This window comes from Microtus oregoni, unplaced genomic scaffold (genome assembly GCF_018167655.1).
Source record: "Microtus oregoni isolate MIOR12 unplaced genomic scaffold, Mior012 000018F_ref0000195, whole genome shotgun sequence".
NCBI lineage: Eukaryota > Metazoa > Chordata > Mammalia > Rodentia > Cricetidae > Microtus > Microtus oregoni.
This window is the reverse complement of record NW_024543077.1, coordinates 18,866,761-18,938,849: the sequence shown is the minus strand read 5'-3', so window position 1 is coordinate 18,938,849 and position 72,089 is coordinate 18,866,761. Positions and strand designations below refer to the sequence as shown.

Genomic DNA, 72,089 nt, shown 5'->3' with positions numbered 1-72,089 from the left:
AGTTTGCTGTCTCAGGCCTACTTTGGCCTAGGTTACCAGCTTTAACCCATTTCTGTAAATTCTTCTGGTCTGCATCCCATTCTGCAGAAGTTCCTGGCTTTGAGTTGGTCCTGCAAAGGTCTTTGGCTCCAGTCTACTGCCTCAGAGATCCCAGGCTCAGGTGCGCCCAGAACCACAGAGGACTTAACTCAGGCTTACTCCCTAAGACATCCCAGATTCATGCTAGGGCCTGCAGAAGTTTCAGTTTCCTGTCTGTTCCCCTTTGATGTCCCATACCAAAGCCTGGACCAACAGAGGTCCTGGGTCAGGATTTTTCCCTCTGAGGTCCCAGACTCATGCTCAGCCCCACAGCAATCTGTTTCCTGTCTACTCATTAGAGGCCCCAGATTAATTCTTAGATTGGCAGAGGTCTTGGCTCAGGCCTATTTCCTTGGGGGTCCTAGACTCATGCCAAGACCCATGGGGTTCCTGGCTTAGGTTTACTCCCTTGAAGGTCCCAGATTTATGTCTGGACACTCAGTGCTCTCTGGCTCTGGCTCACTCACTCAGTGGTTACTCTCCTGTACCTGATCCAGTGGAGTTTGCTGTCTTCATTCTACCCCTTGGTTTCTAATAGTATACCAAGACCAGAAAACAAAATCCTATTCTTCAAATATCTGGTCTGGCTCAATTCTGGAACTTGAATACCTTTATGTAGTACACATATGAACATGAATATGTAGAGACATTCATGATATCATTGTGTTTTCCCTAAATATGGACAGAGCTAGATGAATTTCTTACAGTTTAAACGAGACTAAGACCTCTGGGAGATGTTGGCAGAGGTTGAAGTTAGGTCTGTCAAAAAGCACAAGAACCGATATTTGTCTGGTTATAGGACAACAAACACCCTGAACAGCATTAAGCTGGGATTCATTTATAACCGTACCCAACAACAACTGCATCTTTCAGTATTCCTGACTCATCTGAGAAGGCTTGCTCTACCTGTCATCATGTTATCTTATGCTCTCCACATCTATCCTGAGTGGCTGTCCAACCTCCCTCCAGGGTCTCTTTCTGAGAGCTTATGAGCAGGCAGAGCTTCAGAGACACTGAGCATATGCACTCCCCACGCTCACAAGCCTCATTGATAGGCATCATTGATTTGGGATCCCCTTCTGTATGGTAGGAATATGCTTTATTACCACTGTTTAATAAAGAATCTTCTTTGGCTTATGGTAGGGCAGCATATAGCTAGTTAGGAAAACTAAATTGAATGGAGACATAAAGTGGGCAGAGCCATGGAGATGCCATGTAGCCACCCAAGAGTCATGATGTGATGTGAAGAAACCATGAACCTCGTAGTAAAATATAAAATAACAGAAACGGGTTAATTTAAGATGTAGAAACTATATACCAATATGCCTGAGATGTTGACAAAATAGTGTTGTAATTAATATAGTTTTGTGTGGTTATTCAGCTCTGGGTGGTCAGGAAACAAATGTGCAGTCCCCATTTACATATCATCCACACCATATGGAGCGAGGTCTGACCTCCAACAGTGGTCTGCTGCTGTGGAATATTATTGTCACTGTGTAAAGTTGTGTTACATTTTTTGATGCTTTTTTAATGATGCAAACAAGTTTTACATTTTTGAATAAATTAAATTAACCTGAGGTTCAACTGGCTGCATCAGCAACCATCTGACAGGAAGCTGTAGGGAGAAACTAAGTATAGTGATAGTTTTTATTGAAGGCTGAGTAGAAGGACACACCTTTTTTCATAAATGCAATCAAAAAGAACACATTAGGATTTCACTATTCAACCTCTCCAAGCTAGCAGGAATTTACCTAAATATTTAAATCCTGACTTCCATAGGATAGAGATTTAGATATAGATTTTCTTAGTGTCTTGATAGGATCCCCTATCTCATATCTCTGTGAGTCTGTGGCCAGTACCTGAGGGAAAAGAATTCCTTCATTGCTGTATCCCATAGCACAAATTGCTGCTGGTAAATGTGGAGTTGCAATTGCTGTTTGGACAAAAGCTGCTTGAGGTGCAGTCAGTGTATTGAATGCAAAACATCAGTGTGGCCCTCCTGCTAGCTGACTCCAGGCCACGAGAGCCCCTCAAAAGCACTCTGTCTGCCCTTTTGGGTCTGCCCCTGTCCACTGGGACTCTCATTGAGGAAGGCTAGAAAGAGCAAGGAAATAAAGGAGCAGGGCAAAGGATAGAAGCTGCTCCCCCTGGGTCTAGTTGGTATATTTTCCTCACTAAGAATCAAGAAACTTCAACACATGGGATAAAACATGGATTTTCTGCAGATGTGGTATGCATCATTCTAAAGATATCACAAGGAGAAATTTCAAAATGATCAAGAACTCAAGATGGGCAATGGAGTTGTTTGCCTCCAATATCCGCATTAGGAGGGAGAGGAATGAGACTCTCTATGAGTTTGAGGCCAGACTGGTCTACAAAGAAAGTTTCAGGACAGCCAGAGTGGTTAAACAGAAAAAAACCTGTTGCGGGGGGGGTGGGGGAATAAATTAATAACAACCTATCCACAAAATCATCAACAACTGTCTTTAATTAGGGCCAGAAGTCTATGTCTTGTATTTAACTGTTTTAGCATACCATACTCACCTCTAAATCTAAATAATACACCTTACAATTTCATTTAAAAAGGAAATACTTGAGGATGAGGAATAAAACCTGGACGGATGACACAGCAGTTAAGAGCACTTACTGTTCTGCAGAGGATTCACACCCACATAGCGGATCACAACATAGATTCAGGTGACCCGATGCTCTGTTTTGGCCTCCATGGACACTGCATACATATGGTGCACATATAGATAAGCAGTCAAATATTAATATACATAAAATAAAATAAATAGTTTTTAAATTTATATTCTTATACTTTCAATTTGTTCTAAATCTTTAAGTTTTATGAATTACATTATTTGATTTTATTTCGTATTTTTAAGACAATGTCTTATGTAGCTCTTCCTTAGTCTGGAACTATGTAGACCAGTGTCTGCCTGTCTTTGTGGGAAGTCTTTCTATATATTGTTGCTTTTATTGGTTAATGCATTAATATAGAAAGTGTTGACACCATCAGAGGAGAAGCCTCAAACTGCTGGGATTAAAGGCATATACCACTATACCCAACTATGTGACAAATATTTATGTATCTATTGTAAGGACACTTAAATACAGTGTTTCTCACTATTTAGTATCTATCTTAGTTATACACACTTTTTTCCTCTAAGTCTTTGAATTCTGCTGAAAATAGTTTTCTGTTGTGTAGCCAAGGATTTAAATTTACTCAAGCGGTGATTCCAAAGTAGAGATCTCCCCAAGGGATTGGTAGCAATGCTGGACTGAATGTCCCCACTGTAGTTGATACACACAGAGTCCCAAGGGGAAGTTACCATTGCTCATGGATAACTTCTGAACATGCATGATTTGGGGCAGGCAGCAGTCTGCCTATGCTGCTTTTTATTCAGTCTCCGACACATTTAGTGAATCAGCTTTTCTTGATCATGTGCCTATTGTTAACTAAGAAGTTGAAGGGGTAATATATTAATATAAACATCTCAAACAGTAACTGGGATATGAATAGAGGATTTTAAGATGTCAGAACTTTTAATCCTTCTCTGCCATCACTAGGAATCTAGTTTAAGAAAAAAATGAAGGAAATGTGTATAGCATGGTGGTGCATGGTGGTGCATAACTATAATTCTCATGCTTAGGAGATAGAGGTGGAAAGATTAGAAGTTAAAGAAACTCCGCAAGCACAAAGTAAGAATGAGATCAGCCTGTAATACATGAAATACATTTAGATACACACACATGCATGCACACGTGCACACATGCATACACACACACATAGAAAAAGGAAAAATATAGTTCAGTTAATGATTAATATGTGCAAGTATTACAGCATAAAATATGTTAATCCACATTACAAAAAATAATGAAAATTTGATGTGCAATTTGAAGAGAATGTTTAAATAACTTTCTGTGGCATTCAATGGTGATTTTCAACAGACTTGAGAAAATATTTTAATAGAAATACTAGATTATAGGTAATTATTATGATAATCAATGGAAGGGGAAAAGGGCAGATCATCAAACATTGCATTCACTTCTGTCCTAGTCTTATTTTATTATTTATTTCTCCCATTTATATATGATTAAATCTGTAGAAAATTCTGGAAAATTGTGGTGAGATGCTAACAGCTGCTTCCACTCTGCACAAAGATAACTACTCTTCTCCTTTTCAAAACAGTTAGATATTTTTAAAGAAATATGACCTTACACCCCAAAATAAATCATTTTTAAGAAGTCTGAGGACACCTTGCTCCAGAGTAGATAGGCTCTGGTAGAGCAGAAGTGATGAAGCTGGTGATGCAAGTCCAGCCACGTGAGAAGACAGAGGGAGATGGTTGGAAAGAAAATCAGGAAATGTTGACAGGGATGAGGAAAATAGCTGGGAGGACATATGTGGGATAATATATATGATTAACATATACTATTTGGCATCATATAAGTGGGTGAGCAAGAGGGAAGACTGAGCTTCAGGAGATATCTTGACTGGGTAGAAATGTTATCACCATCCACTGTGGTACCGAAACAAGTGTGTCAGGAGTAGCTTGTGTTGTGGGAACTCCTTCAGCTGATAGCCTTTTAGATACCAGCCCATCTCAGGCATGGTGTCATGTACCATAAATGCAGATGAAAAGCATTTTCAGGCCTCTTGGCTGCTGGATTCATTTCTAGTTCCCAGTACTCACAGAGGACTGTGGATTACTACTCTTTCTGTGAGTTTATTCACAGATAAATAAACGTTTGTTATACTCTATTCTAGACTATTGAGAAACTCTTTGTACAACCACAAATTGGCGACCATGTGTCCAGAGTCCAAGCCATTGCTGGGTCCTGTCCAGACCCTCGATGCAGTCTTCTTCCATCACATGCAGTTGAAGTACCCCTCTGCAAATAAACTATCACTTTGATGTGCAGCTGTGTACCATTTGGCTGACCTGCCATGTGGCAAAATGAGAATTTCCTTGTACCCATGCCCTCCCTACTAAGCAGCTGACTTTCTACTGCCTGTGGCTTTTTGCTGAAAGTCCTCTGTGGCTTCTCTAGCTTCTTCCAGTCCTGTGCTGATCAAGCTGAGCTCAGACTCTCAAAACAGGGGCTGCTCCAGATTCCATTCCAAGTTTGGATCTTTTAATGCCTAGCCTGAGCTTCAGCCAGTAACCTCGCAGCTTGTACCTGCCTGCCAGTTCTGTGTTCCTTGATATTATGCCCAACTCTAAACTCTGTGTGGGGATGTGCTGTTCTAAAGTAAGTAACTAAATTTGTTAGTATTTCTAAGTCTTATGCAATTCAGGTACTGATCTAGGACCTGCTTTCTTGCTGCAACTTTGACACCTTCTGGTCAATCAAGATTATTACACCTATAAGAATTTTCTGTAAGTTATAATGGAGGTAAGTTAATTTGATTAATAAATAAATAAATTTGAAAATTGTAAACCAACTTCAAAGTAATGACAGACAATATCTCTATGCATGAATTTAACATTTTTTCTATTATGGATTAAATTCTACAAGGGCTATATGAGCTACCTTCTACATATACTTTTGTGATCATAATGGCTAATAGTTTTGATCTTCTTATTATATTCTTAAGGAAATGGTTTGGTAATGGGGCCAAGCATGTGAAACCTTTAGAAAGGATACAGACTTTAGCTAAAAGCATTTATACAATTGAAAATGAAGACTTTAATTTGACAGGAAAAATTCAATCCATGACAGTGCATTATGAAACCTTCCAAAAGGTACTGAAAGGTTGCATAGTCTTGAAAGGGCAATCAAATTCTGTTATAATGTTATGATAATCTAGCAGATAAAACATCCCTTCAGGAAGGTAATCTACATACCACCTAAATAATATTTAGGATGATAAGATATCATTAATTGAAAAATTTAAAATCTTGGAATCACACATGCAGAACAAGAACCAGAAATTAATTGATTAAATGAAATCATTAAAATTGTTCACAGGTCAAGAGATTCAAGCTATATAAAAGACAATGTTAAAAAAGACTGAGGAACTTATCAGAACAAGGAGAGGAGATACAGGCAGAGGATTTAGCACCACCAGTAATTCTCAGAGTCAGAAATGACTCACCAACTGTTTTGACTGCTTATCCTATTATTGCCTCTGAAAAGTCAGCAAATACTCCATACCAAATGGATACAAAGAATGCACATGGAAACACATAAATATAAAAGATTTAAAAGAAATTTAGCAAGCAGTACTATCTTATGGCATACATTCAACAATTTGTTACAGATATGGTAAACACATGGCTTCAAATTAATTCAGTTGTCATTGAAGATGAGTTTTGGATACAGTGGAAGTGCTATTGGAAAGAGGAGGCTAAAGCCTTAGAACAGCAAAGTAGAGTCAAATGCTTTGCGGCTTCCCAAGTACAAATTCTAGACTAGGGCCATTATGCTGAACAACAGAGTCAAGCTATTTACAATTAACTCACTTTGTTCGTAAGTGATACAGCAGTCTTGAAAGCTTGGGACAGATTTTAAGAACCAGGAAAAAGATTTGCATCATATACTAATATCATAGAATGCCCAAGAAAACATTTTACAAAGATTAATTAAGCTGTACAAATAGGGTACCAGATCTAAAAGCTTGATGAGCACTCTGTCTCATCAAGAATCTCTGTCTTTTGAAAATGCCAGCTCAGAATGCCAAAAAAATTACTTGGGCCATTAGTGGTTTAAGTTTTCCACAATGAACGATAATTTTTTGCAGTAATCTTTGGAGTTTCCAGGAAGAAGATGGGACACCACAACAATGATTACAACTGTTTGATATGATTTCATTATGCTGATAGCACCACTTTAAAGATAGGGTTTGGGGTTACAAACTGCTCAAGATCATTATAACTTGGTTATCTGAGATGGTGCAACTTATTACAATGTTCTGGTGAGAACTTCAATAAGAACTTCAGTAACACCCGACTGAACATTCAAAGATTATCTGTAATTAAACCAGACAGTAAACTTAAAATGTAACCATTATCTTTAGTTGTTACAGGATCACATGGAAATGACATTGCCTCCATGACAGCTAGAATTAATTCTAGAAAACTACATCTCCTATACCAACAAAGATTGTCCTTAGGGTTAGTGACATCAATTAGGAGTTGATAATAATTTGTACAGGGTTGGGGGGTGGAAATGATGTAATATTAGGGATCTCTTTTGATAAAAAAGGGGATTTTGTGCAGTGGGATAATAGAAAGATTAGATTATTAATTGTGAACTATTACTAATAGACAATTTATATTGGTATAGACTTAAATATATTGATACAAATTCAAATTATATTTGTTGTATTAAATATACTTCTATTTCTGCCTACAATATCTGTGCAACTATGCAAAGTTATTTTTCACATTGTTTGCATGCATGTTTCTACCTCTGCTTAAGATATTTTGCATATTGACAAAACTTTAAGATATTCTTATTATATTGTACTATACATTTCTGCCTTTGTTCCAGAAAGACATATATTGTTTACATTTTGAGCTCATTGTCCTCATTTGCCACACATTTGTTTAAATATTGTTTACTTTTTAAATATTAAGCTTTGTGTTTCAATTTATATAGGTATTAAAAATTGCAAGTCAATAGTCATCCATGTTTGTCATACTTATAGTTAGACTAATCAGAATCTTTAGATGCATAGAGATTGTATTCTGTGTAGATAGTTAATCTTCAAACACTTCAAAGAATTGTAGAATATGGCATTTAGATAATTTAGGATTCTGGTGGTGTGATACATGATTACTACTGGCAGCACTGATCTAGTCCCAGGAAAATGTTGGGCCCCAAAGACACTGCACTTGGAGCTTGTTGTCTTCTTGGCAAAACTGGGCATTGAGCAAAAAAAATGCCCCTGAATTGAGCACTAAAAAAATTCATGTTTTCCCAACTGAACAAGCAGGACACAAGGAAAAAGGCTTCCAAACCTTGCTAAGACAGGGTAAGATGGTTTTTCAAAAATTTCCTGCCTCTGAAAATGGTCTGTCAGTTACTCCAAGCATTAGCCAAAGTTGTTTGCTCCAAGGTTGCAAATGGGACTTTGAGTGATTGCCCAGTTAGATGACTGTCTCTGACAGTTCTTCTTTTTAATCTTTTTAATTGATTTTATTGAGCTGTACGTTTTTCTCTGCTTCCCTCCCTTCTTCTCCACTACCCTTCAAGCCTATCTCATGGTGCCTGAGCACCCAATTTATTCAGGAGATTTTGGCTTTTTCTACTCCAAATGTAGATTAAATCTATGTATGTCTCTCTTAGGGTCTTTTTTGTTGTCTAGGTTCTCTGAGACTGAATTCTTGGCTTCTTTTCTTTGCTTTATGTTATTTGTCTTTCTGCATCTGGGTTACCTCACTCAATATGATGGTTTCTATATCCATCCATTTGTTTTTTTTTTATTTTTAAATTATTATTACAAATTTTCACCTCCTCCCTTCTTCCCATTTCCCTCCCCCTTCCTTCCATACCCCCTCCCCCTCCCTCTCCAGTGCCAAGAGCAATCAGGGTTCCCTTCCCCGTGGGAAGTCCAAGGTCCTCCCCCCCTCCATCCAGGTCTAGGAAGGTGAGCATTCAAACAGACTTGGTTCACACAAAGCCAGTACAGGCAGTAAGATCAAAACCCAGTGCCATTGTCCTTGGCTTCTCAGTCAGCCCTCCTTGTCAGACATGTTCAGAGAGTCCAGTTTGATCACATGCTCCATCAGTCCCTATCCAGCTGGCCTTGGTGAGTTCCCATTAGATCGGACCCACCGTCACAGTGGGTGGGAGCACCCCTCATAGTCCTGAATTCCTTACTAATATTCTCTCTCGTTCTGCTCCTCATTTGGACCTTGGAAGCTCAGTCCAGTGCTCCAATATGGGTATTTGTCTCTATCTCCATCCATTGCCAGATGAAGGTTCTATGGTGATATGCAAGATTTTCATCAGGATCTCTCGGAGATCCCAGGAGAGCCAGCATTGGGGTGAGTTTCTGGCCCTGCGGCGCCAGCCTGGGAAGGGGAGCTCAGAGGTTCCTTGGCCCCCTATCCTTCTTGAGCTCTCTGCAGGGCCTCCACTCCCTGCATACCGCCTCTAACTTCCTAGCCCACCCAGCTTCCATCCAGAACCCTCCCCACTTTGGCCCCACCATCCTCTTTCGGCACATAACATCACCCAGCCCAGACTGTCTGGGCACTGGGTCCGAATCCTCGGGGTACCCAAGCAGGAGGGAGTTCCTTTGTTTCTATGGCCTGCCTGCACCAATCAGGGTAGGCGCTTTGTTTGTGAGCTGCCCAACCAGCACGGAGACCAGATCTCTAGGCACCAGGAGAGACAACGTTGGGGAGAGCCAGCGTTGGGTATGCAAGGAGACCAGATCCGGTAAAGAAGATCCATAAGGGAGCATTTGGAAGAAGAGATGGGCAGACGCCAAGGCAAGAATTCACCCAACAAGCTGAAAAGCAACATGAAGCCACCAGAAACCAGCGACCTCACACTGGGAGGACATGAACACCTTAATCAAGAAGAAGTAGAAAAGACTGACTTCATGAAAGTGATTGACGCCCTTAAACAGCATGTAAAAAACGCCCTTATAGAAATGGATGAGAAATATAACAGAAAGTTTGAAGAATTGAATAAATCAGTGAATGATACCCTAGAAAACCAAGGAAAAACAATCAAACAGATAATGGAAACAGTGCAAGACTTGAAAACTGAAATGGAGGCAAAGAAGAAAACACAAACAGAGGGCTGGCTGGACATGGAAAATTTAAGTAAACAAAGAGAGTCTACAGAAACAAGCATAACCAACAGAATACAAGAGTTAGAAGAAAGAATCTCAGATTCTGATGATACCATAGAGAAAATAAACACACTGATCAAAGAAAACAGCAAGTCCAACAAACTCTCAACACAAAATATTCAGGAAATATGGGACACAATAAAAAGACCAAACCTAAGAATAATAGGAGTAGAAGAAGGAGAAGTGCAGCTCAATGGACCAGAAAATATATTTAATAAAATTATAGAAGAAAACTTTCCCAACCTAAAGAAAGATATAACTATGAAGGTTCAAGAAGCATACAGAACACCGAATAGGCTGGATCAAAAAAAAAAATCCCCTCGCCATATAATTATCAAAACACAAGGCATACAGAATAAGGAAAGAATATTAAGAGCTGCAAAGGAAAAAGGCCAAATTACTTATAAAGGTAAACCTGACTTACACCTGACTTCTCCATGGAAACCATGAAAGCCAGAAGGTCCTGGATAGATGTACTGCAGAAACTGAGAGACCATGGATGCAAGCCCAGATTACTATATCCAGCCAAGCTTTCGTTCACTATAAATGGAGAAAATGAAATTTTCCAGGATAAAAACAAATTTAAACAATACGCAGCCACAAATCCAGCCTTACAGAAAGTAATAGAAGGAAAATCACTAACCAAGGAGTCCAACAATGACCACAATAACTCAGACATCTAGAGACCCTTCACCAACACAAATCAAAGAAGGGAAACACACAAACTCTACGACTAAAAAAATGACCGGAGTTAACAACCACGGGTCATTAATAACACTTAGTGTCAATGGACTCAACTCACCTATTAAAAGGCACAGGCTAAGAGATTGGATACAAAAACAGGATCCAACATTCTGCTGTTTACAAGAAACACACCTCAACCACAAAGACAGGCACCTACTCAGAGTAAAGGGCTGGGAAAAGGCTTATCAAGCAAATGGACCTAAGAAACAAGCAGGTGTGGCCATACTAATCTCTAACAAAGTAGACTTCAAACTTAAATCAATCAGAAGAGATGGAGAGGGGCATTTTATACTCATAACGGGGACAGTTCATCAGGATGAAGTCTCAATCCTGAATATCTATGCCCCTAATATAAAAGCACCCACGTACATAAAAGAAACATTGCTAAAACTCAAGGCAGACATCAAACCGCACACACTAATAGTAGGAGACTTCAACACTCCTCTCTCACCAATGAACAGGACAATCAGACAGAAACCTAACAGAGAAATAAGAGAATTAATGGAGGTAATGAATCAAATGGACTTAACAGACATCTATAGAACATTCCACCCAAATAGGAAAGAATATACCTTCTTCTCTGCAGCTCATAGAACCTTCTCGAAAATTGACCACATACTCGGTAACAAAGCTAACTTACACAGTTAGAAATAATATTAGTAATCACCTGTGTCTTATCAGATCACCATGGATTAAAGTTAGAATTCAACAACAATGCCACCCCCAGAAAGCCTACAAACTCTTGGAAACTGAACAGTCAACTACTGAACCATACCTGGATTAAGGAAGAAATAAAGAAAGAAATTAAAGTCTTCCTGGAATTCAATGAAAATAAAGAAACAACATACTTAAACTTATGGGACACTATGAAAGCAGTCCTAAGAGGAAAGTTCATAGCACTAAGTGCCCACTTAAAGAAAACAGAGAAAGCTCACATTGGAGACTTAACAGCCCACCTGAAAGCTCTAGAAAAAAAAGAAGCAGACTCACCTAGGAGGAGTAGAAGACTGGAAATAATAAAACTGAGGGCTGAAATCAACAAAATAGAAACACAGAAAACAATCCAAAGAATCAATGAAACAAAAAGCTGGTTCCTGGAGAAAATCAACAAGATTGACAAACCCCTATCCAAACTAATGAAACGGCAGAGAGAGAATTTGCAAATTAATAAGATCAGAAATGAAAAGGGGGACATAACCACAGACACAGAGGAAATTCAGAGAATCATTAGATCTTACTACAAAAGCCTATATGCCACAAAACTGGAAAATGTAAAGGAAATGGACACTTTTTTATATAAATACCATATACCAAAGTTAAACCAGGACCAGGTGAACAATCTAAATAGACCTGTTAGTCGCGAAGAATTAGAAGAGGTTATCAAAAACCTCCCTACAAAAAAAGCCCAGGACCAGTTGGTTTCAATGCGGAATTCGACCAGAACTTCCTAGAAGACCTAATACCTATACTCCTTAATGATGGAGGAAGGTCATTGGCTAGTAAAGGAACTGCCTTGGCCCATTTTATTGGTTAGAGGATAGGTGGGAGGAGTAAACAGAACAGAATGCTGGGAGGAAGAGGAAGTGAGCAGAGTCTCGACCTCTCTGCTCTCGGGAGCAGATGCCTGAGAGAGACGCCATGCCCCGCTCCCAAGATGAAGCTCCAACCAAGGATGGACTAGGATAGAAACTCCCCGGTAAGCGCACCTTGGGGTGCTACACACAGATGATTAGAAATGGGCTAAATTAATATGTGAGAATTAGCCTAGAAGAGAATGGGCCAAGCAGTGTTTAAAAGAATACAGTGTCCGTGTAATTATTTCGGGGCATAAGCTAGCCGGGCAGGCGGCTGGGGTGTTGGGGACGCAGCCCCGCCGCCCCTATTACTACACCTTAATGTATTTCACAATATAGAAACAGAAGAGGCATTGCCAAATTCCTTTTATGAAGCTACAGTTACTCTGATACCAAAACCGCACAAAGACTCAACCAAGAAAGAAAATTATACACCAATCTCACTCATGAACATCGATGCAAAAATCCTCAACAAAATACTGGCAAACCGAATCCAAGAACACATTAGGAAAATTATCCATTATGATCAAGTAGGCTTCATCCCAGGGATGCAGGGCTGGTTCAACATATGAAAATCTATCAATGTAATCCACCATGTAAATAAACTGAAAGAAAAAACCCATATGATTATTTTATTAGATGCTGAAAAAGCATTTGACAAAATTCAACATCCCTTTATGATAAAAGTATTGGAGAGATTAGGGATACAAGGGTCATACCTAAATATAATAAAAGCTATATACAGCAAGCCGACAGCTAACATCAAATTAAATGGAGAGAAACTTGAAGCCATCCCACTAAACTCAGGAACATGACGAGGCTGTCCACTCTCGCCATACCTCTTCAATATAGTGCTTGAAGTTCTAGCAATAGCAATAAGACAACATAAGGGGATCAAGGGGATTCGAATTGGAAAGGAAGAAGTGAAACTTTCGTTATTTGCAGATGATATGATAGTGTACACGAGTGACCCCCAAAACTCCACCAAAGAACTTTTACAGCTGATAAACATCTTTAGTAATGTGGCAGGATACATGATCAACTCCAAAAATCAGTCGCCCTCTTATACACAAAGGATATGGAAGCAGAGAGGGAAATCAGAGAAGCTTCACTTTTCACGATAGCCACAAACCGCATAAAATATCTTGGGGTAACTCTAACCAAGGAAGTGAAAGATCTATTTGACAAGAACTTTAAGGCATTGAAGAAAGAAACTGAGGAGTAAACCAGAAAATGGAAGGACCTCCCTTGCTATTGGATTGGGAGGATCAACATAGTAACAATGGCAATTCTACCAAAGGCAATTTATGGATTCAATGCAATCCCCATCAAGGTCCCATCAAAATTCTTCACAGATCTTGAGAGGACAATAATCAACTTTATATGGAAAAATAAAAAACCCAAGATAGCCAAAACAATCGTATACAATAAAGGATTGTCTGGAGGCATTACCATCCCTGACTTCAAACTCTATTACAGAGATACAGTGATGAAAACAGTGTGGTACTGGCATAAAAACAGAGAAGTCGACCAATGGAATCGTATAGAAGACCCGAATTTTAACCCACAAACCTATGAACACCTCATTTTTGATAAAGGAGCCAAAAGTATACAATGGAAGAAAGAAAGCATCTTCAACAAACGGTGCTGGCATAACTGGATGTCAACCTGTAGAAGAATGAAAATAGACCCATATCTATCACCATGCACAAAACTCAAGTCCAAATGGAATAAAGACCTCAATATCAGTCCGAACACACTGAACCTGATAGAAGAGAAAGTGGGAAGTACCCTACAGGAGATGGGCACAGGAGATTGCTTCCTATGTGTAACCACAACAGCACAGACATTAAGGGCAACATTGAATAAATGGGACCTACTAAAACTGAGAAGCTTCTGTAAAGCGAAGGACACTGTCACCAAGACAAAAAGGCAACTTACTGACTGGGAGAAGATCTTCACCAACCCTGCAACAGACAAAGGTCTGATATCCAAAATATATAGAGAACTCAGGACTTTAAAATGCTAATTAACCCAATTAAAAAATGGGGCACTGAACTGAACAGAGAATTCTCAGCCGAGGAAGTTCAAATGGCCAAAAGACACTTAAGGTCATGCTCAACCCCCTTAGCGATTAGGGAAATGCAAATCAAAACAACTTTGAGATATCATCTTACACCTGTCAGAATGGCTAAAATAAAAAACTCCAATGATAGCCTTTGCTGGAGAGGCTGTGGAGGAAGGGGTACCCTCATCCCTTGCTGGTGGGAATGCAATCTTGTGCAACCACTTTGGAAATCGGTGTGGTGGTTTCTCAGGAAATTCGGGATCAACCTACCCCTGGACCCAGCAATACCACTCTTGGGAATATACCCAAGAGATGCCCTATCATATGACAAGAGCATTTGTTCAACTATGTTCATAGCAGTATTATTTGTAATACCCAGAACCTGGAAACAACCTAGATGCCCTTCAATGGAAGAATGGATGAAGAAAGTATGGAATATATACACATTAGAGTACTACGCTGTGGTAAAAAACAGTGACTTCTCAAATTTTGCATGCAAATGGATGGAAATAGGAAACACTATCCTGAGTGAGGTAACCCAGACCCAAAAAGATGAATATGGGATGTACTCACTCATAATTGGTTTCTGGCCATAAACATGAATCATGGAGTCTACAATTGGTGATCCCAAAGAAGCTAAGTAAGAAGGTGTACCAAAGGAAAAACATATAGTTGTCCTCTTGGATATGGGAAGTAGACAAAATTGCCGGGGAGAAAATTGAGATCTTGGGGGTGGGGTGGGATGGGGGTAAGGGATGGGGAGAGACAAGGGAGAAGGGGAGAATGGGGGGAACTTGGGGAAAAAGGAGGATTGGGATAAAGGAAGGTTGGATATGGGAGCACGGAAGCACAATTCTTTTTTTTTTAAATATTTTTATTTATTTATTATGTATACAATATTCTTTCTGCGTGTATGCCTGCAGGCCAGAAGAGGGCACCAGACCTCATTACAGATGGTTGTGAGCAACCATGTGGTTGCTGGGAATTGAACTCAGGCCCTTTGGAAGAGCAGGCAATGCTCTTACCCTCTGAGCCATTTCTCCAGCCCCCCGGAAGCACAGTTCTTAGTTAAGGGAGCCACCTTAGGGTTGGCAAGAGACTTGAACCTAGGGTGGCTCCCAGATGCCCAAGCCGAGGTCCCCAGTTAGTTCCTTGGGCAGCTGAGGATAGGAAACCTGAAATGACCCTATCCTATAGCAATACTGACAAATATCTTGCATATCATCATAGAACCTTCATCTGGTGATGGATGGAGACAGAGACAGAGACCCACACTGGAGCACTGGACTGAGCTCCCAAGGTCCCAATGAGGAGCAGAAGGAGGGAGAACATGAGCAAAGAAGTCGGGACCACGAGGGGAGCACCCCCCCACTGAGACAGTGGAGCTGATCTATTGGGAGCTCACCAAGGCCAGCTGGACTGTGACTGAAAAAGCATGGGATAAAACTGGACTCTCTGCGCATGGCGAACAATGAGGGCTGATGAGAACCCAAGGACAATGGCATGGGGTTTTGAACCTATATAATGTGCTGGCTTTGTGGGAGCCTAGCCAGGTTGGATGTTCACCTTCCTAGATATGGACGGAGGGGGGAGGACCTAGGACTTAACACAGGGCAGGGAACCCTGACTGCTCATTGGACTGCAGACGGAGGGGGAGAGTTGTGGGGGGAGGGAATGAAGGGTGGGAGGAGGGGGAGAAGGGTGGGAGGAGGGGGAGGGAAATGGGAAGAGGAGGAAAATTTTTTTTTCTCCTTTTCTCAATAAAAAAAAAAGTTAAAAAAAAGATTTTCATCAGTGTGGCTATAGGATAGGGCCAGTTCCAGCGCGCTCGGCTGCTCAATGAAAAAGCTGGGGACATCTCCTTGGAAACCTGGAAACCCTTCTAGAGTCAAATTTCTTGGCAACTGTAAAATCGCTCCCTAAATATATATACTTCCCTGCTCCCTTATCCATTCCTCCTCCATCCCAAAAGTTCCATTCCCCAAAGCTCTCCCCATCCTCCCCTTCCCACTTCTCTCTCCCCATCTCCCCTTACATCCACCTGACCCCTACCCCCAAAGCTTTCAATTTTTGCCTGGCAATCTTTTCTACTTCCAATATCCAGGAGGATAACTACATGTTTTTGTTTGGGTTCACCTTCCTATTTAGCTTCTCCAGGATCACGAATTATAGGTTCAAAGTGCTTTATTTATGGCTAGAATCCACTAATGAGTGAGTACATACCATATTCATCTTTTTGGGTCTGGGTTACCTCACTCAGGATAGTGTTTTTTATTTCCATCCATTTGCATGCAAAATTCGAGAAGTCATTGTTTTTTTACTGCTGAGTAGTACTCTAATGCGTATATATTCCACACTTTCTTTAGCCATTCTTCCATTGAGGGGCATCTAGGTTGTTTCCAGGTTCTGGCTATTACAAATAATGCTGCTATGAACATAGTTGACCAGATGCTTTTGTCATATGATAGGGCATCTCTTGGGTATATTCCCAGAAGTGGTATTGCTGGAACCTGGGGTAGGTTGATCCTGAATTTCCTGAGAAACTGCAACACTGATTTCCAAAGTAGTTGCACAAGTTTGCATTCCCACCAGCAATGGATGTGTGCTTCCCTTACCCCATATCCTCTCCAGTAAAGACTATCATTGGTGTTTTTGATTTTAGCCATTCTGACAGGTCTAAGATGGTATCTCAAAGTTGTTTTGATTTGCATTTTTCTGATCGCTAAGGAGGTTCAGCACAACCTTAAGTGTCTTTTGGCCATTTGAAATTTTTCAGTTGAGAATTCTCTGTTCAATTCAGCACCCCATTTTTAATTGGGTTAATTAACATTTGAAAACCTAGCTTCTTGAGGTCTTTATATATTTTGGAGATCAGACCTTTGTCTGTTGTGGGGTTGGTGAGGATCTTCTCACTATCAGTAGGATGCCTTTTTGCCTTAATGACAGTGTTCTTTGCTTTACAGAAGCTTCTCAGTTTTAGGAGGTCCCATTTATTCAATGTTCCCCTTATTGTCTGTGCTACTGGGGTTATACGTAGGAAGTAGTCTCCTGTGCCCTTATGTTGTAGACTACTTCCCACATTCTCTTCTATCAGGTTCAGTGTGTTCATATGGATATTGAGGTCTTTAATCCATTTGGACTTGAGTTTTGTGCATGGTAATAGATATGGATCTATTTTCATTCTTCTACAGGTTGACAACCAGTTATGCCAGCACCATTTATTGAAGATGCTTTCTTTCTTCCATTGTATACTTTTAGCTCTTTGTTCAAAATCAGGTGTTCATAAGTTTGTGGGTTAATATCCGGGTCTTCTATACGATTCCATTGGTCGACTTCTTTGTTTTCATGCCAGTACCAAGCTGTTTTCATTACTGTAGCTCTGTAATAGAGTTTGAAGTCAGGGATGGTAATGCCTCCAGAAGATCCTTTATTGTTTAAGATTGTTTTGGCTATCCTGGGTCTTTTGTTTTTCCATATAAAGTTGATTATTGTTCTCTCAAGGTCTGTGAAGAATTTTGTTGGGATTTTAATGGGGATTGCATTGAATGTATAGATTGCCTTTGGTAGAATTGCCATTTTTGCCATCCAAGAGTATGAGAGGTCTTTCCATTTTCTGGTGTCCTCTTCAATTTCTTCCTTCAAAGACTTAAAGTTCTTATCAAGTGCATCTTTTCACTTCCTTTGCTAGAGTTACCCATAGATACTTTATGCAGTTTGAGGCTATCATAAAAGGTGAAGTTTCTCTGAATTTCCTCTCTGCTTTTCTATCCTTTATGTATAGGAGAGCTACTGATTTTTTTTGTGTTGATCATGTAACCTGCAACTTCACTGAAGTTATTTATCACCTATAGAAGTTCTTTGTTAGAGGTTTGGGGGTCACTAATGTACACTATCATATCATCTGCAAATGGCAAAAGTTTTACTTCTTCCTTTCCAATTCGAATCCCCTTGATCTCCTTATGTTATCTTATTGCTATTGCTAGAACTTCAAGAACTATGTTGAAGTGATATGGTGAGAGTGGGCAGCCTTGTCTTGTTCCTGCTTTTAGTGGACTCACTTTGAGTTTCTCTCCATTTTATGTGATATTAGCTGTTGGCATGCTATATATTGCTTTTATTATATTTTAGGTATGATCTTTGTATCCCTAACCTCTCCAAAACCTTCATCATAAAGAGGTGTTGAATTTTGTCAAATGCTTTTTCTGCATCTAATAAAATGATCATAAGGTTTTTTTCTTTCAGTTTATTTATATGATAATTTATTTATTTATTAAAGATTTCTGCCTCCTCCCTACAACCGCCTCCCATTTCCCTCCCCCTCCACCGATCAAGTCCCCCTCCCTCATCAAGCCGAAGAGCAATCAGGGTTCCCTGCCCCGTGGGAAGTCCAAGGACCGCCCACCTCCATCCAGGTCTAGTAAGGTGAGCATCCAAACTGCCTAGGCTCCCACAAAGCCAGTACGTGCAGTAGGATCAAAAGCCCATTGCCATTGTTCTTGAGTTCTCAGTAGACTTCATTGTCCACTAAGTTCAGCAAGTCCGGTTTTATCACAAGCCTTTTAACCTGGTCTTGGTTGAGCTTTGGTACATGGTACTTATCTAAAAAAATGTCCATTTCTTTTGCATTTTCCAGTTTTGTGGCATACAGGCTTTTGTAGTAAGATCTAATGATTCTCTGAATTTCCTGTATCTATGGTTATGTCCCTCTTTTCATTTCTGATCTTATTTATTTGTGTGTTCTCTCTCTGTCGTTTAATTAGTTTGGATAGTGGTTTGTCAATCTTCTTGATTTTCTCCAAGAACCAACTTTTTGTTTCATTGATTCTTTGGACTGTTTTCTGTGTTTCTATTTTGTTGATTTCTGCCCTCAGTTTTATTATTTCCAGTCTTCTACTCCTCCTGGGTGCGTCTGCTTCTTTTTTTTCTAAAGCTTTCAGGTGTGCTGTTAAGTCTCCGATGTATGCTTTCTCTGTTTTCTTTAAGTGGGCACTTAGTGCTATGAACTTTCCTCTTAACACTGCTTTCATCTCGTCCCATAGGTTTGAGAATGTTGTCTCTTTATTTTCATTAAATTCAAGGAAGACTTTAATTTCTTTCTTAGTTTCTTCCTTGACCCAGCTGTGGTTCAGTAGTTGACTGTTCAGTTTCCATGAGTTAGTCAGCTTTCTGGGGGTAGCATTGTTGTTGCCTTCTAACTTTAGTCCGTGGTGATCTGATAAGACACAGGTAGACACTGATATTTTTTTGTATCTGTGGGGGTTTCCTTTGTTTCCGGGTATGTGGTCAATTTTCGAGAAGGTTCCATGAGCTGCAGAGAAGAAGGTATATTCTTTCCTATTCGGGTGGAGTGTTCTATAGATGTCTGTTAAGTTCATTTGCTTCATTACCTCCAACAATTCTCTTAATTCTCTATTAGGATTCTGACTGACCTGTCCATTGGTGAGAGAGGTGTGTTGAAGTCTCCTACTACTAGTGTGTGTGGTTTGATGTCTGCCTTGAGTTTTAGTAATATTTCTTTTACATAAGTGGGTGCTTTTATATTAGGGGTGTAGATATTCAGGATTGAGACTTCATCCTGATGAACTGCTCCTGTTATGAGTGTAAAGTGTCCATCTCGATCTCTTCTGATTGATTTTAGTTTGAAGTCAGTTTTGTTAGAAATTAATATGGCCACTCCTGCTTTTTTCTTAGGACCATTTGCTTGAAAAACCTTTTCCCAACCCTTTACTCTGAGTAGATGCCTGTCTTTGGGGTGAGATGTGTTTCTTGAAAACAGCAGAATGTTGGATCCTGTTTTCTTATCCAATCTCATAGCTTGTGCCTTTTTATAGGTGAATTGAGACCATTAATATTCAGTGATATTAAACCAGAGGTTGTTTAGTCCAGTTATTCTTATTGTTTTTGGTAGTTGAGTTTGTGTGTCTCCCTTCTTTGAGTTGTGCTGGTGAAGGGTCGCTAGATGCCTGAGTTATTGTAGGCAGTACTGGAAATGTTGGATTCCTTGGGTTGTGATTTTTCTTCTATTACTTTCTGTAGGGCTGGATTTGTGGCTACATATTGTTTAAATTTGTTCTTATCCTGGAATGTCTTGTTTTCTCCATTGATAGTGAACAATAGCTTAGCTGGGTATAGTAGTTTGGGTTTGCATCCATGGTCCCTTAGTTTCTGCAGTACCTCTATCCAGGACCTTCTGGCTTTCATGGTTTCCATAGAAGTCAGGTGTAAGTCTGATTGATTTACCTTTATAAGTTACTAACCCTTTTTCCTTTGCAGCTCTTAATATTCTTTCCTTAATCTGTATATTTTGTGTTTTGATTATTATATGGCAAGGGGATTTTTTTTGAATCCAGTCTGTTTGGTGTTCTATGTGCTTCTTGAATATTCAAAGGAATATCTTTCTTTATTTTGGGAAAATTTTCTTCCATAATTTTGAGATCCTTTCTTCTATCTCTTGTACTCTATTGATTATGCTTGTTTCTGTATTCTCTGCTCGTTTACCTGGATTTTTCATATCCAGCTGGTCCTCAGTTTGTTTTCTTCCTTGCTTCCATTTCAGTTTTCAATTCTTGTACTATTTGCATTACCTGTTTGATCGTTTTTTCTTGGTTTCCCAGGGTATCATTTACATATTTACTCATTTATTCAAACTTTTTGTTATACTTCTCATCCATTTCTATAAGGGCATTTTTTACATGTTGTTTAAGGGACTCTATTGCTATCATAAAGTCAATTTTTTCCTCTTCTTCTGTGTTAGGGTGTTCAAGTCCTTCTGTTGTAAGATCATTGGATTCTGGTCTTTTCATGTTGTTTTTCAGATTGTTGGGTGAATTTTTGCCTTGGCGCCTGTACATTTCCTCCTATCGATGCTATCTAATGGGTCTTTTAAAACAGGATCAGGTTTCCCTGCTGGCCAGCCCCCCCCCCGCCCCCCCCCCCCCCCCCCCCCCCCCCGCTTACAAAATGCCCTCACTCCGTTTCTTGGCTCCTGCCATGGGCGAAGATCCCTCTCACCACTCAGAAGAGTCTTGAGGAACAGGACCAGGCTCCCTGTTCGCCAGGGACCTCGCCAACCAAAGGCCTACCACTCTGTAGGCCAGCCACCAAAACAGAGAAACTCCCGCTGCCCTCTACCCCGAGCTCCCGACCCAGCACCCAAACAGGCTAAACTGGGTGATCCTGCGGCCCTGCAGAAGCGAGGGGGAGTGAAGGAGGCCCCTGGGTGCAAGCTGTGACAGGTCAGGGAGAGAGAGTTTGCAGCAGAGGAGCAGCCCCAGCAGAGGGTACCAGCCCTCGCAGACTAACGGGGAGGGGGGGTTAAGGGGGTCGGAGAATGCCCCCGCTCCATTTCCTGTGTCCCGCTGCAGGCCAAGAACACTAGCCCCAGTCAGGAGGGTCTTCAGAGACAGGACCAGGCTCCCCATTCGCCCCTGGACCTCGCCAGTAAAAGGACTACCCCTCTGCAGGCCAGGCCCCAAAAAACCTACTTGATTTAATTGTAGTTGGACGATCTGCTCTCAGTGTGGGCTTTACTGTTTCATGTTTGGACTATCCCGCATCTGCAGCTTGGGCCTGCGCACCGGTCTCTCTCCGCCACTTGGGCCTGTGCACTGGTCTCATTCCGCATCTTGGGCCTGCGCACCGGTCTCTCTCCCTGGCTGGGTTTTAAGATAAGTTGTTTCCTAATTTTCTTTCATTCTTTTTTTTTTAATTTTTGGTTCTCCAAGACACTGTTTCTCTTTAGCTTTGGAGCCTGTCCTGGAACTAGCGCTTGTAGACCAGGTTGGCCATGAAGTCCCAGAGATCTCTCTGCCTCCCAAGTGCAGAGATTAAAGCCATGCCTCACAACCAGGCAGGTGGCTTTTTAATTTTCTATGGAATACCCATACTGATATTCAAAGTAGCTGACTCAGATTATAACCCCATCAGCAATGGAAGAGTGTCCCCTTAACTCCACATCCTCTCCAGATTAAGTTGTCATCAGTGTTTTGATCTTGCCTATTGTTACAGATGTAACAGGGGATCTCATATTTGTTTTGATTTTCATTTCTCTAATGATTAAAGAGTTTGGAAATTTCCTTAAGTGCCTCTCAGTCATTTTAGATTCATATGTTAAACCTTTTTTATTTAGGTCTGTACTCCATTTTTTCTTGGATTATTTGTTCTTTTGATGACCAATTAAGTTTTTTCTATGTTTTGAAGATCAGTCTTCTGTCCAATGTGGGTAGGTGAATATCTTTTCCCATACTACAGGCTGGCTTTTTTGTATTGTTGATACTGTCCTTTGGTTTACAGAAACTTTTGCTTCAGGAGATCTCATTCATTATTTTTCTCAGTGTCTGTGATGCCTGGGGTTATAATTTGAAAGTGTTCCTCTTTTCCAATGTGTTCAAGTGTACTTCCAATATTCTGTTTTATGTAGTTCAGTGTGTTTGTCTTTATGTTGTAGCCTTTAATCCACTGAGACTTTAGTTTTGGTCATGATAGATGTGGATCTACTTTTATTCTTCCCCACATTGATATTCAGCATTGCCAGCACCATTTGTTAAATGTTTTATCCATTTTATATTTTTTGGTGCTTTGTCAAAAATCAGGTGCAGTAAACAAGTGGGTTGATATCTGGGTCTTAGAATCAGTTCCATTAGTCCTCCTATCTGTTTTTGTGCAAACACCAGGCTCTCTTCAGTACTCTAGCTCTGCAGTCGTCTGAAGAAGTCAGGGAATGTGATACCTCAAGAAATTATTTTTTATATAGGATTGTTTTGACTATCTTGCATTCTTTTGGCTTTTCTATATGAAGTTGTTTTTATTTTGAGATCTGTGAAGATTTTTCTGATATTTACATGGGAATGTTATTGAGCCTGTAGATTGCTTTTGGAAAGGTTTTCACTTTTACTATGTTGCTTTCTACCTAACAAGGGCAAGGGACATCTTCCCATTCTCTGCTGTCTTCTTCAAAGATTCCTCAGGTCTAAAAGATTATGATAATATGCACAAGCTTTCTCAGATGACTACACACAAAGTCTTACTCCTATATGAAGCACAAAACATTATGACACTGAATTTATTTACAGAGTTTCACTACAGTATGATTTTTTTTCTCCTGTTTGTGAAAAATACACAAATTAACTTCAGGGTTTCTCTACAAAAGGGCTCATATTATGTATTTGAAGATGATTGTGAAAAAGAATTTACCACATTCCTTTCACTGGTATCTCTAGAGTGTGTTACATTTTAAGGCTTTTAAGAGTACAGGGGTCTGCAAAGGCCTTATCACACAGATATCATTAATATGGTTTCTCTCAATTATGTGTTCTTCTATGCATTTGAAGAGCACCATGTTGAGCAAAGGCCTTACCACACTGATTACATTCATAGGGTTTCTCTCCAGTATGTGTTCTTTTATGATTTTGAAGACTTCTCTGAGCTGCAAAGGCCTTACCACACTGATAACATTCATAGGGTTTCTCTCCAGTATGTGTTCTTTTATGCAATTGAAGATGATCATGACGTGCAAAGGCCTTACCACACTGATTACATTCATAGGGTTTCTCTCCAGTATGTGTTCTTTTATGATTTTGAAGACTGCTCTGAGCTGCAAAGGCCTTACCACACTGATAACATTCATAGGAATTCTCTCCAGTATGTGTTCTTTTATGCAATTGAAGATGATCATGACGTGCAAAGGCCTTACCACACTGATTACATTCATAAGGTTTCTCTCCAGTATGTGTTCTTTTATGCACTTGAAGATGACTGTGTTGTACAAAGGCCTTACCACACTGATTACATTCATGGGGTTTCTCTCCAGTATGTGTTCTTTTATGATTTTGAAGAGCAATGTTCTGTGCAAAGGTCTTACCACACTGATTACATTCATAAGGTTTCTCTCCAGTATGTGTTCTTTTATGCAATTGAAGATGATCATGACGTGCAAAGGCCTTACCACACTGAGTACATTCATGGGGTTTCTCTCCAGTATGTGTTCTTTTATGGTATTGAAGAGCAATGTTCTGTGCAAAGGCCTTACCACACTGATTACATTCATGGGGTTTCTCTCCAGTATGTGTTCTTTTATGTATTTGAAGATGACTGTGTTGTGCAAAGGCCTTACCACACTGAGTACATTCATGGGGTTTCTCTCCAGTATGTGTTCTTTTATGGTATTGAAGAGAAATGTTCTGTGCAAAGGCCTTACCACACTGATTACATTCATAAGGTTTCTCTCCAGTATGTGTTCTTTTATGGTTTTGAAGAGCAATGTTCTGTGCAAAGGCCTTACCACACTGAGTACATTCATGGGGTTTCTCTCCAGTATGTGTTCTTTTATGCAATTGAAGATGATCATGACGTGCAAAGGCCTTACCACACTGATTACATTCATAAGGTTTCTCTCCAGTATGTGTTCTTTTATGCAATTGAAGATGATCATGACGTGCAAAGGCCTTACCACACTGATTACATTCATAGGGTTTTTCTCCAGTTTGTATTCTCTTATGTGTTTGAAAAACAGTACATTGAGCAATGGCTTTACCACACTGATTATATTCATAGGGTGTCTCTCTAGTATATATTCTTTTAATCTTTTGAAGAAGACTGTGATCAGCAAAAAGCTTACCATGCAGATTGCATTCATATGATTTCTCTCCAGTATGTGTTAGTTTATGACTTTGATGAGTTTCATAAACAAGAAAGTCTTTGTCTTCTTGACCATATTCATAGGGTTTCTCTCCAGTGTGTGTTCTTTTATGCATTTCAAGATGATTGTGATGAGAAAAGACTTCATCAAATTGCTTAATTTCACAGCATTTTTCTCCGCTATGTGTTTTTTCATTCCTTAGAAGATGAGTGTTATAAGACAAGACTTTACCACAGTGAGAATATACTGAAAACTTTTCTCCAGTTTGATTTCTTTCAATCCTGCAAGGATAATTTACACATGTAAAAGCTTTACCACATTCAATGCAGTTGAACCTCATACCTATATGAATTAATTTCATATTTTTTCAAATTGTAAAAAGGAATCAAATATCAAGGTTTTATAGCTTTGTTTAAAATCATGTTTTGTTCTCTTGTTAGGGGTCATTTTACATCTAGAAAAATATTTGTGATGATAAATTCCATTGTGTCATGGTTTATCTTTTTTCATCTATAACTATACCTATATTTTTCTAGGATATTTTTTATATTTTTGAAGACAACTGCATATACTGAGTGCTTTACCAACTTTACTCAATTCATAATTTCACTATATTGTGAATCATTATACATTTGGTAAGTGAACTAAGACAGGCAGAAGTATTTGCATAGACCTAGAACTCATGTTTGTTTGTTTTTGTTGTAATGTGAGTTTGTATTTTTGTATTAATTGTGATGATAGAAAATACATTAACTTTGTATTTTTGGATGAAATTAAACATGAACACTCTACATAGGAACTACAGTTTATCTTCTTAATTGTTCTTAAGGAGAGGTATGCTAAATCTTTCCATATTCCTATGCTCATACACTTGTGTCAAGAGTGACATATCTTGTGTCAAGAGTGACATATGTATATATATATGAAAAAATAATAGTGTATAAAAGATTTCTACAATGAATCCACAAAGTTCGACCTTCACAGACTTGTGGTATAGATATTAAGGTTTCTCCACAACAAATGCCCCTTAACATAATCTGATTTCACTAAACTTAGCACAGTCACAAAAAGTATATGAGTGATACAAGGCTTACCATGGGCTATTGAATTAGTAGAAAGTTTTGCAGCTATATTCATCATCACTGAAATATGTCTACATTTTCTGTCATGAATAGCAAGAAGCAAATGAAGCAGCAGTTCTACAACATAGCTCTCATGGTGCTATGAATCAAATGGAGATATCTGTTTAGGCATTGTTACCTAGACTTTTTCTTAAATGAAGGCTTTACAGATGCAATTCACATACATGAAATTGAGGTATATGGATTTGTGAGAACTTAATAACCATCAATACATTTAAAGCTGTGCTTATTTACACTCTTGCTTTTGTTTTAAAGTTCCAGAACACATTACAAACTATTAAGGGAAATTGTTATGAACTTGCCCAAGAAAATTACCTTGCATGTCTTCTAGAACATTGACAATGCTCTTCAGTGTTAAGATCTTCCCAAATGTATCCTAAAATACAGTACCAGAATAGATGTTATATTATTTAAGAATGTGCAACAATTAGCTTATTATCTTAAGTGCACCTAAGAACTTTGACTGTGTTATTCACCTCATTCTTCTTTCTCTAAAACAAATTACAGAACAAAATCATAAACCAAGGAAAAGTTGTCTCCATATTTTGAAACATGAAAGAAATTCATTTTCACCTATAGTAGTTAGGTTCCTGTAGGTCTCCAGCATCACATCTTTGTAGAGATTCTTCTGAGAAGGATTCAGTAAATCCCACTCTTCCTTAGTGAAGTTGATGTGCACATCATCATAGCTCACTGCCTTCAAAAATACAACATACATGAGTACATTATAAGTATGACAGTAAAATACATACTTCTTTGAAAGTATAGTTTTATGATTCTGGTGTTCCCCATTCTTGTTCCATGACATAGACAGTCACTTTAGAAGGAAATTGAAAAGGAGAATCAATTCTGTTATTTCTGTATCCTTTGTATAGGATACCACCTTATAAGAGCAGTATCTATTCATGGGGAAAGAAAAAAAGAACAGTACGTTGTATGCATGAGAAAATTAAAGACTATGAAAAGGAAAAAAAAGATGGACAAACTGGGCATATTAGTGTAATTTGCCTTTACCACAACACTCAGAGAACAGAGGTGGGTATATTTGTCTCTGAAACGAATGCCAGTCAAGATTTAACAGAACTGCTTATCCATTTTAAGATACAATGTATCTTGTCAGAGGTTGAGGCATGAACATGTCTTTGCCCAAAGGCCAGTTTTGAAAACAAGAAAACAAGATTTGAGTGTCTTCGGTGCTCAACATTCTCTGGAAAATAGACAATGCTACCAGTAGTAATCGTGTCTCACTTCAACAGTACTCTAGGTTATTTAAATTCCATATTTTACAGCTTTTTAAAGTGGTTAAAGATTACCTATCTATGCAAAATATATTCTTTATGTGTCTAAAAAACCTGATTATTCTAACTATAAGTATGACATAGATGACTATTGATCTATAATTCTAATACCTATATAAAGACTAAGACTTCATATTAGAATATTGTACAATAAACAACTGTACAACAAATAAGGACAATGGGCTCAAAATGTAACCAATGAATAAATATCTTGATCAATGGAAGAAATGTACATTGCAATTTGATAAATATATTTATCAATATATAAAATGTTTTAAGCAGAGGTAGAAGCATGAATGCATACAAAATTCAATATTTAACATTATATCAATATACAAAAATCTATATCAAAGCAATTGCCTATAAATTATAACTCACAAGCATTCACTCTATTACTCACTATTATTATTAATGTATGTAAACTCACACTATCTTATTCCATCCAATTTTCCCTTTTTTTTCAAAGAAATCCCTGAGCCCATAAAATTTCCCTTCCAACCCACAACCCTATACCAATTATAACCAACCCCTAAATGATGTCCCTAACCCTAGGACAAACTTTGTTGGGAGAGGGGATGTAGTCTTTTAGAATTACTTCCAGCTGTCGTGGGACGATGTTCTTTCTATGGGATCCTGTGTAAGTAAAATGATGGTTAAGTTCCAAGATTACTGTTTGGTATAACTAAAAATAGTCTCTGAGTATTTTGTAAAGTTTTTCTGAGCTTCCTCTTATAATGATGCAGCATAATAACCAGGCTAGCTTAATATGAAACAGCAAAATTTAATGATGGGATAGCTTACAACACCAGGGATCCAGCGATGGGCAAGAAATACAAAAGGGCCGGCGGGGCTCACGCCTGCCAGATTTATACATAAACATTAGCCCGAGGCAAACACGCTCCCCATTGAGCTGGGCTTCCCCTACATTATAAGTTCTGTCCAGAACATTGTAAAAAGTGGACCATTTCAGCTAACAAAGTTGGAACTATCTTGAGCAGCTGGTATGCAAAACACGTCTGGTAGTAGCACTATCATCATCATGCCATATCAACCAGGTTGAGTTGTTTTTGTGGGGCCCCAACTTCTTCCTGGGAACTTCAAAAATTACTGCAGGAAAATTCATTGTTCGTTGTGGAAAATTTAAACATTACTTATATAGTCATATACAGACATATATATTCAATGACATGTACAATAGAGACAAAATAGAAATGGAGAAAAGTAAAAAGTTTTTTATATTCCTTTTTCTTTCTGTCCCATGCTCCTGACATTGAGAGAGAAACTCTCAATTTGTATTTTAACGACATGCTTGGATTTATAGAGGGACAGAGCCAGTGTCCATCTCCAAAACCAGCTCTATATATTCATAAATATACATCCACTTACAAAAGGCACCCAATGAAATGATAGGATAAAAGTGTAGATTACTGAATCTAAAAAGAATAAAGGGGCATATATGTGTATCATGTAAAAGTGTAGATCAGTAAAATTAATTTTAAAAAGTAACTACTTATTTATATATTTTACATTGATATAGACATGGATGCTCCCTTTTGATATAAACTTGACATTTATTAAAACATACTGTTTATGATTTTTATATTCTTACTCAAACTATTTTATCTAATTCAACTCACTTAAACATATAATGAAAACTTCTAGTCCTTGAAACTTATTATTATAAACCAATTAGGATATAAAGTACTGCATGTTAGTACTTTGTTATTTATTACAATTTAAGTTATACTCAAGTTAGGTATGTTTTCAACATTATATGAAATTTCATTACTGATTCAAATGTAAATACTTTAGAGAAAATGGTTGGTGACGTAAAACAAACTTTGTCTCCTTGGGGATTACTTCTGAAAATATACAAAAAGGTGATTCCATAATTATTCAGCATATAAAACTTTTATAAAAATGTGAGCCCAAAAGTTAAAAATTAGGAGAGATTATTTGTGGAATCTTAATAATTTTCAGAAATTGCCCCAAGACATTGACCATGTATATCCCACTATTGGAGTAAAAAATTGAAAACAGTAATTAGAACCAAACCATAAAAGGTAACAAGGATTTAAATAGTCAAAGAGAACTATCATCTAAAGCAGAGAAAAAAATTGGTTTAGTGGAAATAAAATTATAGGAGGCACTTATGGATTGTTTGGATGTGAATTTTGGTTACATTCAAGACTTTTTTTGATACAGGTTTCTCTGTAGCTTTGGAATGTGTCCTGGAACTAGCTCTTCTAGACCAGGCTGGCCTTGAACTCCACCTGCCTCTGTCTCCCAAGAGCTGGGATTAAAGGTTTGAGCCATCACCCCCTGGCCTTCATTCTAGACATTTTACTCTCTATGTATTCCCTATAGGAATTTTACTGCAGAGGAAAGATATTATCTTATAATCGATATTTTAAACATATAATCATACTAACAAACTAAAAAGTTATATGGAAAAAAATCTGAGTTGTTTTTAAAAAGAAAACTGAAACTTCATCTAATAGCAAGAATTTACCAAGGTTAAATTGTAGCATGTTTTACTAATGTTGAGATTGAATCATTATGGACAGGAAGTGAACATTGGCAAAGAGTTTACAGTAATTTCTTGGGAGAGATTAACAACAAATATCCCTTTAGCCATAATATTAATGATCATATAGAGAAGTAACTAATTCTAGGGAAAGATTTCATCTAGCTTCCTGTATTTAATTTTGGGTTTGAGTCTCTATCTGATATCTAGGAATACATAACAAATACTTATCCTTTAACCTCTTACAGATCTGCTGCATATGACAATTAAAATGCTTAAGTTTTTTGCAATGAAATATGAGCATGCATTACAGTGACCTGTGAAGTCTCCAGAAGAAGTGTGAGTCACACAAGGAAGATTTCAACTGCACTATGTTATTGTTTCACCATCTAAACATCAGGTTTGGACTACAAACTGCTCGGGACAGTATCAAAATGGTACACTGAGATGATTGAGACACCTGGGAACATGTTTTAATTAAGCAAACAGTTCATTTTGGAGGTTTGAGGAAGAGATGATGGGCAAAAACACAGACAGGTTGAATGACGGAATTGAATCAAAGACCCAGGTATTAATCCACACACCTATGAACACCTGATTTTTGACAAAGAAGCTAAAATTATACAATGAAAAAAGAAAGCATCTGCAACAAATGGTTATGGCATAACTGGATATCAAATCTATCACCATGCACAATACTCAAGTTCAAAGGGGATAAAGACCTTAATATAAATCTGACCTCACTGAAACTGATAGGAGAGAAAGTGAAAAGTAGCCTTCCAAGCATGGAACAGGGGACCACTTATAAACATAACACCTGTAACAGAGTCTGAGAGGAACAATTAGTAAATGGGACCTTCTGAAACTGAGAAGCTTCTTCTGCACAGCAAAGGACACAGTCAATAACACAATAAGGCAGCGTATTGAATGGGAAAAATTTCCAATCCCATATAAGATAGAGGACTGATCTCCAAAATATATAAAGAACTCAAGAAATTAAACATCAAAATTTCACATAATTCAATTAAAAATAGGGTACAGAACTAAACAGAGAATTTTCTTTTTTAAAAAAAAATATTTATTTATTTATTATGTATACAATATTCTGTCTGTGTGTATGCTGCAGGCCAGAAGAGGGCACCAGATCCCATTACAGATGGTTGTGAGCCACCATGTGGTTGCTGGGAATTGAACTCAGGACCTTTGGAAGAGCAGGCAATGCTCTTAACCTCTGAGCCATCTCTCCAGCCCAACAGAGAATTTTCTATAGAATAATCTCAAATGGTCAAAAGACACTTAAGGAAATGTTCAACATCCTTAGCCATCAGGGAAATGCAAATCAAAATGACTCTGCAATACCACTTTATACCTGTCAGAATGGCTAAGAACAAAAACACCAATGACTGCTTATGCTGGAGAGGATGTGGGAGTAAGGGGAAGACTTTTCCATTGTTGGTGGAAATGCAAATTGTACAACCACTCTGGAAAACAGTATGGCAGTTTCTCTGAAAATTAGGATTCAACCTACCTCAAGACCCAGCAATACAAATGACAATGGTGTGAACTCCCTTACACATCAATATTGGTTGTAAAGTAAAGGATATTCATGCTACAATCCACAGACACAGAGAGAGTTAGTTAACAACAAAGGATCAAGGGAGGGATACATCGATCTCCCTGAAAGGGGCACTAGAATAGGTCTTCTGAATTGAATGGCAGTAGTTGGGTATGGGAACAGGAGAAATCAGAATCAGGGTGCTTGGATGTAGGGAGAATGAGGAAAGACTACAGGAATTGGGGAACATTTGGGAGTTGGTACAATAAATACTCATTAGACTGTATGAAAATGCCCCTAGCAAGGACTTTTAGGAAAGAGGGATAAGAAGCCTGTGGAGTCTTCTCTAACCAGGCAAAGTATTCAATGTTGGGACTGGGACACCACTCAGCAACAGTTACATCTACATCTAGTCCTCCTTGCAAGATATGTTGAGTTATTTGTTCCCCACAACTTGTAGGAGTAAACAACAAATAACTCGTGAAACTTCAGGCCCATTCCATTAGAGGGAGACAATGCCCATCCTAATTGGATGACCAAGAACCTGAAGCTCACTACACTATAGGTCTATGAAGAACCAAACAAGATAGGAAAAAAGTCCATGAAATGATTTCTTATGATATTCTGTTATTCTCATAGAATGGTGCCTCAGCCAAATGTTATCAAACTGGCCTAATCCAGGAACTCAAAGCAGCAGGAGCAGACACAGGTAGTCAAACAATAAGAGGAGCTAAGGAGACCCTGCTGCCAATGGGGAGGAAGTACCATAGCAACCGCCTCCCACCTTGGTTGAGGACACTAGGTTAACACAGCCCACAGCATGAACTAAGCAGAAGTTATTGGTGCTCACAGAGACTCGTGATCCTATAGGGGCCTGTGCTAAATGCTTTGCATATATGTTATCAGTTCATACTTTGGTGTTTTGTGGGACTGCTAAGACTTGGTGCTTGTATATGTGGGGTGTACTTTAACTCAATTGACAGCTTTTGAGACCACTTTTCCTCATTCTGGGTTTCTATATCCAGGCTTTACATGGATTCTGTATAGTCTTACTTTAACTTGTTGTACCATGTATGTGGGCTGGTTTTCCATGTTTAGTTGACAATGACCTAGAGACATCAGAAGTTAGAGAGCCTCAAGAAAAAAAATGCTTCCATGGGATTGAGAAAGGAGGCATTCTCTCAATGACTGATCAATGGCAGAGGGCACAGCCCATTGAGAGTTATGTCATCCCTGGGCTGGTCCTGGGTTCTATAAGAAGAGAGGATGAGTAAGTCCTATGAAGTAAGAAAGTAAGAAGCACTCCCCCATCACATTTGCATCAATTCTTGACTCAAGGTTCCTGCCCTCCTAACTGGTGAGGCTTTATTTTCCAAGGACTTAGTTAATTAGCTCTATCCCAACTGAAGCATTAATCTAATTGATATTTAAAATAAAAACTCAGACCAGGCAGTTTTGGCACATGCCTTTAATCCCAGCATTTGGGAGGCAGAGGTAGGCAAATCTCTGTGAGTTCAAGGCCAACCTGGGCTACAAAATGAGTTCCAGGACAGGCTCCAAAGCCACAGAGAAACCCTGTCTCAGAAAAACTAAAACAAACTAAACTAAACTGAAATAAAATAAAATAAAAACTCATGAGTCAGATAGCAGGGTAAGAACTTGAAAGATCAGAAAATCAATTGATCAGCCACTGGTGACTACTACCTCTTCAATTTCTCCATGCAAGAATAGAGCCCATATCTTCTCTCAAGCCTGCTTAATAATCCTGATTCCTACCTGGTCAAAGACCTCCAAACCTCTAGGGTAATTTTCCGTCAGGTTGTTGTTAGCTCTGTCCTCACTCCAAGCAAGCTTTATTATGAGAACATGATCAAAATGTCATAATTTCCCCTTTCTTACTAAATAAAGAGTGAAGGATTTAACTAACACAGTAAAGGTATATACAAAATATACAATAACTATATACAAATATATATAGGAAACAATGACCAATCCATTTGTATTTAGTAAATTTAGAGAAAATACTTTATTATCTATCCTACTTAGGTAAGTCCAAAGTTTTGCACCTAAATCATTTTTTATCCCAACCTAAAATATACTTTTTATATCTCTTAACCTTACATATTTCATGCTAATTTCTGAGTTGTTTCAATTTGGTAACAGAGAGAACTACAATTATCTAGTATTTAACTCCATTAGAGACCTAAGAAGGATAAAATACTACCTGAGTAAACAGAAAGTATAGTGTTTATCTCCATGCAGAAATCTCAAGTCCAAATAGATCAAAACATAAAACCAACCACATTGAACTTCATTCATAGAAGTGAAAGTGGGAAGTACACTTGAACACATTGGTACAGGAGACCACTTTTTAAATATAACCCCAGCAGCATGAACACTAATAGCAATATTTAATAGATGGGACCACCTAAAACTGAGAACTTTCTGAAAAGCAGAGGAAATGTTCAATAAAACGGCAGCCTACAGGATGGAAAAAGGTCTTCTTCAACCCCACATCAAACAGAGGGCTCATATCCAAAATATATAAAGAGCTCAAGTAACTAGTCATCAGAAGAACAAATAAGCCAATAGTAAAATAATTGTACAGAATTAAACAGAGAACTCTCAACAGATGACTATAAAATGACTGAAAGACACTTAAAAAAATGCTCAACATCCTTAGCCATTAAGAAATGTAAAAACAACTCTGAGATTCCACCTTATACCTGTAAGAATAGCCAAGATCAAAAACACTGAGGACAGTTTATGCTGGAGAGGATGTGGGGTGAAGGGAAAACTTCTCCGCTGCTGGTGGGCATGCAAACTGGTACAATCACTTTAGAAATGAGAATGGTGATTTCTCAGAAATTTAGGACACAACCTGCCTCAAGACCAAGCAATACCACTTTTGGGTGTATACCTAAATGATTCTCAATTATACCCCAAGGGCATGTGTCCAGCTATATCCATAACAGCACTATTTGTATTAGCCTGGTAACAACCTAAACACTCCCTGACCAAAGAATGGATGAGGAAAATGTGCTGCATTTACACAATGGAGTACCACACAGCAGGAAAAAAATGACATCTTGAAATTGCAGGCAAATTTATGGATCAAGAACACATTACACTGAGTGAGGTAACCCATACCCAGAAAGACAAATATATAATGTCCTCACTCATAAGTGGATTTTAGACCTTACGCAAAGAAAACCAGCCTACAATTCTCAACCTCAGAGAACCTAGATAACAAAGAGGAATCTAAGCCAAATACACATGGATATAATCTACATGGAAAGTAGAAAAAGACAGGAGAGGAAGGGAGGAGCGCAGAGAAAAATATATACCTCAATAAAAACAATTTAAAAAAAAAAAACAAGAAATGACATAAACTACTGACTGCCTGGACAGTCACCCAAGATTCCACTGTACTGTTGGACTTTTAACTTTAGCCTATACACCTAGAAGATCTGACCAAGTTTCTGTGAAGCAGGAATTTTGAAGGATTGTCCTGCTTTGCCATGGCAATGCTCAGCTGTCACTTTCTTTTGTGTCCTGCCTATCTAACTTGGACAGTATACTGTCAGTAGTTAAGTCAAAGGGCAGTTTCTTGCCAGTGCCTAAGTCTTGCCAGCAAGAGAGTAATCTACATTTAGTCATTTCTATGATATCCATCATTTCTCTGAAGTAGATTGGTGTTGTCAGAAACAGATATGTCTTGCCATAAAAGCCTTATATAATCATAACATCTTAAATGCCATATTTTGAATAGAATGCCATATTTTAAATAGGAAATATTTGATGACTTATTTAAAATGCATTTTTGGCCAGGGAGTGAATGTGCATGTCTTTAATCCCAGTACTTATGTGACAAAAGCAGGTTGATCTCAGTGTGCTCAAGGCCAGTATGGTCTACAAAGTGATTTCCAGGACAACCAGAGTAATACAAAGGAACCCTATCTTGAAAAAAATGAAAATGAAATGTCTTTTTGTTTCACCTTGATAGCCAACATAAAATGACTGTAAGTATGATTATAATATGTAACTATTAACTGGTAATTTTTATTAATTTAAATAGCTTGTAATAGTAATTTTCAGGACTAGAGATTTATTTTACATCGTAAAGTGACTTGTTGGGCAGAAAACCTTACATAAGAGTAAAAATGTAAGCCGGGCGGTGGTGGCGCACGCCCTTAATCCCAGCACTTGGGAGGCAGAGGCAGGCGGATCTCTGTGAGTTCGAGACCAGCCTGGTCTACAAGAGCTAGTTCCAGGACAGGCTCCAAAACCACAGAGAAACCCTGTCTCGAAAAACCAACAAAAAAAAAAGAGTAAAAATGTATGTACAGTATGTTTTATCAAAAATAAACTTGAATTTCCATGAATATACAAAAATATGTTAAATAAGATTAGAAACATCTACAATAAAACAAAAATAATCTCAAATATGTATTAATATACAAAAATCCATACTAATGTAAAATATTTAGTACAAACAGTTTTTTATTTAAATTCAAATTAGTAATCTATCATTTATCCTATAATTTCTATATCTTCCAATTTTCTTTTCAGAACGAGAACTAAATTATTATCTCCTTTGTTTAGATTTTTTACCATTACCCATAGTAACTTTTTACCACCTCCACCTCAATGATGACATAAATCATGACATAATGAATGACCAAACTGCTTACCCCAACTCTTGGGAATATGGGAACCATGCTTTTAAAATTATTTTTTGTTGTCTGTGAGCAATGGCATCTATAAGGGTCCCTGAAATAAACCTAGGATAATTTCAATTCATAGGAGAATTGCCTGTATTATCTCTTGTCCAGTCTTTGTGTAACGGGAAAGTGGAAGAATTATCTAAAGTTCTGGCTAGTGTAGTGTATGAGGACCATCTTAGATAGTAATCTTGGAATTGTCCTGAATAATTTATAGCCCAAAGCTGACCTTTGGAGGAGGGTAGTCAGTTTAGTGGCATTACCACACTCTAGGAGGAATCAATGTTGTGGAGTCCTAAGCCCGTCTTTAAGATTTTAATGGTCACTGCTAAGAATGATAGTAGTTTACTGCAGAAAACCTTTTAAGTGCCATATGTAGGAAAGTTCAAAGCAGTTAAAGGAGCATAGATTTTTATTTATATACAGAATTCAAAAACTTAATTTTCAGTTACTTGATATAGATTTAGACCCAAAATCATGAACAGGAATTAAGAAGAAGCCTTTTATTTAAATTAGATTTTAGATGTAGTGCAAACTGATCTTATTCATAATCCCTGTAGTCAGATAGTAGGGCTGAAAGCTGAAAGATCAGAAAAGCACAGCATCCAGCCACTAGTTCTTAGCTCTATAAAATTCCCAGTCCAATGTGGGAGCCCACATGTGACTCAGTTTCCATCTGGAGTCATTTCGAACTTAAAGATTCTATTTGAGTCTGAGCATGCCTGCTGTTCTTCTTCTAGTAACCTTGAGGGCTGTGAATAACATCTGTGTTAACCAACAGAAAAAGCATTTTGCCAAGCCCAAAGAGTCCATTTTTTCTATTAATATTTGGGCTAGTGTAGGCCAGCCAGGGGCACTCCTTGTTAGTGATTAGAAGCTGCTTAGCTGAATCAGATAATGTACAGGTTTGAGCTGCCTCCTAGCACAGTGCAGGAAGGTGGAGAGCTGACTGTGTTGCTTTTTGACCTGCCTTTTGACTGTGTTTAGTACATATGCTGGCTGAGAAATAAACTCAGGCTGCTTTCTATTGACCTTTCATCCTCTCAGTCTAACCTATGATTCTGTCTTCATTTCTCTTAATCTAACTTTTCCTTAGCCTCAGCATTCCCTCCAAGGGAAGCCCTAGATAAATGTTGTAAGACTCACCAAATGGGGTATCCCGTCTCTATAAGTCCTCAGAGTGAATGCTGTTTCTACAAAACACTCAATCCTCGGCTCCTCTCTCGTGCCACCTTATATTCCTCTCTCTGCCCAGGCATGCCACTTCCTATCTGCAACTCCTTAGTGATAGGATTAAAGATATGAGACACCAGCATTGACTCTACAACAAACTAGTGTGACTACTGGGATTAAAGGTGTGTGTCAGTATTGCCTGGGGTGTAAGGCGGGCCATGGCATCTGTTTTACTTTCTGATCTTCAGGCAAGCTTTATTGTTAAAATATAAATAAAAAAAATAAAATAAAATAATTAGAAGCAAGCATCTGAGATCAAGAAGAGAAAAGTAAAACTGTTTATCATCAAAGAGTATAAAAAATATTCTGAGTACAAACTGGAGAAGGTCCATCATTTTCAAAAACAATGAATGATATAATTAAATTATGGTTCACAAAATCAACAATCTAGATGACACCATTGACAAAACAAGGCACAAACATAAACACAAATCTACACTAACACAAACACACACACACTCACACATATATATGTGTGTGTATATATATGTGTGTATATATATATATTATTGATTCTTAAAGAAGAACAACAAGGTTCTAATCAAAATCACTGAATCACTGGCCATCACACATCCTGTACACTCTTGTTCTTTCCTTTATCAATAATAGAAAATGGGTTCGGTGCCGGGCGGTGGTGGCGCACACCTTTAATCCCAGCATTTGGGAGGCAGAGGCAGGCAGATCTCTGTGAGTTTGAGGCCAGCCTGGTCTACGGGGGCTAGTTCCAAGACAGGAACCAAAAAGCTATGGAGAAACCCTGTCTTGAAAAAAATCAAAAAAAAAAAAAAAAGAAAGAAAAAGAAAAGAAAATGGGTTTGGTGAGAAAGGCTGTTTCACCAAAATTTACAATGTTCTCTTGAAGTCTTGTGATGTTTTTACTTTAAAGAAAATAGATTTGATTACTGAAAGCATCTCATTCTCTTTTGATAAAGAAAATGATGTGTTAGGATCACTTACCATGTTGTTTCCTACAATTGGTGATGGAATCCTAGTCTGCATCACAGTAAGGAAATGAAATCTTTTTAAATGGAATTTCAAGAGAATAGATTTTTAAAGAATCAGTGTACATGTAAATCAATTTGATTTACTCCAACTGCTTGGAGTTCCAAGCACATCTGAAAATAAGGTTACTGCTATTTTTTGTGTATGTTTGTGTATTTTTTGTGTATGATATTCTCTATATAATTGCTAGAAGTGATCAAAGTTTCAGGGAGTCAGGGAGATAGAGGAAGAGAATGAGAAGTTAAAGGAGCTACAAAATGAGGTAGAGAAGCAGATGACTAAGAGTACAACCCCAGGCAATGCTGGCTCAGTGATCACGTCTCTTGAGGAGAAGATGGAGGCCGATGCCAGTTCCATCTATGTTGGCAATGGTGCAACAGCAGAAGAGCTGGAAGCTGGAAGCTCACTTTCATGGATGTGGTTTCATTCAACTGTGTTACTACAGTCTGTGACAAATTCAGTGGCCTTGGCAAAGGGTTTGCATATATAGAATTCTTAGACAAAGAGTCAGTGAGGACTTCCCTGGCTTTAGATGATTCTCTGTTTAGAGGGAGACAGATCAAGGTGATTCCCATCAGCACAACAGAGGGGTTACCAGTGTGCCCAATACCGTACCTAAACTACCAATTACAACAGCTCCCAGTCTGGATTCTACAGTGGTTTAAACAGCTGGCCCTTGGATCAAAAAAAAAAAATTAAAAAAAAAAGAAAAACAGAAGGTGGAAATTTATTTTTTAAAAAAGATATACTGGGCTGGAGAGATGGCTCAGTGGTTAAGAGCATTGCCTGCTCTTCCAAAAGTCCTGAGTTCAATCCCTGCCTGCTCTTCCAAAAGTCCTGAGTTCAATCCCCGGAAACCACATGGTGACTCACAACCATCTGTAAAGAAGTCTGGTGCCCTCTTCTGGCCTGCAGACATACACACAGATAGAATATTGTATACATAATAAATAAATAAATATAAATAAAAAAGATATACTGTGGAAGGGGGAGAATCCCATAACTAACAGAGGAGGAACCTGTTCTGGGCAGTAGGGCAGGCCCAGGGAATGGGGTAGTGGTGACATATTCCCTCTGGAGATTCGATATGGACACTTCTCAAATGTGCAACCTGCTCCCTATTTTCCTGCTCCACTTCACTCTCTATGTGCCTGCTCACGGGTAGGTGGGCACGGATGGTAGGAGGCCTTTTTTTACCTAGATCTCTGGAGGGCACCAATCTGTTCAGCTTGTTTCCTTCCCTCATCTTCTCTCTGCCTTTTGCAGTCCCTGCCTGCTCCTGATTTACCAGGTCTAGGTACACGGTACCCTTCTTTCCTCGGGGCTCCTTCCTCTAAAGTTTGTCTGGTGCATTTTTTTTTGGTGCCTTTTTGTTTATTTTTCTGTCTTGAGTGTCTTTCTTTGCAGATTTTTGTAGCGGAAAGAACTCACTCACAGTGGATTCAGTGTAAATTCCACTTACCCCTGGGGAAATACATTACTTTTGTTTTGGGAAGCTTTGCACTGTTTTTGTTGTTGTTGTTATTGTTGTTGTTTATCAGGTGTTCTTGTTTTGTTTTATTTTTTGTTTACATTTTTCCCTTTTATTTAGAGGGAATGGGAAGAATTGGGAATAAGGAGGTGGGAGCTGAATTTTGTTTATTTTTTAAACTCATTTACAAGAGATGTGTTTTTTAAAATAATGTGTCATGAGGAAGGTTGTTTATGAAAAAAAGAAAAATGATTTAAAATTTATTTTCTCCTACATGGGTTAATATGGCTCAAGATGTGACTTATGCTCCATCTACCTGCCCAACACAATGCACATCTGAGAAATCTCTGCAGATCAGAAACTCCTTTGTCCCCTGGAACTAAGCTTCACTGGATCACACCATTGCAGCTAGTGGCAGCATCACATTAAAAACCTTCTAATCATGCATTGGTAGAAGATCAATATCATCATTTCCTACCAGTTCCTAAACTAGTTGTAATCTTTATAACACAAATCTGAAATTGGAATGCAATACTGAGAACTTCTGACCTTCAGTTTTCTAATCTCTCTTCCCACTGCACACCAAGGGCAGTGTCCATGTGTGTACTCTGGACAATCACCATCATATCCTGAATTTCCAGAGACTCCCCTGCCCCAATAAATTCATATACAGGGAGGCTCAGACGACAAGGGCCACTGCCAACATGAACCACATGGACCAACATAACTATAGTCTTGCTCATGATCAGTCCAAGTCACAGCAGAAATGACAGTTCAACAGGCCTGAACACCCAACACTCACCACGGTATAGCTTGTGATCTTCCTTACTACTCCTACTGCAGAGGCAGAATAGAATCATGGAAAGAACCCACAAACTGTCTGCTACTAGTACTCTCCATTGCTAACCCTTCCCAGAATTCCTCACAGGCTAGGGCCACCTAGCTGGGCCTCACAATATTAGCAGCTCCTCTATAGGAGGATCAGAGATCAAATGACTCAGACAGCACAGTCCTTCCAGTTCTGCCCTCCCAGCTGAGCATACAGTGCCCTAGTTTAGAAAGTTTGTATTTAACACATAATTCGACTCTCCTACACCACATCCTGTTTCTCATCCAAAGCACAGGGTCCTCTGTGTGCACATTGCATTGCACACTCACTTTCCAGTGCAGCCGTCCCATTGCCTCAGAGATGGAAAATCCTGAAGAGAAACACAGCTCACATTCATAAAGGAATCACTGTTCCTGTGTAACTGTGGTTACTTTGTAAGTGTTGTTAAAGAAAAACAAACCATGAATTAGAAAACAATCAGGATCATGTTAGGGTTTGGAGGGAGCAAAGACAATGTGAATATGATGTAGTTTTAATCTCAAAAATTATTTTGAAAAGTTGAAATAGGCTAAAAGCCATGTCCTCCAGAGACTAGGGATTTGTATTAGAGCACAATAAATACTTGTCATGTATTTTCCCTAAAGATGAAGATCTTAATCCAGAAAAGTAACAGTCCTGTTAAGCAGGGACACAATATTTTACCCAGATCATCTATTTTGGATGAACTATTGTAATATCACAATTAGGTTTCAAGATAAGGTCAGTCCCACACCCAGATTGCCATTGTCTGTGGACTGCAAACAATGGTCAATCACGATAATAATACAGCATCGCAACTGATCAATAAGGGCTACCTGATTCCATGTAAGTAATCTCAGTTGAAGGAGGAAAGCTCTCACCCTCAGGCCAACCTCTCACTTCCTGCACTGTGTCTACACCAGCTTCAAAGTTGGTCAATTGAGTTCAATTCTTATACCAATCCCTCTTCATTTCTAAGTCACCAATAAAAGCCAGAATGATTAGCAGACACTCATTAACTGCTCTATTTTTCTTTCTCACTGACTAGTGAAGGACAAACCTGGAAGGAGTTGCAGGACTGTCTTCCCAGAACTGGCAACAGAGGCAGGATTAGGTGTTCAAAATAATTCTCAATTACATAGCATGAGGCAAGCCTAAAGGATAGGAGACCTTGTTCTACATAGAAGTCAACATAACTTGAAAGAAACAAAATGAAACTCTCAATGACTTAGAAACATTGGAGAACAGAAACAAATAGAGATAAGAGCAGCAATACACTTAAAGAAAGTATTTGAAATTGATACCAAAAAGTGATTTTTAAAGTGATGATAATAATGCACTTTTAGCTGGGCAGTGGTGGTACACGCTTTTAATCCCAGCACTCAGAATCAGAAGCAGGTGGATCTTTGTGAGTTTGAGGTCAGCCTGGTCTACAAGAGCTAGTTCTAGGACAGGCTCTAAAGCTACAGAGAAACCCTCTCTCAATACACCAAAAAATGCACTTTTGAGATTAAATAAAATTTTCTATATTGACTTTAAAAAAGAGTATGCTAAGAGAGACTTACATACGAGGTCTCCTGAGTAAATTGGGTACATGGGGACCATGGGAGAGGGTTGAAGAGGGGAGTGGAGAGGCAGGAAGTGAAGCATAGAAAATTGTAGAGCTCAGTAAATTTCAATTTAAAAAAAAAGAACGATCATATCTGCAGAGGATAGTTGCCTAATTGCAAATTCAATGTTCCTTGACTCGAGATAACCTTCCTAATCTGGACACCCACACAATCTGGTCTGTGTTCATTCACATGACATTAATTTACACATGCTGGGCAATTACAAACCTCTCCAGCTACCACAGTCAGGCCCTTTTTTATAGTGGTGGCTCCAACAACTGATTGCCTATGCTGTGCCCCCTGCAGTGCACACAATAATCTATTCTTCCTATTGAGGTCTGATGAGAGAAGAAATGCTCCATATGCAAATCCTTTTCCTATGACTGTGTTGGCAGTCAACTACATGGCTCAAATGCATTATTTTATTTTATTTTAATGTATTGGTTTTGTTTGAGACAGGGTATCGCTGTAGCTTTGGTGCATGTCCAGGAACTAGTTCTTGTAGACTCTACGTGCACCACTAGTGCCAGGCAAATACATAATTTTAAAACTGTGAATTGGTACAGTCATTTAAGAACTTTGAAGGTGTAATATAGAAGACTCTCAAGGTTGCCCAGGAAAGCAACAGACAGGGACCAAGGCCACCTGAGTCAACAAAACAGAAGTTGTTTCCGAAACAATATTTCTATAGGGATGGAAATGCAGCTCTTCTAGAATTAATATGACTTTCTACTGAGAAATCACAAAACACATTTAGAAGATTAATAAAGAAAAGTCTCTTTAATGATGTTATGCATTGATCTCTGTCCAATGCTCAAGGGGAGCTAGGTTAGACAGATTTTGCATTTAATATATGCTGTTATCCATAAGTATCCCTTAGGATAATGATCCAGATTTTATTTTGAACAATTGAAATAGAAACAGGCAACTTGTCAGTCTAAATATTTAGGCAAAAATATTCTCAGAATAGTCTCTTAAGTATGCCAATAACATGTTACAGCGGGTCATTCTTCACTGACAGGGTTCTAAGGTGAAGATCGTGAGGGAGGAGAAAGACTGGACTGGAAAAGTAAAAGATAAAAAAGATAGGGTGGGGAGATGTTGCAGAAGATATATCCTATACCTAGTAAGATTCTGAAGAAAAATAGCATCTTAGTTGGGCAGTGGTGGGGCACGCCTTTAATCCCTGCAGTCGGGGATTTTTTGAGATAGGGGTTTCTCAGTAGCTTTGGAGCCTGTCCTGGAACTCCTGTAGATAAGACTGGCCTTGAACTCAAAGAAATTCACCCTCATAGGCCTCCAGAGTGCTGGAATTAAAGGCGTGCACCACAACTGCCTGGCAGTGACTTTTTATTTTATTTTTTTTTTTTTTGGTTTTTTTTTTTTTTTTTTTAGCATTTCAGTTGTTTTTTTGTTTGTTTGTTTGTTTGTTTTTTTGGTTTTTCGAGACAGGGTTTCTCTGTGGCTTTGGAGCCTGTCCTGGAACTAGCTCTGTAGACCAGGCTGGTCCTGAACTCACAGAGATCCGCCTACCTCTGCCTCCCGAGTGAGTGCTGGCTTCTTTGAAATGGTTTGGAGTCAAATATCTGGACAATCCTGGTGAACAATGTATACCTGGGCATTCTAATCTCTACCAGCCCTAATTAGCATATACTTAAAGTTTGGTGTTTTAGATGCTGTTCTCCCTCTGCTAAATTCTACTTTGTGAGACTTAATCATTTTTTAAGCATTGTTCAACCTATTGTATCACCAATTCTACTCTTCTACATTTTGGTACAGTAGTCGAAAGCTACACAACACGTGAGATGCCTTTGATAACTTTTACAAATTTAAATATAGATTCAGATTATATTTAAAGCTTAAATGCAAAGTGCTCGATATTGAGAAGATATTGGAGAATCTAGGCTTCTCTGAGTTTGGCAACTTGTCCATGAATGCATCAACCCTGTTGAAGTTGACTAGGAAAGTGTTTTTACACAAAACTTCCTGCTCCCAATACTCTAAGGAGATGAAGCCACAGAGCAAAGTTATTCAGAGGCCTGCCCCTAGGTTCCGGAGTTAGCAGGGACCATGAGGGACTTCACAATACAGGGAATATGGCGACAGGTTCCCACTCAGACCCATGGAGGTAACAACATAGTGTTTTCCGCACCTCGCCCTCTGCTCCTCCCCACCAGGAGACAGCGTTCCCTCACTCACCATGTTGTGCTTCTCCATTTTGCCAAAGTCCTCAGCTCATCATCTCCCTGCAACAGCAACTGCACCCGAGAACAGGAATCCACAGGCACCAGCTCTGCTTCAAAGCCAAGACTGAAGATGGCTGCCCGGAAGAGACCTGCACTGCTTCTGACTGGCAGGTCACCTGGAGTGCATGATTGGCTAGTGAGTCCTGAGTGACAAGAGCACCTCCCATCGGTATATAGTTTGCTTAAAGAGACAGAATACTGGTTCCTGTGCAATCCATTCACCCCAACAGAGAACTTCTCCAGATATGAGAATATATACATTTCAATAGCACTTTCCCATGGCTACTAAAGCAATCAATGTCATCTTTTTGCACTCCTAGGAACTTTCCCTTTTTCTTCCAGCACACTACGTGGCTGGTATGATACACTGTGCTAGGTGGTGGCGTAATTTCCTCTTTGACAGAGGTAAGGATGCCTAGAATACTAACAATTAAAGAGAGTTTTAAAGTTACAAAATGAAATATTTGTTCTATGGCTTCATTCTGAGGTCAGATGAACTGAAGGTACTTTTTACATGGTTTTCACAGGGATTTTACACAACAGGAAAGAGAAAAGCAGGAACTGTAAGACTTTAAGACAATCCTGAAGCCATTTTTGACAATTCTGAATCCTCTCAGCCTCTGTGCCATAGTGCTTCCCCTCCTCCCCTGGGAACCAAGGACCTAACAGCTACACTCGCACATACTCAGTTCCTGAACAATTACCCATATACGTATGTTTTGGTTCGGTCCCCTGGGAAATAGGGTCAAAATGACCTCTTACCTCATCTGATCTGGCAACAGCTCTCCAGTCAATTATTGGTAATAGCCCTTTCAAATAAGCCAATCAGAATAGTCAAAGAACAATCCCCCTTGCTTCTGTGGCCCCTTTAAAAGTAGACTGTACCCGCTATTCGGGGTCCCTTGGTTTCCCGAATGCTGGGGGACCCTGTCATGACAGAATTAATAAAATCCTCATGCTTTTGTATCAGCTGTGGTGTGTGAGATGGTCTCTGGGGGTGACTCCTTCTCGGTGTTTGGACGCTAGTGTCCAACATTTGGTTCCCTGACTGGGAATCGAGTTGCTCCCAGACACACTCTAGACCCAGTTGGAGGTATAAAGAAATGAGCTCATTTTTATGTTTGTTTGTTTGTGTATTGTGTTTCTGTTTCTGTGTAATTGTGAATGAGTAAATTTGAAGAAATATTGTACCTGCGCAGGGCTAGTATTTGAAGTGGACCAGGCAGTGGGACAGACATGTCCAGGAATACTCCCTGGCTCAGCCGTGGAGGATGCTTCACTGGCAATTTGTGAAACTAGGAGCGACCAGGTCATCTTAGTTTCTAGGGAGTGTGGCCCTTATCGCCCACTCCCTTCCAGGTTCGTATCAGTTTGTTGCCGCATCTTCTGATTTTGAGTCTATGTCTGTCTTTTTGTTCTTGTGTATTTTCAGTTCTACATCAGAATGGTGGTGAGAGCACCAACTTCTGGTTTTGAGTTTATGTCTGTCTCTTTGTATTTTTGTTTTTGTATGTCGGTTTGTCTTTGTTAAAATCCACCTGCAGGAATTCAGAACCTGGCACTAGCCCCCTGGCCATCATCAGTTTCCCTGATTCCGAAAGCAGCCCCACTGCAGGAGGAGGTGGTGGCTGCCCCTCCCCAAGCCTTCTGTCTTCTCTCTTTCCTGTACAGGAGCAAAAGAAACCCAGAATCCAGGCACCTCTGGTTCTTCCTGATATTCAGCCGAGCATGTCAGACTTCTCCCTCCTCCTCCCCCAGAGGAAGCACTTCGTTCCTGAGGAGCCCCGTTGGTCGGACCCTAGCCCTGAAAACTTCAGTACTCAGCATCTATGCTGGGACAGGGGAAGGATGAGAGTGACCTCCCAAGCTTTCCCCTTCGCTCAGTAGCAGGCCAATTACAATACTGCCTTTTTCTGCTTCTAATCTTTACTTACAACCCTTCATTTTCTACGGACCCTCAGGCCATGACTGGGCTTATAGAATTTGTTATTCATCAGCCCACTTGGGATGATTGCCAGCAGCTCTTACAGGTGCTCCTAACCACAGAGAAAAAAAAAAGAATGTCCCAGGAGCTGACAGCAGGCCAACCCAATCACCGGACAAGATAGAGAATGGGATTTCAATACTCCATCTGGTAGGGAGCAGCTCCGTCTTTATTGCCAGAGTCCAATTTGCGGGTCTAAAAAGAAAAAGGGGGGGTTGCAAAGCACCCCACTAATTTGCTAATTTGGCTAAGGTAAGAGCAATAGTACAAAGGTCTGATAGTACTCCTGCAGGATTTTTAGAAAGACTATTGGAGGGGTACAGGATGTACACCCATTTTGATCCCATGGCAGCAGATCGCCAAGCCAATGTAATGATGTCTTTTATAGTCCAGTCAGCATCAGACAGCAAGTTGCAGAGAATGGAGAGACTGCAGAGATGCTCCCTCCAGGACTTAGTAAAGGAAAAAATTAGACCGATAGGGAGGCAACAGAAGACGACAGCTGCAGAGACTGTGCACCTCAGACAGAGCAGCCCCTGAGTGGCCGAATGCAGACTTCAGTGAGAAGTGGCCCTACAGGACTTTGGGCTCAAGACACTTCCCAAAGCAGCTGCTGAGCAGAAGCGGGTCGGAGAATGGCACCAAGCACAGCCGGCTACTGAAGCGATGCTCTGCCCACCTGAGAGGCCTACGCAGCAGCCACAGTGACAGTACTGAAATTCCCTTCCTTGTTTACACTGTACACCCAGGTGTCTGATTCTGGGGTGTACGGGGGAAAAGGGGGAGGAGTTCCCCCTCGCTATGTCTAAAGCATTTGACTGTGTACACAAGGACTGCTGATTATTCCTGAGTATCCCACACTTTTATTACAAAAAGACCTGTTGGAGACTTTGACTTCCCCTACTGTTCTCCAGGGCTGTAAAGAATAGCAGGCTGCTCTCTGCCTTTGCTGTGCCCACCTCGCTGAGGAAGGCTTTGCAGCCACTGCCAGCTGAATCCTCCTCCCAGCTGCCTGGGTCACAGCCCAAGCCTGGGAACTCAACTTATAGCCACCTGCCCCCACAGGCAGCAACTGACTGAAGGAAGGGAGGAGGGGCTGGGAGATGCCGGAGCCCAATTCCAAACAGCCTTCCCGAGCTGCTTGCAAGTTTCACAGAGAACAACTGCTCCCAGCTCCCAGACCGCATCTGTGGGAAGCTTGGGGTACAGCAATGCCCAAGCAGAGCTGGTTTTGTTGACACATGCTGGTAGGATTTGCTGAAGAAGACAGGGCAGCCATGGTGAATGACCTGAGCAGCCTACTTAAAGGGACATCGGCCGGATGGCAGAGAAGCTTTTTCTTACCAGGACTAAGAAGATCAAAGAAGAAATCTCAAGGTTTGGCCTGCTCAAGGTAATCGAGGTTGATGGTAAAACTGCCTTGTTACTCAGAAAAGTCAGGGCATATGTAAGACTGGGAAAAATTACATTGTACATACAGACCCCAGAGTTCAGGACAGGTAAAAAGGATATAGACCCTTACCAAATTAGCCTTTGGAATCTGGCACTAGAAACTGGGTACAGCTCCTTCCCCTAGCCCTGTTCTGTGTGCAAAACACCCCGTCTCAGCTTGGACTAACCCCCTATGAGATCCAATATCGGGGATCCCCCTCTTAGTTTCCTAAGGCCCCTCATGACCCATTTGCTCACAAACCCCATCTGCAGGCGCGGTTAAAGGCCCTCCAGATCTCCGAGCCCAGACATAGAGAACCCTGGCCACCCTGACACCTGGAAATCTTACATTCATTCCAGAATTGACGCCTGGGGTATATCCGGAGGGACATGAGGAAAGCTGCAGAACCCCACAGCCAGAACAGCAGCTGCCCGCTCATACCTGCAATCCACACCTCCTCAAGCCCTTGCTTTGATACCTCTGCCCTCACCCCTGATTTCTGTCAACTAGTGGCAGGGCTAGCCTCCTGGGATATCCGAGATACATATCCCCCACAGCTGCCCCTGGAGGCTGGCAAAAGATTTTCCCCTGGAGGAAATATTTGGGCACGGGGGTTCAGACATCTCCCCCACTTGTCTCCCAGGGGCGAGCAGCGGGACTGTCTCCATGGGTGTCGGGAAGGACTTGGGGCATAAGATGGTATTTAAAACCAAGTACTATCTGATCAGAGCCTGCTGCTGCAGGCTAGATTAGACCCTCCCTAAAGGGGCCCTAGCTATCCCTGCTGCTGCCCGCTGGACTAAGCTACTCTCCCTGCTTCTCTGCTGGCACCTCCCAACACCAGCCCAGGCACCCGGAAATCTCACACCCATTCCAGGTTGGCAATTCTGTATATGTTCAGAGACACCGGCCCCAGAACCTTACACCTCGCTGGAAGGGACCCTACACCTACTGCCCTCAAAGTGGACGGTATTGCAGCCTGGATGCATGCATCTCACATCAAGCCTGCACCTTCACAGGATGACCCAGGACCATCCAAATGAATGCTTCAACGTACCCAAAATCCTCTCAAGGAGGCCTGACTCTGCCAGGCTTGCTGATCTTTGCCCTGACGTTTACTCTGGACCCTAACTAACTTTGAGACTGGGCAAGCCTTAAGGCTAGCCACTGGAGTTATCCCCTGAATACCTGGTTCCCTCAGCTAACTTTTGACCTAGGTTTAACAAATTACTCTTGGGAGGATACTGAGCAAACCCCCAGAAACTTTTATCCTGTATACAAATATTCTGAATGATATATTTGTCTGGGGGGAAAGCAAACTCTGCAGTATGGGGGGGGAGCTTAAAGTATTTTATTGTGCTGCCTGAAAATGTAAAACCAATGTCAATGTCTCCAGGTTGAGGGTTAACAAAAAGGACTTAGTAAAAACAAAAAAAAAAAAAAAGAGCTAACCAGTTAACAGGCAATACTTGGGGTTATAGTTGTATGATCCAGGTAGAAAAGACATAGGGATTCTGTTCACCCTGTGAGTTGTTGTAACACCTCCAACCATAGTACTAGGGCCCAACTTGGTATTGCCTGACCAGGGCCAGCTAGCTCCTGCTGAGGTAGCCCCCCCCTTTCCAGGGCCCTGGGCTCCACTCCTAGTCCTAAAAACCCTTCTACAACTCCTGCTTCACTGCTGGCAAGCTCTAATACAGGCCAGTGACTGTTTAATCTGATAGTGGGAGCCTTTTCTTTGCTAAATAGTACTGACCCCAGCTTGACACAATCTTGTTGGCTATGCTTGTCAGCAGGACCTCCCTATTATAAAAAAAAAAACACTGGTTTGTTAATTTCTGTGTACAGATCCAATTGGTCCTCCAAATTTACTAATATCTCAAGATTGAGATATTTGACCAAATAAGAGGAGGGAATGTAAGACTTTAAGACAATCCTGAAGCCATTTTTGACAATTCTGAATCCTCTCAGCCTCTGTGCCACAGTGCTTCCCCTCCTCCCCTGGGAACCAAGGACCTAACAGCTACACTCGCACATACTCAGTTCCTGAACAATTACCCATATACGTATGTTTTGGTTCGGTCCCCTGGGAAATAGGGTCAAAATGACCTCTTACCTCATCTGATCTGGCAACAGCTCTCCAGTCAATTATTGGTAATAGCCCTTTCAAATAAGCCAATCAGAATAGTCAAAGAACAATCCCCCTTGCTTCTGTGGCCCCTTTAAAAGTAGACTGTACCCGCTATTCGGGGTCCCTTGGTTTCCCGAATGCTGGGGGACCCTGTCATGACAGAATTAATAAAATCCTCATGCTTTTGTATCAGCTGTGGTGTGTGAGATGGTCTCTGGGGTTGACTCCTTCTCAGTGTTTTGACGCTAGAGTCCAACAGAACCAGATATCAATCAAGATGATTGCTCTTTCCCCCATAGGAAAGCTGGATAATGGCTCCATTACTTTAAGGGTTTTGTTCCTTAAATTTGAAGCAAACTCCAAGCAAATGAATAATAATAAAAAGAGTAGTGTTCATAGAAATTTGAATATGTAGAGAATAATGGAGCTAGAAAAAATGTCTTCATGAGCACTATTGTTAGCCAGTACATCTCCCTCCATAGTCAGGTGAATAAAATATACAACGGCAGTATTCAAGATTCTCTACATGAACAGTAGAATGAATCTCACCATGTATGTAAAAAGTGGGCTTATTAGAATGTCTCACAAGCTGTTGTCCAGGTAACTTACCAGCTGGACTGTGACTGAAAAAGCATGGGATAAAACTGGACTCTCTGAACATGGCGAACTATGAGGGCTGATGAGACGCAAAGGACAATGGCACGGGGGTTTGATCCTACGTAATGTGATAGCTTTGTGGGAGCCCAGCCAGTTTGGATGTTCACCTTCCTAGATATGGACGGAGGTGGGAGGTCCTAGGTCTTACCACAGGGCAGAAAACCCTGACTGCTCTTTGGACTGGAGAGGGAGGGGGAAAGGAGTGGGGGGAGGGGGAGAAGGGTGGGAGGAGGGGGCGTAGGGGGGGAGGAGGGGGAGGGAAATGGGAGGCTGGGAGGAGGTGGAAACTTGTTTTTTTTTTTTTTCACCTTTTCTCAATAAAAAAAAAAAAAAAAAAAAGAATACCTGCCTACCAATGGCAATTGAAGAATCCAATAGCTTGCTTCTCAGCCTTTTGTCTAAGGTCAGGTGAAGATTCTAGTAGTTGTTCTGCCCACAATTCTCTGTGACTCAGCTGGTTTTAAGTATTCATCAAAATTACAATGAAGTAGGCTCTAATACTAGTAAAGGAATGAGCTTGGTAGCCAGAGCTAGAGCACAGAGGCAAAAAAGATACTTTTCTTCTTCAAAATACTTTATATGTGACTGCTGCTACCAGAATGTAAGATGCTGAGTAAGTTGGGCCATAGTCTTTGTTGGATTCAGGTTGTTTTTTTTTTTGTTGTTGTTGTTTTTGTTTTTGTTTTTTGTGATTTCAAGACAGGATTTTTCTGTGTGGTTGCAGAACTCATTCTGTAGGCCAGACTGGTCTCAAATGCAGAAAATCCCAATACCTCTGCTCAAGAGTGATGGTTTTAAGACTGTGCACACACATGGGTGGGAGAGATGGCTCACTGGTTAATTGTGAACAAACACCAAGCAGCTTAAGGTGAGTTCCATCATCTCAAATTATACAGATTAATGGAGGATTTTCCCAGTTCAAAAACCTTTAAGTAAAATCTCCCTCAGGTATAATCAATTCTTTGTGTATCAGGTAATCCCAAAGGTAGTCAGTTTTAACTACCAAAAATAGCCAGACATTTCAGCAGCCAAGATAGAAGAAATGATAAAAAAAAATTCTTGCCTGCAGGAGGCACAAAGAGTGTGGGAGTTGTTTTCAAAACAGTATTGTTCCTCAACAAATGAAGCATGGAGATTTTACGTAGGGAGTCTGAACATTCTCATGTATCATCTCCCTTTCCTTAAGTATGCTCAGTTAACAAGTCCACTTCTAACCATAATCCCAATGTAAAAGCAGAGACCTTTAGGGACATTCTTACGTCAAAATCATGTAGGAACAAATGTAAATTAGATAAATGACGGAAAGAAATGTCTCTGGCATGTTCATACTGTACCATAAGGTCTTGCTTGAAATTCAAGTAGATGACACTGTGAAAAGTCGACTATCAATCTTGATGCTTATTCTAAAAGATAACTTTACCAACACCATAATTTTCACAAACACAAAAAAATAGAGAACACATCAAGGAAAAGTCACCTAACAGCCCTGTATACAGTGCTTCTGGAGGAACAGTTATAATGATCTCTATTAATCTCAGAGAAAGCTGCTTTTGCTCTGAGAAGGCTGACTAGGTGGGAGGCCACAGCTACTACACAGTCTACAAACAAAAAAAATTACACAACCCAGGAAAACAAGAAACCTGAGTAACATCCAAAAAAGGAACACCGGAGAATTGGAACAATATTACCTCTTAAATTCATTCCAAATATCTGCCACTGCTGCCCATAAAAACATTTGCACAAATAAATATACTCAAATATGTGAGTACATACCATAAAACTGAACATTTGACAGTGGGTCAATGAAATTACTTGGCACAAGTGAGAAATGTTAAGTCTGGAACATAGCCTACAGGCTCTGACATTGCAGCACCCAGTGAATGAGGAGTTACATTAGCCTGGATTACAAATTCCAGCATTCCAGGTACAACCCCCCCAGGGAGGGGTCAGGACCTCTCCAACAGTGTATTTAGGTATGATCCTAAAAGAAAAACACTTAGTTCCCAGTTTGCATGGACTCCTCCCTCTCACCCCCCACCCCCATCCTGTGTCCCAACTGGGATCGGTCATCAGAGGGCTCTGTACTTAATAAAATGATGGGCATTTTGATTTGGTTTCATTTTACCTAATTGGACTTCTATGGGCTAGGAGTTTTTCTTTTTTTTTTTTCTTTTCTTTTTTTTTTTTTTTTTTTTTTTTTTTTTTTTTTGGTTTTTCGAGACAGGGTTTCTCTGTGGCTTTGGAGCCTGTCCTGGAACTAGCTCTGTAGACCAGGCTGGTCTTGAACTCACAGAGATCCGCCTGCCTCTGCCTCCCGAGTGCTGGGATTAAAGGCGTGCGCCACCATCGCCCAGCTAGGATTTTTTCTTAACAAGAAGGAAACACAGAGCACACAACAAATACTCCTAGGAGTTTATTATAGGGGATGTGCACAGGCCTGGGAAGTCAGTGTGCAGAGAGGGAGGAAGATGGCTCATCCAGCTTTTACAAGCTGTCTGGTGTATGCACACAGGGGTTGACAAGGCTACATCATATGCAGATGATGGGGCTCATGCAAGCAGGGAAGGGCTTAGCTGAGTAATATGTGGATCATGCAGGAGGGAGCCTTTAACATCCCTGGGTGCCTGAGGGCTTGTCTGTCCCTACATGACTCCTAGAACCTAAAAGTATCAACTATATGTGGCTTAAATCATTACCAGGTGATGTGAAATGCCCATCACGAGCTGAGTATTTCTGGATCTATCAATTTATAAAGTAGGACATTTACAGCTGCAACCTGTTATCAAATGGAAGTGGTATATTAGCGATCAGGACCAAGTAGGTCCTGAAGACACAAGGAAGCTACATGAAGAAATGGTCAACTTCCAACGGTTTCTACTCCTGTTACAATGCCTTCTGCTGTCAATAATACACCTATAGTCTATTCCCTATTACTGGTTGAATGAGGAAGAGATGAGTAGGCCCTGGCTGATGGTTCTATACATCATGCACGAACCACCCAGAATTAGGCAGCTGCAGGATTACAATCCCTGGCTGGGACAACCCTGAAAGATACTTGTGAAAGGAAATGTTCACAGTGGGCAGAAAATCAAACAATACACATTTCAATGTGGTTTATTTGGAAGGAGAAATGGTCTAATCTACAACTAGCAATGAACTGATTGATGGACTTTATCCATTGGTTTGACTGGATGCTGAGGGATTAGTAAAGAGCATGATTAGAAAATTGGTGAGAGAAGACATCTGAGGAAGGAGAATGTGAATAATCTCTGTGAAGGGGAAAGGGGGATAAAGATCCTTGTATTCCTTGTAAATGCTGATCAAAATGTTCATTCAGCTGAGGAGGAGTTCAAAACTTAGAGACAGAATGACTCTTCCATGTACAATCAGCCTCTTTTCCCAGTTATTCATGTTAGTGTCCAATGGGCCCATGACCAAAGCGGCGACATTGACAAAGTGGGAGATAGTCATGGGTTCAAGAACACAGACTTGAACTCATCAAGGACTTAGTTACAGTTTTGCTGAGTTGCCATATTATGCATTAGCACAGTCCAAAACTTAGCCCCATATATGACACCATTACTAGAGTGACCAGCCACCAACCAACTGGCAGGTTGACTACACTGGAAAACTTCCTCTGTGAAAAGGACATTTGGGCTTCAAGTGGTCTTAAACCAACAGACTAGAGAAAGAATAACAACTTTAGGCAGGGTGGTATATGCAGTTTAGCTTGGGGAAATTGGATTGTCTTATCACAATAGAGATAAGCAGGATATGTCCAGAATGCAAGAGATATTTTAGGGCATCTCCTTGTCATACCAGGGCTTGCCATTAAGACAAATGAGAAACAAAAACAGTATAATACAATAAGTATGACAAACATCACATACCCATCAGGAATGAAGGCATGGGTCATTTCTCTAGGAAAAGACCCAAGACCTTGTGAAGTGCTTGCAGAGGTCGAGAGAAACACAGAATGGGCAGCAGAATATGGCAGCTCTAAATACCATCTAATGTCATGTGACTATTGCAGCAATGAGAACTTTAACTGAAATGAGTGTTTCTGTTGTATTTTGTTGATAATGCATTTGTGAACTTATTTCTTTTTTCTTTTTTTTTTTTTTGCTTTTTCGAGACAGGGTTTCTCTGTGGTTTTGGAGCCTGTCCTGGAACTAGCTCTTGTAGACCAGGCTGGTCTCGAACTCACAGAAATCCGCCTGCCTCTGCCTCCCGAGTGCTGGGATTAAAGGCGTGCGCCACAACCGCCCGGCTTCTTTTTTCTTTTTTTCTTCTTCTTTTTTTGGTTTTTTGAGACAGGGTTTCTCTGTAGCTTCGGAGCCTGTCCTGGAACTAGCTCTTGTAGACCAGGCTGACCTCAAACTCACAAAGATTCGCCTGTCTCTGCCTCCGGAGTGCTGGGATTAAAGGCGTGCGCCACCACCGCCCGTCCTTGTAAAGATATTTCTATGTCCTTTAAATTTCCTTATCATATGTTGCAATATCAATTAAGAGAATATTTGTGGTTATCATAAGTTTGAGATACTAGAATAAATCCTCCAAGGGACATTGCCACTATTCTAAATATATAATCATTTGTATTTGACATAATTATGTTAAGTTTAGTCATAATTACAACCCGGTTATTGATTTTCATTTGGAAATTAATAAGGTGGTATGATTGTATGTCATGTTGACAATGGATTGATTATGATAGTTGTTCTTGCTTTTCAACTTTATTATATAAGAAATGAACTACAATTCAAAACTGGAGGGCAAACTGGGCGGTGATGGCGCACGCCTTTAATCCCAGCAATCGGGAGGCAGAGGCAGGTGGATCTCTGTGAGTTCGAGGCCAGCCTGGTCTACAAGAGCTATTTCCAGGATAGGCTCCAAAACCACAGAGAAACCCTGTCTCGAAAAAAAAAAAAAACCTGAAGGGCACGGTTGTGATCTGTACCTTAAGGGAGGAGGACAACAGGCCAATGATCCAAATAGTAAGGATGAATGACACTCAACTTTGATCTAGACCTTGAAGGTAGAAGGCACACCTTCAATTTGTGTCACACCTTCTTCTGGACGGACAATGGAAGAATAAAAATGGGGTATTATTTTTCTCTACCAGGGAGCCTGGAGTGCCAGCCTCAGTACCCCCAGAGTGCTTAGAATTGGATGTGTACAACAGGCAAGAATCTGAGTGTAAAAATTAAACTTAAGTACATTACCTCTGCATCTTATTTTTCATGCAAGGGGAAAGAATTGAAGTGAAGAAGGGAAAAGAAAAGAAAAGAAAAGAAAAGAAAAGAAGAAGGAGAAGGTGAAGGTGAAGAAGGGGAAGGGGAAGAGACTAAGAGGAAGGAAAAAGAAGAAAGGAGAGTAAGGGGAAGAAGTAGAAGTAGTGAAGAGAAGAAGAATAAGAGTAAGGGCTGGTCTCCATGAGGGTTCTAGTCTTTACAGACATAGTAGGAATATTCCACAAGCAAGAACAATGATAATAGGCATATCAGAATGACAAAAACAGGCAGGTAGAACCAGACAAAGCAGTACTCCTGAACAGGTGACCTGACCCAGGAAAGAAAGAGCCAGCAGTCAAGGGGAAGTACCTGACATTCCAAACCATTAGATAAAGTTAATAAACTTGCCTAAATCCTGGATTCACCCATTCTAATCTCTTTGTGATAACCAGTTTTGGGAATGCCCAGATTTGTTTTTTAGCAAAGGTGGGGCATGCTGTCTTACTGCTCAATGCCTGCCTTCTATAGAAATTTCTATGTGGTCTGTTAGAGGGTAAATTTGTGGGACTGACAAATGTCAATTTGACTGTTAGAAAAAGGAATGAATGTTATCACTCTAAAGCCCACTGGTGTGGGGAAGCAAGGTCACACCATTGCCCTGCAGAAGTCACACTGCTGAGGTGTTTTGGGAAGAATCATGGCTTCACAAAGTTAACACAGACAGATATGCCAATGACTTTTCCAAAAGAGAAGTGTTTCCGCAGCTCAGCAAAATAGCTTGTTCCATGTTTGGGTGGATGTATACACCTCCTGTGGATCTGCCTAGTGCTCTGTCACATGTGCATTTCCTGTATAGTAGTGGAGTCTTCAACATCTCTGCATTCCCTCACCTTGTCAGCACAGGTATTCCTTCATTGTCATTAAAGTCTACTTCTTTGCGATTCCAGCATATACAAAAAACAGCTGAGACACCCAGTCTTGTGGGTCTGAGGTAGATTCTTGAACCTTCCTTTCACTGACAGCCATTTTTGGACTGCACTCTGAAAGTTATTCCCCCAAAAATCCCCATATGATCACAGATAGATGATAGATAGATGATAGATAGATACATAGATAGATAGATAGATAGATAGATAGATGATAGATAATAGATAGAGACAGATGATAGAGAGATGATAGAGAGATACATAGATAGAATGATGATAGATAGATAGATACATAGATAGATAGATAGATAGATAGATGATGGATGGATGGATAAATACATAGATAGATACATAGATAGATAGATGAATGGAAAGAGATTTGGTCCATAAATTCTATGACTCTAGAGAACCCTAACTAATATACTGTGATTTATAGTCAATTAAATTTTTAAACTTTCAGTTTCTAATTTTTCTATTTATACTCTGTTGGACTAGAAGTCCAATCATCAGGGAGTAGTTGCTCCAGACACCACTCACAAAGCCTCAATTGATATTAAAGCAAGAGGATTTTTATTATGTCATGATAGGGCCCTTCAAGTTCGGGATATGAAGGACATCTGATAGCTGTTACAGTCCATCTTTTAAAGCAAAAAGCCACAGACACAAGGGGGGAACCTGTAGGTTGTTTTCCACCTTATTGGATTGGCTTATTCAAAGGGTTACTAGCAGTGATTGGTCTATTCCAGGGCAGGAGAATAGTTGCGTGGTCGGGTGATAAGGGAGAGCATCTCTGTGGTCTTCCTGACCTTGTTCTAGTGACTAAATCAACACATCAGGAACTGAGTCAACATCTGTGGGTTGTCTTTGCCTCAATTCCCAGAATGGAGTTACGTTTGAAGATTATTCACAAGGATATAGGAAGATAAGCAGTCCAGCGCGTGTGTGTGTGTGTGTGTGTGTGTGTGTGTGTGTGTGTGTGTGCGACTGTCCCGTTTCCAAGAGTGAGTGTAAGGTTTTAGAAAAATGTCTTAGGGTTGAGGGGGCTTACAAGTGCATTTAGAGTCTTTCATTCCCTTCTGTTGTTTTGTCAAATCCCAATCTTGGGATTTTCTGAGGTCTCTCTTGAGAGCCTGATATTGGTGGGTCAGTACTAAAACTTGGGTAATATTGAGTTGTTCACGAATGAACGTCAGGAGTTGGTATTTTCTACAGTCCTGGGACTGGAAAGAATCTACTTGGGGTTTTTAGGGAGGGAGCTGGGAAATGGCAGGGCCTGAGGGCTTGGTGTGGTGCTTAGGGCCCCTGCAGGAGGGGGCTAGTTCAGCTCCCCCCATCTTGTCAAGTTTGCTTACATCCCATCCCCCACAGTCAAATATATCAGTCATAGTGTCTGCATGTAGGGAAGAGTCCTGGGGAGAGTTCGCTTGGTATTTTTTTAAGAGTTCTTAGTTTAGATTTGGGTGTGCTGAAGCTTTTATCTGGAGGGTCCTGAGTCATCCTGTGGAGGTGTCAGCTTTATGTGAGATGTGTGGATCCAGGTTGCAACATCTTCTACTTTGAGAGTGGTGGTTGTCATAAGGAGCATGGTGTAGGGTCCCTTCCAGAAAGGTTTAAGACTCTGGGACTGATGTCTCCAGACGTATATGGAATCACCAACAAATGTGAAATCTCTGGGTGTCTGGGCTGGTAGGCAGCAGCAAGAGGCTTCCACACCTGGGTTTGGATGATCAGGATGGCCTTTAGGTGGGCAGATAACATTCTGGGAAGAACAGCATCAAGATTATATTCCTCATTTGCCTTAGTGAGCAGTGGCAGCCCTCACATAGGATCTCATAAGTAGTGAGTTTAAATCACCCAGGGGTGCTTTGAACCCAGAACAGGACAGAGGGAGGGAGGTCTATCCAGTCATTTTGCCGGTCTCTAGGGCCAATTTTTGTTAATTTGTAAAAATTTTCTTTTAGAATTTTATTTATCTTATCTATCTGACCTGAGCTTTGGGGTTGGTAAGCACAATTTTCAATTGATCCCCAATGTCTTGGCCATGCCCTGACTTACCTGGGCAATAAAGGCAGGTCTATTATTGGACATGATGACCTTGGGCATTCCAAACCTTGGGAAGATTTCTTTTATGATCTTTTTAGCCATTACATTGGCGATCCCAGTAATGGTCAATGTATGATGGCTATCTTCTTTGGCAACTGTGTGGCCTCGAGGAGGCTCAAAAAAATTTCCGCAGATGTCAACAGTCCTCTTTGTCTGTATATTGCTCCATGTATGTGGGTAGTGGCAAAAGCATACCTGCCGTCAGCGTAGACATTCCCTCTACCATCTGTAGAGCTTGTATCAAAGCCACAAGTTCTGCTTTCTGGTCGGGCCAATGTCCCTTCAGGGAGATTACTGGCCCAGATCATTTGCTTCCTGTCCACCATTGCTGCCCCCCACCTTCCGCTTACCTTCAGTCTTGTATACCTGCTTGGCTCAGACCCCCAGCCTTGTGCCCCAGGCAAGCTTCGCCATCATTTCCGGCTCTGCCTGGCACAGCTCAGTCTGCCATTCTGCCAGTCACATGTCCTTTCTGCAGATGCTGGTAGGATCCATAGTCCATCGGTGTGAGCAGGGCACAGGAGCAGCAGCCCAGTGCAGGAGGGCACCTGTGGTAGCATTGGGAGTGCTCTATCACAGTCTGACATGTGTGAGGGGAGTGAGACTGCAGGGTGAGCAGCCAGGGCTCATGCAGGCTTTAGGGCAAGCATGGCACCAAGGCAGTTGCTGGGAGGCAAGGAGTTCTCTGGTGGTGTGGCAGGGGGAGGTGGTCATCCTCGTGAGGAGGGTGTGGTGGAGGTTGAGGCAGACAAGCAGCCTGCATCTCCTACAGATCTGAAAACAGCAGGGAAAGCAAAGTCCCTCGTTTGGTCAACAAAAGGCTTTGATAATACATTTAGGGGTGATCAGGGAGGAATGAGTCATTTATTTGTTCTTGTCCCAATTTTATAGTTCGTAGGTGTCCATTTTGTTCAACAGTTGTTTTAGCACAGAGTGGTCAGTCCCTGTGTCCCTTAGAAAATCTATAGAGGAATCTAATGTCCTTTTTCTTGCCATAAGCACATTGGCCTTTTTCCAGGGAGTGCCTCTGTCCATCTTCATTTGTCTTTGATCTTCTGTTGTTCAGGCTTCCTATCTGTCTGAGTCCTGTCTTTTTTTTCCTAGTCAAATTTCTTTCTTGTTTATGATCCCTCTGTTTTTTTTTTACTTTTGTCTGCCTCCCGCCTTTCTCTTTCTTTCGCTTCCGGCCCCTCTCTCTTTCGCTTCATTTTCTCTGTCTCTCATTTAACATTTTCTCTTTCTCCCCAAATTCTGCAAGCTATAATCTTGCAACCTATCTACTTGCTGTAACTTTCTCCTTATATCTGATGCTGACTTTCCTATGAAGGTCATGGCTACCACTGCCTGCTGACCTTTAGTGGCTGGGTAAAATGCCTGTAAACCTCCAGTGAACATTTAAGAAACACAGATTTTAACTTGCCCCTGAAGAACCTGTTTTACCTTGGCCAAATTAGTGGGGTGCCTTGCCCCTGAGATTTGCCATGAGCCCGGCATTTTGACTGTCAGTTTCTCCCTTTAAGAATTAATTAGACATAGAAGAATGAAAATAGATCCATATTTATCTCTATGCACAAAACTGAAACCCAAACAAATCAAAGACCTTAACATAAAACCAACGATACTGAACCTCATAGAAGAAAAAAGTTTTAAATACATTTTCAAACACAGCCTCAGTGGCATAGACATTGAGAGAAACAACCAATAAATGAGATCTCCAGAATTAAGAAGCTTTTTGTGTAGCAAAGGATATAATCAACAGAACATAATATCAACCTGTAGAATGGGAAGGTATCTTTATCAATTATTTTTAAAACATATAAGGAACTTAAAAACTTAGTCCTAATAAGAACAAATAATTCAATAAAATTATGTTACAGACCTAAACTGTAAATTCTCAATAGATGATCTTAAAATGACTGAAAGATATTTAAAATTTGCTTAAATATAACATCCTTATTCATTGGGGAAATGCAAATCAAACAATTCTGAGATTTTATCTTATCCCTGTAAAAATGACCAAGATTAAAAATATTGTTTGACAATTTATGCTTAAAAGAATGTGGAATAAAAATCCTCCATTTTTGGTAAAAATGCAAACTGATACAGCTACTTTGAACATTAGTATGACGAATTTTCAGAATTAGGTAACATATTACCTCAAAACTCAGCAATTTTGGGCCTATTTTACATAGCAGAATTATTTTCTCATAGGCAGAATCTGAAAACAACCCAAAATGTACCTTTTTTATATCAATAATAAATGAGAATTGTCGCCATGTGGGGCAACTCAGGGTCCGCACCTCATCAGAAGTATTGCGAGCAGTCAAATGTTAAATTCAGATCTGAACATGGGCACATGGGTGGCTTAGAAGCTCAGCTGGGCCCTGAGCTTGGGTTACATGGCCCTGGCCTGGGGCCAGGGCTTTTACAGCAATAGTTCTTTTTTTTTTTAATGTTTATTTATTTATTTATTATGTATACAATATTCTGTTTTGCGTGTATGCCTGCAGGCCAGAAGAGGGCACCAGACCTCATTACAGATGGTTGTGAGCCACCATGTGGTTGCTGGGAATTGAACTCAGGACCTTTGGAAGAGTAGGCAGTGCTCTTAACCTCTGAGCCATCTCTCCAGCCCCCCAGCAATAGTTCTTGAAGACAGTGTAGTCCTGTATCCATCTAATCAGAGCTGGGAATTTACTTTTTTTCTGTACACACTGTTTAGTAAGAAATATAGAAACCAACAATCTGTAGTTTTTTATAAGCACATTTTTTAAAGTGACTTAGATTAACTTTCCCCAATTTTTAAACCAGAAGCTTTACCCTGGACACAGCACGTGATGACCAGAACAGAGCATCCCTAGAAGAGAAATGCCACAGGGCTGGGAGGACCTTCTGATGTTGGCTTGCCATACTACCTGTTGCTCCTGAGTCCACATTCATGGTTTACCAAAAGCCACAGGGATACTTATTTGCAATCTCTCTATCTGCTGCCCAAGTGAAAAGGTCCAGGCTCTTTACAGGACTTTTGCTTTCTAATAGGGTATCTAACCCCAGAGAAACAGCCCCCAGGCTTACTGGGTCCTGCGCGGAGGAATTAGCACCAGCTTGGACCCTGCTGGCATGTGTGCCTCCTGCAGGGAAAAGAGACGGGGGAGGGGCAGACCGGCCTTGGTGCCTGCACTGTGCTCTGTAATGAAATGGTTTGACCCAGAGTAGGGGGTTTCTCTGGACAAGCTCTGCATGTGACAATATAGGGAACCTGGTCCGGGTGGCCATAAGGGTCAGGTTGGAAGACTTTTTCTTTTATCTGCAAAATAGTATCTAGATTGAATGTCCCACCCTGTGGCCAGCCCACATCAAAAGTGAGTCATTCCTGCTGGGCAGTGGTGGCGCATGCCTTTAATCCCAGCACTCGGGAGGCAGAGGCAGGGGGATCTCTATGAGTTCAAGGCCAGCCTGGTCTACAAGAGCTAGTTCCAGGACAGGAACCAAAAGCTACAGAGAAACCCTGTCTTGAAAAATCCCCCCCCCCCCCCAAAAGTGGGCCATTCCAGGAAGCAGACCACTTGCCAGTATTTCTTTCGGGTTTCGACAGCTTGGTCTAGAGCTTTTCTCTAAAGTCAGAGTTAGGGTCAGAGAGGTGGTTACTTACTGCCCCATGGTAACAGATTTAGACTTGAGTACAAACAGATATACAAAAACAAAGACACGACATAAAAACAAAGACACAAAAAGCCAAACCAAAATCAAAATCAGAAACTGCGCAGCACTACAGATTCAGAGAAGGTGAGTGACAAAAAGCCCTGCCTCTTGGGAACTAGAGGAGTGACCTGGTCACTCTTAGCCCCTTCAGATACTGGAGTGTCCTCCAGATTTACAGATTACTGGAGTGTCCTCCAGTACAGATACTGGCCCTACATAGGTACAATTTCAGAAGCTCTGCAGCACTACAGACTCAAAATAACAACAAACACAGACTACAATAATCACAAAAACAAAGCAGACAGACAAAGACAATAAGAGTGCTCGATGTTACCTCCAACTGGGCCTGGAATGAGTCCAGAAGCAACTCAATTCCTGGCCAATGCACCAAAATGTTGGACTAGAAGTCCAATCATCAGGGAGTAGTTGCTTCAGACACCACTCACAAAGCCTCAATTGATATAAAAGCAAGAGGATTTTTATGCTGTCATGACAGGGCCCTTCAAGTTCGGGATATGAAGGACATCTGATAGCTGTTACGGTCCATCTTTTAAAGCAAAAAGCCACAGACACAAGGGGCGGGGGGAACTGTAGGCTGTTTTCCAACTTATTGGTTTGGCTTATTCAAAGGGTTACTAGCAATGATTGGTCTATTCCAGGGCAGGAGAATAGCTGCCTCATCAGGTGATAAGGAAGAACATCTCTGTGGTCTTCCTGACCTTGTTCTAGTGGCTAAATCAACATGTCAGGAACTGAGTCAACATCTGTGGGTTGTCTTTGCCTCAATTCCCAGAATGGAGTTACGTTTGAAGATTATTCACAAGGACATAGGAAGATAAGCAGTTCAGCAAGTGTGTGTGGGGGTGATGTACCATTTCCAAGAGTGAGTGTAAGGTTTTAGGAAAATGTCTTAGGGTTGAGGGGGCTTAGAAATGCATATAGTCTTTCAACTCTAAGTAAACATCAGAAACATTTTAACAAAAAGTTTAGTATCACATTATAAACATTTTAAGACAACGACCCTTTATACTAAAATAAGGTAAAAAAAAAACAAATGTCAAACAGTGAAGCAAAGGATTGTGTGCTATTTCTGAGAAAAAAAAATATAAAACAGTATGTGTAATGGAAAAATTAAAAATGCTACAGGATCCCCAGCAGCAATAGGGAGCAGAAATGCTGTAGGTCCCCAAATGGTGGGAGCAGGTCATGTGGCAGCAGGGAGCAGGGCCTGGGTAGAGCCAGTCCCAGTCAGAGATGGCTGCCAGTCCCTGAGCAGTGGCTGGTCCCAGGCAGGGAGACACATGACGGGCCGGCAGGAGACAGAGACATGGATAGAAATGACATGCAGAGTGAGGGTGAATATTTATTTGGGGGGTTATGGAGGGGGAAGGCAGAAGGATGGGGAGAGAGAGAGAGAGAGAGAGAGAGAAGAGGAGAGAGAGACAGAGAAGGGGGAAGCAGAGAAGTGGGGAGAGAGGCAGAATCGAAGCTGCCTCTCCGGGAAAGAGAGTGAGCTCAGGCCAGAAGCTAAAGATCAGCCTGCCTCAGCAGATGGGGGAGGGAGTGGGCATGGCTTGTCTCTTAAAGAGACACAACAATCATTACAGTATGAGTCATTAGATCCATGGAAAGATTTGGTTATTTGTTTTAATCAAGTTGATACTTACTAGTTGGTGGAAAATTATTTATCTATTAGTTTATTTTTGCATTCATGTGTCTACTAAAATTGAAAAATTATGTAAATTGATGCTTAAAAGGAAAATCAAAGCTTGTACCACCAAAGCATGGGAAAGTAAACTCTGTCTCCTGTTCTCAAGCCACATTTAGAATTGTACCTGAATGATGGCACTGGAGAGATGGTACTGTGGTTAAGAGCACTGCCTGATCTTCTAGAGGAACTTGGCTCAATTCTCAGCACCCACATGGAAGCTCACAACTGTCTATAGCTCAAGTTCTAGAGGACATAACACTGTCACACAGACATCCATGAATGCAAAGCATGATGCACATAATATAAAATAAATACATTTAACATATAGAATGAAATTCACCATTACTTTCTAAATGGAGGTCTCATCTAGTGTCATCCATACATAATGGATTTTCAGAGGTATGTGTGCATGCTTCAGTAGCTAAACCTGAAGGTATAAAATTGGAATAAAACACTCTAAAAGTAAGTGTTAATAATGATGTAGACTCTAAAAACAATATACCCAAGAAACTTTTGTGGGATTTTTGAAAATAAATAATTTAATGAAATTTATTTTACATATCACTGTAGTACAATATCTAATTGTTCTTAATTATAAAAAGACAGAGTCAGATAGTGGAATAAATTCTGAAAGATCAGAGAAGTAAAGGAGTCAAAGACTATAAAGATCTTTTATGTCTACTGAATCCTTAGACCAAAGGAGGCAAGATCGTGTTTCCATGAATACTCTGATCGAATGCGTGGGCTCCTGTCCCCTTTCACAATATATTCCTCACTCTACCAAGTCAATTTGAGCAGTATAGGTGCTAACTCTTCTTTGAAGTTCTGGTAGAATTCTGCTCTGAACTCATCCAGACCTGGGGTTTTGTTGGGGAAAGGGGAGCTGGGAAGGAGTCTCTAATTTTCTTTTTTTAGATAGGGTTTCTCTGTAGCTTTGGAGCCTGTCCTGGAACTAGCTCTTGTAGACCAGGTTGGCCTCAAACTCACAAAGATGTGCCTGTCTCTGCCTCCTGAGTGCTGGGATTAAAGGCATGTTCCAGTACCGCCCAGCTGGAGACTCTGATTTTCAAGTCACAGTAAGACATATGTATGTATATTTTCATAGGCAAAGCCCAGTTACTATAAATTTTTCAGAAATCACAAATCTTGCATAGAGTATGTATGAATTAATTCATGTAATGGAATATGATTTTAAGATGTGTTACATGAATTTATGCTGTGGAACATTTGTTTAATGATGCAAAGATGTATTGCATTAATTTTTTTCATTTGTTTAACTCTATAAAGCTGTGTTAATGTGCCTGCCTAAAACACCTGATTAATCAAATATAGAGCTTAATAGCCAACAGCTAGGCAAGAGAGAGAAATATGTGGGGCTGGTGGGCAGAGAGAATAAAGAGGAAGAGATATCTAAAAATGCAGAGGAGTGAGAAATGAAGAAGAGTAAGAGTCCATGAGCAAGCTACCCAGACACCTGGTCAGCTAAAGAGTCAGAAGGAAAGAGATATGTAAATAAGCAAAAGAAAAAATCTCAGAGGAAAATGTGTTAAGGAGAAACGGGACAATTTCTTGGTGGTAGTATATTTTATCATGTGGGCTCTGTTTGCTAGAGGCAGAGAAAGGTTTACTTTAAGAGAGGCAGAGACCTTGTAGTTATTTTAGGAAGATCTACCATGAAATATTTAAATTGTGTTTATAAGCAGTCAGCTGCAGGCTTCTTGGTGTCTTCATGGACCTAGAAACTCCAGAGTTGTGATAATAAACCTGTCTCTGTTCAGTGCCTCCTCGGTGAAGCTAGACTCTCAGGAATCTATGGAATGCAGTGCAGCCAGTCAACAAAGATGCAGCTTTAATCCTAGCCATGCTGCTAAACAGATTAAAAACTCATTTGCAGACCTCAGAAGAACTCTAAAGCACAGGCTGAGAGGACACACAGAACAACAAGAGGTGGGTAAGCACCCACCCCACTAGGCACCCACTCTCCAGGCCCTTGGCTCCATACAAAACTTTAGGCCCTCCCCCACCTGCATCAGCTTCTCTAGTCAGCCAGCTGGTAAGATTCCTACAGGTAGTGTGCTCCAAATCCACCACCCTCTCTATTGCACCCTGTAAGCTACAAGTCCCACTCCACCCCCGAAACCTTCATATCTCCTGTGACCTAAGAGGAACTTGCAAGCACAGGTTGCTACTGCACACAGCAGACAAAGAGGTGAGTGAACACCCACCCAGCATGATACCCCAGTCTCTAAGCCCTCAGTACAGTAAGGTTTTGGTTATCCAGCTAGTCAGCAGACAAGCTTCCAGCAGTTTGGCTGCTCCAAAACTCTCAGAGTAGGAGGCTTAAAGCTAGAAGTCCTACTCTGGCCCCAAAACCTCTATCCTGCATGGCTTCAGAGGAACTCTGAAACAAAGACTGTTACTGCACAGAGAATACCAAGAGAGAAGACCAAGACATTGGACCAGGACATTGGACCAAGACAGAAGGCCAAGAGAGTCCTCCGTCACTCCATAAGACACAAACAGTGTCAGTACAGAGCACGTAAAAACAGCTCCCAAAGACACAGACAGTAACTGCAATGATTGTACCAAGAGGCAAAGACTCTGTTAGCAACAATTTGAGGAAGAGATGGGTAGGTACCAATGGAAGAGCTTATTCAACAACCTAAAAAGCAACATAGTAACACCAGAACCCAATAGAAATACTACAGGAAGACTTGACCAGCCTAAACCAGAGGAGGCTGAAAGAAGTAAGTTTAAACATAACTTTAAGAGGATGATGGACAGATTTAAAGAGGAAATAAAAAATTTACTTAAAGAAATGGAGGAAAAGGCAAAGAAAAAAATTGGAAGAAATCAACAAATATCTTAAAGAAAACCAAGAAAAAAATAATCAAACATGTGAAGCAAAGAGTTGAAACACTTAAGACTTGAAAACTGAAATAAAGGCAATAAAGAAAACACCAATAAGGGGAATTCTATAAATGGAAAATCTATTTAAACAAATGGGAACAACAGATGCACACGTAACTAACAAAATAGAAGAGGTGGAAAGAAGAATATCAGTAGTTGAAGGTACTAAAGAAGAAATAGATTCATTGGTCAAAGAGAATTTTCAATTCAACAAATTTTTAATGCAAAACATCCAGGAAATCTGGGACATCATGAAAATTCAAACCTAAGAATAACAGGGATCGAAGAAGGAAAAGAACTCCAGCTCAAAGGCACAGAATACATATTCAGCAAAATGGTTGAAGAAAACTTTCCCAACCTAGAGAAGTATATCATTATGAAGGTAGAAGAAGCTTATAGAACACCAAATAGATGGGAACAAAAACAAGTCCCCTCACCATATAATAATCAAAATGCAGAGCATACAGAACAAAGAGAGAATACTAAGACCTGCAAAAGAAAAAAAGCAAGTAATATTAAAGCAAACCTATCAGAGTTACACCTGAATTCTTAAGTGAAACCATGAAAGCCAGAAGGTCATGGACAAATGTGCTGTAGAGAGTAAGAGACCATGGATGGAACACAGATAATTAGCCCCAGCAAATCTTTAAATCACCATCGATGGAGAAAACATAATATTCCATGACAAACCCAGATTTAAGCAATAATTATTCAAAAATTCTAGCATAAAAAAAGAAAGAAGTAGAAGAAAAACTGCAACTCAAGAAAGCTAATTGTACCCCCCAAAAAAGCAACAGATAACTCCCTATCAGCAAACCCCAAAGAAAGGAAACACAAGCACTACCACCAAAATAACAGGAATTATCAATCACTGGTTATTAATATCTCCAAATATTATTGGACTCAATTCAATTATAAAAAGACACACACAGGCTAAGAGAATGGATATGAAAGCAGAATATATCCTTCTGCTGTATATAAGAAACACACCTCAACCTCAAGGACAGGCATTGCCTCAGAGTAAAGGGTTGGGAAAAGATTTTCAATAAAATGAACCTAAGAAACAAGCAGGTATAACTATCCTAATATCTAACAAAATAGAGCCTTCAAACTAAAATCAATCAGAAAAGATGGGGAAGTACACTTTATAGTCGTCACAGGAAAAAATCCATCAAGACTCAATCTCAATCCTGAACATCTGTCCCTGAAATACAAGAGAACACACATATGTAAGAGAAACTGTGCTAAAGCTTAAATCGCAGTCAAATCCTACACACAGACTGTAGGAGACTTCAACATCTCACTCTTCCCAGTGAAAAGGTCAACCACACAGAAACTTAACAGAGAAATAAGACAACTAACAGATGTCAGAACTCAAATGGACTTAACAGACATCTAGAGAACATTCCTCCCAAACACAAAAGAATATAAATTCTTCTCAGCACCTCATGGACCTTCTCTAAAATTGACCCCATACATGGTGATAAAGCAAACCTCAACAGACACAAACAATTGTAATAACGACCTGTGTCTTATCAGATCACCATGTTTTAAAGTTAGAATTCAAAAACACTAATCACAGAAAGTCTACAAACCCTTTGAAAGTGAATTGTGCTCAGTTGAATCAACAGTGGGTCAAAGAAGAAAGAAGGAAAGTGTTACGAGCTGGGGGACTTCAGCTCCAGGTTCTTTTCAAGTAATATCTATGAGGACTCTGCGCCCTTCTCCCCAGAGAGTGATGAGTAACCAGACCAAGAAAGAGAATTGTTTTTTTTTTTTGTTTGTTTGTTTGTTTTTCGAGACAGGGTTTCTCTGTGGTTTTTGGAGCCTGTCCTGGAACTAGCTCTGTAGACCAGGCTGGTCTCGAAAAGAGAATTGTTTTTATGATGATTCTTTACTAGCAACTTCAATATCCAATGCATCAATGGGGTTTACAATCTCAATAGGCATGGGGGATTGATAATGGGCAACACACAGGCACTTCAATATCACAGTTATTAATCCTATTAAACCTAATACATAAAACCAATTCATAACTTTAATCTAACTTATCACTTATCTATAAAATACTTCTTAACCTTAATACAACTTATCCATTATTTATCTATAATTTTAATACAACTTATCCATTACTTATCTACAAAACACTCCCTAACCTTAACTTATCCATTAATTATCTATAAAACGCTTCTTAACTTTAACTTATCCATTAATATTTCCTAATCTTATCAATTATCCATAAAATATCTCTTAACATTTCACACACTAAACATATGTATTAACACATCTATGCTCTTCTCTTAACCTCTCATACACACATGAAATAGCATCATATGACCTGGTATTCCCTGGCTTAAAAAGGGCTTTTTGAATTTCTTCAGGCTGGGCTCTTGTCTGCACTGGGGGCTGGGTAGCGAAGATCGACTCTTGACCCCGTAGTCTGCACTCCGGAGATAAGGTTCCAATGTTCCAGGCTGGTATCTGGTAGGGTCTTGGACTTGGCTTTTCGGGTGACTGAGTCTCGGGAGGCAAGGCTTTAGTTCTCTATTCTCGAAGACGAGGCTTTGATCTCGGGATGGCAAAGCATCCTGAAAGGCATAGTATCTAGTCTGTTCTCGGGAGACAGACCTTCAATGTCCACTCTCAGGGAATGAGGATTTGCATTCGGGATGCAAGGCGCTAAATATCTGTTTTCGGGAGACGAAGCTCTGTACTCGGGAGACAGAACATTAAATGTTCAGGCAAGGCGTTTAATATTGCTGCTTTTCAGGAGGCAGCCTAGGAGAATCTCTCTTTCCACGGAGGCCTGGTGCCAGTGCCATTGTGAGAAGTGAGATAACCATCCTGCTTCAGTCACCTCTTTTAAGTCAGTTCAAAACTGCCCCTCGTTTGATCCTTCTGATAACCAGGTGTCCTAGGTTATCAGTATCAACTGGCCACAGAAGGGTGGGGGTCCCTCTTTTGTGGCAAGATTATTTCATTACACCAAGTTACATTCATTCTTATTCTATAAATTTCCTGCTCTGTCTACACTACAGATTCCCCTTTATTTATTCATTCAGAGGCAGTTTCGAGCTCATTCCAGTGACCAGCAGTGCAAGGCTCGCCCACTCACCCTGCCGGCCTCCTGTGGCTCCCAGCCGCGCTCCCCGCCCCCAATGGCAGCCTGGCGCCTAACGCAGGCTCGCCCAATCCAGCCCACCAGGCTGATGGGGGCTTGAGGGCCACAATGAACCACCTACCTTTGTAGTCACTTCTAGGCCAGTCGCATCAGAAAGAGAACCTCAGGAGCAAGTATGTGTTGCTTACTACAGTTGTGTGGACCTGACACTGTATGAGGGGAAGAGAGAAGGACTACTACTGGGGTGTGTATCTACACATAAGATAAAATGCCCTAAAATTAGGTCAGAGAGGTGGCCTCAGAGCCCCGCAAGCATACTAAAAAGCTTTAAATTGTATGTCACAGATGCGTGAATGAATACTTCAATGAATTTTTCTAAATGGAGTCTTTCATGTCTCAAAAACATTCTTAATTTATCAATGAGTGTGTGTATAGATATATATATATTAATATAATGTATTATGCATGCATGTATTTTATAAACTTCCCAAGGGTACTAAGCATCAGAAATGCAAAGCTAAATGAAACGTAATCTTATCCCACCAAGAGCACAGCAAATCCAGCCATTACAGGAAATAATAGGAAGGATCCTCAAAAACAAAAAACCCGGAAATAGAACTGCTATTTGTTCTAGCAATCCCCAGCCTGGACAAACACAAAGGAAGGAGAAGCAGTGTGCTGAAGAAGACCTACACTCTCTTTTCAACACAGTGCTCACAACAGACAGACGACAGGATCATCCGAGGAATCCACTGACCAGGAAATAAAAAAAAAAAAAAACAAAGTATGGGTGCATATGCCGTGGCACATTATTTTGCCTTATAAAGAATAAAATTCTGTCATTTGTGGACATGCAGATTAGACCTGAAGACATTCTGGCCAATCAAGCACTGAAATATAATTGCCAGGTATACATCATTTATATGTAGAAGCCAAAGTTAATCAGTCTCAAAGAAGTATAAAATTATAGTCATCAGAAACCGCTAAGGGTACGGGAGAGAGGATGGACAACAGGCGAGGCACAGGTGCTTACTTGCATGAGAACAATACTTTCTGTTCTCTGACACAATAGAATAAGTATGATCTACAGCAACAAATTCACATTTGCAAAATAGCCCCTAGAGGGCTGCCAAGATGGCTCAGCAGGTAAAAGAACTTGTTGCCCAAAATGACGACCTGAATTCTATCCTTCCTGGAATCTACAGGGTAGAAGGAACAAACCCACTCCTGAAGTTGACTTCTCAAAGTCACACATGCAGTAGAACACACGTGTGTACATGCACACTCACAGAGAGAGACAAAGGCAGAGGAAGAGGAGGAGGGAGAACTGTCTGAGGTGATACAAGTTATCCTGACATCGTCTTCCCATCACACACATACTGAAAGACTAGCCCATTTATATGTAAGCTTAATATGCATCACTTTGAAATAAGTGTGGTTAAAAAGACAAAAGATAAATTATAGTTACTGATATCAGAAGAGAAAACTGAGAAGACACTTGGGGCCCTGCTTCAACTAGCTTAGCCTTAAACAGAAAAGCTTCTCCTTGTAGTGAGAAGGTAACTGTAAAGCCCAAGATTGCACGGGATGCTGAGAATAGAGGGCC

At 40.3% G+C, this 72,089-nt stretch overlaps 1 protein-coding gene and 1 long non-coding RNA gene across 2 annotated transcripts in view; both read right to left on the bottom strand.

The window, feature by feature from the left end:
* Positions 1-23,652: 23,652 nt before the first annotated feature.
* Positions 23,653-59,081, bottom strand: LOC121458665 (zinc finger protein 431-like; the record flags this gene model as incomplete). Its single annotated transcript, XM_041667959.1, has 5 exons — positions 58,992-59,081; positions 26,636-26,759; positions 26,378-26,438; positions 25,085-25,201; positions 23,653-24,748 (listed from the first exon to the last, which is right to left on the bottom strand). Coding segments are annotated over exons 1-5 (1,488 nt in total), but the record flags the coding sequence as incomplete, so codon positions are not given.
* A 10,805-nt stretch (positions 59,082-69,886) lies between these two features.
* Positions 69,887-72,089, bottom strand: part of LOC121459027 — a 4,939-nt gene continuing 2,736 nt past the window's right edge. Inside the window, exon 3 of the long non-coding RNA XR_005975897.1 lies at positions 69,887-70,070. This is a non-coding gene — a long non-coding RNA (uncharacterized LOC121459027). The remainder of the gene's footprint in view (positions 70,071-72,089) is intronic.